General features: G+C 36.3%; 9 protein-coding genes and 2 long non-coding RNA genes across 15 annotated transcripts in view; 5 read left to right on the top strand and 6 right to left on the bottom strand.

Annotated features, from left to right (window-relative positions):
• The window catches only part of LOC108821544 (uncharacterized), a 2,413-nt gene extending 790 nt beyond the window's left edge, over positions 1-1,623 (top strand). Inside the window, exons 4-6 of one of the 4 annotated variants that reach the window (XM_018594551.2) lie at positions 587-682; positions 1,215-1,238; positions 1,280-1,623. In XM_018594551.2, the coding sequence (XP_018450053.1) occupies positions 587-682; positions 1,215-1,238; positions 1,280-1,285 (126 nt within the window). In that variant the 3' untranslated portion in view covers positions 1,286-1,623. Of the gene's footprint in view, positions 1-586; positions 683-1,214 lie in introns of all 4 variants that reach the window. The other 3 variants (XM_056992060.1, XM_056992058.1, XM_056992059.1) reach the window with 3 other exon arrangements.
• Positions 1,624-2,489: 866 nt separating this feature from the next.
• On the bottom strand, positions 2,490-9,551 carry LOC108820289 (DNA replication licensing factor MCM2-like). Its single transcript, XM_056992976.1, is given in 16 exon segments — positions 2,490-2,803; positions 2,878-3,039; positions 3,430-3,612; positions 3,709-3,834; positions 3,915-4,058; positions 4,157-4,241; positions 4,328-4,411; positions 6,442-6,489; positions 6,563-6,751; positions 6,823-6,995; positions 7,074-7,111; positions 7,114-7,264; positions 7,355-7,489; positions 7,606-7,813; positions 7,909-7,933; positions 9,488-9,551. Coding segments are annotated over 16 exon segments (1,941 nt in total). The 3' UTR covers positions 2,490-2,677.
• Positions 9,552-9,734: 183 nt separating this feature from the next.
• On the top strand, positions 9,735-12,143 carry LOC130498544 (uncharacterized). Its single transcript, XM_056991988.1, has 4 exons — positions 9,735-11,024; positions 11,104-11,203; positions 11,274-11,663; positions 11,747-12,143. Exons 1-4 carry the CDS (start codon positions 10,114-10,116, stop codon positions 12,041-12,043), a joined length of 1,698 nt encoding a protein of 565 aa, XP_056847968.1. The 5' UTR covers positions 9,735-10,113; the 3' UTR covers positions 12,044-12,143.
• Positions 12,144-14,555: 2,412 nt separating this feature from the next.
• Positions 14,556-15,452, top strand: LOC130498545 (uncharacterized). Its single transcript, XM_056991989.1, has 3 exons — positions 14,556-14,650; positions 14,750-14,971; positions 15,038-15,452. Exons 1-3 carry the CDS (start codon positions 14,597-14,599, stop codon positions 15,326-15,328), a joined length of 567 nt encoding a protein of 188 aa, XP_056847969.1. The 5' UTR covers positions 14,556-14,596; the 3' UTR covers positions 15,329-15,452.
• Positions 15,453-15,683: 231 nt separating this feature from the next.
• Positions 15,684-16,663, bottom strand: LOC108833650 (DNA replication licensing factor MCM2-like). The gene is made up of 3 exons (XM_018607064.2): positions 16,515-16,663; positions 16,252-16,435; positions 15,684-16,150 (listed from the first exon to the last, which is right to left on the bottom strand). Exons 1-3 carry the CDS (start codon positions 16,545-16,547, stop codon positions 15,798-15,800), a joined length of 570 nt encoding a protein of 189 aa, XP_018462566.2. The 5' UTR covers positions 16,548-16,663; the 3' UTR covers positions 15,684-15,797.
• Positions 16,664-16,689: 26 nt separating this feature from the next.
• Positions 16,690-17,219, bottom strand: LOC130499073 (DNA replication licensing factor MCM2-like). Its single transcript, XM_056992975.1, has 2 exons — positions 17,006-17,219; positions 16,690-16,924 (listed from the first exon to the last, which is right to left on the bottom strand). The coding sequence occupies exons 1-2, from the start codon at positions 17,197-17,199 to the stop codon at positions 16,690-16,692; spliced, it is 429 nt and encodes a 142-aa protein (XP_056848955.1). The 5' UTR covers positions 17,200-17,219.
• A 1,491-nt stretch (positions 17,220-18,710) lies between these two features.
• LOC108833648 (uncharacterized) lies at positions 18,711-21,136 on the bottom strand. Of its 2 annotated transcripts, none has more exons than XM_018607062.2 (12): positions 20,983-21,136; positions 20,698-20,757; positions 20,532-20,585; positions 20,386-20,446; positions 20,217-20,293; positions 19,966-20,015; positions 19,801-19,883; positions 19,652-19,722; positions 19,409-19,562; positions 19,200-19,333; positions 19,050-19,124; positions 18,711-18,964 (listed from the first exon to the last, which is right to left on the bottom strand). In XM_018607062.2, the coding sequence occupies exons 1-12, from the start codon at positions 21,019-21,021 to the stop codon at positions 18,893-18,895; spliced, it is 930 nt and encodes a 309-aa protein (XP_018462564.2). In that variant the 5' UTR covers positions 21,022-21,136; the 3' UTR covers positions 18,711-18,892. The 2 variants fall into 2 exon arrangements, with proteins under 2 accessions (XP_018462564.2, XP_018462565.2); XM_018607063.2 differs by having other exon boundaries at positions 19,200-19,327.
• An 8,056-nt stretch (positions 21,137-29,192) lies between these two features.
• Positions 29,193-30,297, bottom strand: LOC108835447 (uncharacterized). The gene is made up of 2 exons (XR_001946972.2): positions 29,923-30,297; positions 29,193-29,821 (listed from the first exon to the last, which is right to left on the bottom strand). It is a non-coding gene; the product is annotated as an uncharacterized LOC108835447 (long non-coding RNA).
• Positions 30,298-38,313: 8,016 nt separating this feature from the next.
• On the top strand, positions 38,314-45,251 carry LOC130498830 (uncharacterized). Its single transcript, XM_056992469.1, has 5 exons — positions 38,314-41,265; positions 41,698-41,936; positions 42,030-42,427; positions 42,554-43,085; positions 43,335-45,251. The coding sequence occupies exons 1-5, from the start codon at positions 38,902-38,904 to the stop codon at positions 45,217-45,219; spliced, it is 5,418 nt and encodes a 1,805-aa protein (XP_056848449.1). The 5' UTR covers positions 38,314-38,901; the 3' UTR covers positions 45,220-45,251.
• A 1,632-nt stretch (positions 45,252-46,883) lies between these two features.
• On the bottom strand, positions 46,884-48,401 carry LOC130499071 (uncharacterized). Its single transcript, XM_056992974.1, has 4 exons — positions 48,245-48,401; positions 47,852-47,977; positions 47,599-47,772; positions 46,884-47,516 (listed from the first exon to the last, which is right to left on the bottom strand). The coding sequence occupies exons 1-4, from the start codon at positions 48,399-48,401 to the stop codon at positions 46,945-46,947; spliced, it is 1,029 nt and encodes a 342-aa protein (XP_056848954.1). The 3' UTR covers positions 46,884-46,944.
• Positions 48,402-52,326: 3,925 nt separating this feature from the next.
• LOC130498601 (uncharacterized) lies at positions 52,327-53,663 on the top strand. The gene is made up of 3 exons (XR_008937494.1): positions 52,327-52,435; positions 52,562-52,607; positions 52,719-53,663. It is a non-coding gene; the product is annotated as an uncharacterized LOC130498601 (long non-coding RNA).
• The last annotated feature ends 15,994 nt before the right edge of the window (positions 53,664-69,657 follow it).

Below are 69,657 nucleotides of genomic sequence, written 5' to 3'. Positions count from 1 at the left end.
TTTATTTTGTGTTCTTACAATTTCTAAACGATCAATACCATTAAAAGACCATACAAAAGCATAAGGAAATTGAAGTATTGATATTTTATCAAGGAAATTCGTTAGAGAGGGGACTAGAAATCAGGAACTAGAGAAGGTTAATGTACTTATCTACCGTCACCAATTCAAGGCTAACTGCAAGCGAATCGATCATATTCGTTCAGAAAACCGAATACATGTTAGAATCCGTTAGGTGTGAAATTTTTTTTTAAGTAAACAAAAGTGTGAATTTTTTTTTTTTTTGAGTTAGTTGTTTTTTTCAAACTAGGATAGATGATGAATTGAAACCCGTATAAATTCTTGAAGCATGTAGTATTCTTATCACATAAAATTGGGAGGCAACATTCAAATACAATTATTAATAAAAATGGTTAGTTGTTGAAGATTTCTTAGTTAGGTATGGTCCTCCTGTACTGTAATACCCAAATCTACTTCTTTGTTCTGTCAGCATTTCAGTCCTTTGAAATCTACTTTTGTGTAAAGCTTCTAAAAAAAGTTCTTGACCAAAAAGAAGGTTATTATATAACTCTACATTAATTGATGATAGGTGTGTTTTGCCACTATCTTCACATTGGCGAGAATTGTGTGTGGACCCTTTCTCGTTTACGTAAGTCTAACGGCTGATAATCCCATCTTCATCAAGGTATTCTCCAGTGTTCTATTGTCTTCCGAACTACCACGAATTTTATTTTTATTCCTTTTCGTTCTCAACAATATATTTAAATATTCTTAAGAATTTGTCTTGAAATAAAATCTTAATTTTATAATTTTTATTAAATAGTACTATAATAGTAAACTTCAAAACAAAAAAAATTGTTTTGGTTTAAAATTATTATAATAATCAATCATAAAAATTATGTATTTATAATTAAATTAGAATATATTTTTCAAGTGTGAAAAATATGAAATAACTAATATTTTAAAATACGGCTTGATATGTATTTATATATATATTATATATTTTGTGCTCGTCTTACATAGTTTGATTTCAAAAATTTCTTCTTCATTTGGATTAACATGTGAAAGACAACTAGCTTTAATAAATAACAGATAAAATTATATGATGTTAGTTTATATCGATCTTAGTTAAATTTCTTAACTAGGATATGATACTCTACCATAAGTTTTTCTTTTTCTTTTGGACGAAATCATAAGTTTTTCTTATTTTCTTACAGGCAATGGGATCCGGATTACAACTCGTGAGTATATTTTGGTTCTATAAAATCTTTGGGATGATGAGATATAAACTATTTAAGAAGCCAAAGTCAAACAAAAAGGCTACCTAGGCAGAGACGCAGAAGTTGATTCATACAATTGTTTCTTTCTTCTTTTGTATTTTATTAAATATCCATCGTTTATATATTTTTAAAATGTGGCAGATATAAACTATTTAAGAAGCCAAAGTCAAACAAAAAGGCTACCTAGGCAGAGACGCAGAAGTTGATTCATACAATTGTTTCTTTCTTCTTTTGTATTTTATTAAATATCCATCGTTTATATATGTTTAAAATGTAGCAGATGAAAAAGAAATTTAAAAATCACACTTAAATATAATATAAATAATTTATGATATTCTGAAACTTAGTTATTTGTTGATTATAAAAGCCACATGTTTCTTTGTTTATTATAAACGCCAAAGTCCAAGGTTTTTTTGTCCAAACAAAGTCCAAGGTTATTACAATAACAAATGTACTAAAATCATAAATCATACAATTTTATTTTAGTTAATAATATTTTTTGTACGATAAAAAATTACTAAAGTCACATACATTTTTTATTTTAGTTAAGAATATTTGTATTTATTTTGTTAATACTTTAATTTTTAGTTAAGAATATATTTTCTATACAATAAAAAATTAGCTAAAATCATAAATCATTGATTTTTATTTTAGTTAAGAATATATGTTTTGTACAGTAAAAAAGTACTAAAATCATAAATCATACATTTTTTATTTTAGTTAAGAACATTTGTTTTGTACAATAAAAATTGCTAAAATCATAAATCATACATCTTTTATTTTATTTAAGAATATTTGTATTTATTTTGTTCTAATAATTTAATTTTTCGTTAAGAATATTAGTTTTATACAATAAAAAGATCTACCAAAATCACGTATCATACATTTTAATTTTAGTTAAGAAATATTGTTTTGTACAATAAAAATTACTAATATCATAAATCATATTTTATTATTCTTATTAAAATAATTTTATTTTTAATATTAATTTATTATATTATTTTAAAATAAAAACTGAGTTCCATTACAAATGATTTTATAATTTATATTTGTTTGTAGTTGGGCTCTTGGAATTTAGTATTGAAAATATAAGTGACGAACATTGAGCATTTTGGTTATTTTAAAGACCTGGAACTTTTGGCAATCTTCTCGAATATACAAAATTTTACATCTTCCAAAATCTATAAGATTTCAGTGACCTATTCAAAGCCGGTTCTAATTCGTCAGAGGTGCCTAAGGCTCAAAATGTAGATTTCAAGGTAGACGAACCGAGTTAAAATCCTAGAACAACTTATAATCTTAACTTGAAACGAAACCATCTTCTAAAAATCCAACAATATTCGAATGTCTAGTGAAAACTCAAGTAAGTTTTTAGTAGCCGGAATCTCTTGCCTTATTGTTTACCAAGCCACAACCCTTCTAGGACATTTGATCACTCCTCGACCATGATCCAACTCGAAATGAGCTTTGGTAAAATCTGTGCTCGAAAAGAACGGCCGTAGATCTGTAATGTCGTATTCCTTGGCCTGCAATTGTAGACATAAGCAGTTATAAGAACCATACTTCTAACTGTATATATGGAATAGCATGAACTTTTTACCTTCGTCTGCAACTCCTCTATCTTAACTTCGATAGAAGATAGTCCCGAGTTTGATCCCGTAATGATTTCTTCAAACCTCAAAGCATTCCTCACTAGCTCTTTCAGAAGAACGAACAGCAGTGAGTTGAAGTCCTTTTTGTATGTTATGTAACGTATAAAAGTCTGCACAGAAATAAATCAGTTTTCATCAATGCAATATCAGTCGGGCAAATCTCTAAAATAACACCTTTTAAGTTTTTGTCACAAAAATAGCACTCAAAACATAATATGACCAAAATAGCACCTTTTTGTTTTGAAAATTTTAATATTTATTTTTTATTTTTAAAAATTTGAACACATTTTTAAAATCCCACCCCTTACCTCTAAACCCTAAATCTTAAATTAATTAACCCAAGAGTTATAAATGCATATTTATCCTTCAATAAAACTTCTTTTGGTCATTTTTCTCTTTGTGATGCTATTTTTGTGACAAAAACTTAATTTGGTGCTATTTTTGTCTTTTTCTCATATCCTATCGAATCCAAAGAAGCTCAATGAAAAGTTTGTGCATACCTCTCTCAGTGTTCTCTGGACACCAATTTTCTGAGTTGATATGAAAGAGTCAAGAAGGACACGAATGGCCATGTTAACATCTTCTTCTGTGACATACTGTCTAAGGTGCATCCTAGCATTTGCTTCAGACATTCGGATCATGGACTCGAGGTGCCTTGTTGCAATAGAAACCCCTTGCCCGTTCTGAACAAAAGATTAAGCAGGCCAAAAGATTATGGCGGGATGATGTTTGAGAAAGACGGTAACCCATCAGTACCAATTAAAATCATGAACACTTACCATTGATTCTCTTCTTAGATTAGCATAAACAGTTTCCAACTTCTTGGCATCTATTTCACTCAGTTTAGGGAATACATACAGCTTCGAGTATGTTAAGTATTTCCTCAGCAAGTTCTGGGGAAGAACCTGCAGAGTATACAAGAAAATAACACTGCTGTCAAGACATGGAAACATCAACGAAGCAGCTACGTTTGAAAGTCACAAACCTCGGGATCAGAAGAACCGCTAAAATCTTGAACGCCATCTTGTGGCTCGCTATCATCCAGTTTATCACCTTTAGGTTGTGACTTGAAGTGACTATTGACAACAAATTCAGCAAGCATTTCATCGTTCACTGGGTCAACCACATCCTGCAGCCATATAATGGGTGTAACTCTTGTCAATAACCAAAAAAGTTAACGTAATCAGTGAACACAAGAATGTTAAGTATATGTTTTAGAGAAAAGACCTTGACAACACAAAGGATATCAAAACGTGAAAGGATCGGATCTGTCAACTCCACATTTTGTGCAAATGATTTGGATGAATCGTACCTGAAATTGTAATAGCACAAACATATATAACAGCACTAATAATAGAAGACAAGTCAGTGGACTGGGAGCCTTGGATATTTTCGTACCTTCCACCAACTGGATTAGCTGCAGCAATAACAGAGCAACGAGCTTGCAGAGAAGTAACAATTCCTGCCTTCGATATACTGATACTCTGTGATATGACATATGGTTTAGAACAAGAGTTATGGTTTTAATGGTTTATGTTTTACGTTAGATTAAGATTTAGGTGTTTTCCTTTTAATTAAACTTATAAGTATTTTCCTTTTTTATTTAGGTTATGATATGTCATAACCTATATAATGGTTCTCTATGATGAATAAAGAGGGAACTTCCAACAATTAACCTTAATCTCCAAGAGAGCTTAGGGTTAAAGGAAGCTTAGCTATTTATCTTTCTTTTGTTCACGTGTAATCACGGCACCGGTTACGAGATCACAAACGGCTCGTATCAATTTGGTATCAGAGCCGAACGATTCGATGGGAGAGGAAACAAATGTTATGGAGCAACTTGCTATTATGATGGCAAAGATCGAAAACATGGGGAGTGAGTTGAAGAGTGATTTGAGATCCCTAACAGAAAGAGTGAATGCTTTGGAATCACAGCCTTCATCTCCTAAAGCTCAAGATATTAAGAAGAAGGGGGTTCTTCAAGATCATTCATCGGCTATCAAATTTTCAACAGAAGAGCTATCCGAAGTTGAGAACTTTAGTAGGAGCAAGGGAGGAAAAGCACTGCCGCTACAAGCAGGTGAAGCAGGCACGTCCCTTGGAGGATACCAACGACCCGGTAACTTCAGTGGACCATGGCAGGCACGAGCGGTGGGCAGAGAACGAGGAAATCGTCGAGCTGATGGAGGAGGAGACTGGAATGTCAGACCAATCGGAGCAGCACCACTCGACTATCTTCCAAATCCTGGAGATTTTCGAAACTCGGAGGGGTTGCCGGAGAGAGAATATTATGAAGCTCGTGAGGACAGAAGCAACAACTTCGAAAGAAGATGTGTGAAGGCAGCCAAAATAGAGTTTCCACCGTTTGATGGGACAACGAATGCTATGGAGTGGTTACAAAAGTGTGATGACTTCTTTGCGGACCAAAGAATATTCAGTGATGATGCGAAAGTTAGACAAGCAACTTTTGTTTTAACCGGACAAGCGTACCACTGGAACCTCAACTTGCGACGATTGGTTACACATAGGCTTGGATGGGAGGAGTTTAAAAGGATCTGCAAAAGTCGATTTGGAAAGGCAGATGCAGTAAACCCAGTGGGAGAATTGTCAAATCTTAGACACACTGGAACAGTGGATGAGTACTGCAATCAGTTTGAAGAATGTCTAAGCCGACAAACAAGACTCTCGGGTGATCAACAGTTGTGGCAGTTCTGTGCCGGTTTGACCGATAACTTGAGAAAAGAAGTGGAGTATCTTAGACCAGAGACAATTTTTGAAGCAATGGAATATGCTCGAGACAATGAATACAAGATTGATGGTGATAAACGAGCTAGAACGTTTGGTGGACATATGGCTCCACTATCTGGACATTTAGTCCAAAACACTGCACCAAAAATGCTAGAGAAGAAAGAACATGACAAAGAAGCTCATCAGACCCGAAAGGAAGAAGCTAAACATGCTCTACAAAAACAATATTGGAAGAAACTGACTGTAGCAGAAATGGCAGAACGTCGAGCAAAAGGACTTTGTTTCAATTGCGATGAACTCTACACTAGAGATCATGTTTGTAACCCTGTCCTTTTTCATATAATGCCTGTCACAGACGGGGATGATCAAAAGGATGAACCATTCAATGAAGAAGAGTTTGATGAATATGTGGGAGGAAGAAGAGAAGCTGCTAGAGGCATACCTGGAGCTTGAGGACAAGCTCCTAGTCGGGGGGGGGAGTAATGATATGACATATGGTTTAGAACAAGAGTTATGGTTTTAATGGTTTATGTTTTACGTTAGATTAAGATTTAGGTGTTTTCCTTTTAATTAAACTTATAAGTATTTTCCTTTTTTATTTAGGTTATGATATGTCATAACCTATATAATGGTTCTCTATGATGAATAAAGAGGGAACTTCCAACAATTAACCTTAATCTCCAAGAGAGCTTAGGGTTAAAGGAAGCTTAGCTATTTATCTTTCTTTTGTTCACGTGTAATCACGGCACCGGTTACGAGATCACAAACGGCTCGTATCACTCTGCTGTTCCATGGCTTCATGGATACTCACCCTGGTAATCAAACATAGGCAATAAGCATCATTTCTCCAGTAAAGGTAAACCATTTTTAGTTGCATTTTGTTACCTGTCCTGATCATTCATCTTATCAAACTCATCGATAAGACAGATTCCTCGGTCAGCAAGTACAAGAGCCCCTCCTTCAAGAGTCCATTCCCTTGTAACTGGATCCTTGTGTACTGATGCAGTCAGACCAACAGCAGAAGCTCCCTTTCCAGTCGTGTAGACAGCTCTCTGACCAGTTTTCTCAACGTATCTAGAAGAAAATATTTGTTTGCTATTAGTGGAATGCTCGTTACAGAAAGTCAGAAAAAAATATATACTTACTTCAGAAATTGTGATTTTGCTGTTCCTGGATCTCCTAGTAGAAGTACATTAATGTCTCCACGCAGTCTGTGTTTCCCTTTAATGTTTTTCTCTTGGCCTCCAAACATCGCAAGAGCAATAGCTGTCTTGATATCTTCGTGGCCATATATTGACGGAGCAATTGACTTAATGATCTGAGAGAGAGATTGAAATAAAATTAAGTGGGATGAACTTAAATTTGAACAAATTCAAACGATTTCTATCCAGCTTACACGTTCAACTATACGTGGATCCTTGGATAGCTCTTCGATTGGGTCTTGTCTTCCTGTGTTAGCTTGTACGCAGAGAAGAGGTCTTGCTTCTTTGTAACATAGTTTGCTTCCACCACAGTGGCAAAGACAGGAAACCCATTCTTTGTGTTCAAAGACAGGTCAAACTTGTTGGTATATATCCCAGTAACCTCCTGCAAAACAAGTCATGCACGATAAAATCAGGCATATATAATATACAGGGGTGCAAGTATTCTAATACAGTAACGTGTGATAGAAGGTACAATTTCTTCTCCAGGACGAGCACAATCAATAAGGTCATTCAGCAAGATAACTTCCTTGTGTCTAGGAAGTCGTCCAGCAGGCACTGTTCCTGGACTCTCTTGGATGGTAAGCTTCTGATAGTTCCTGTAAATCGTCTGAAACAAAGAGAGACTAATTAACAGTGTGGTCAACTTCACATTCCAATCGAAAGCTTACACCCAAGCTCATTCATTTAAAGGAATATGATAGAGAGACCATATAAGCCGTGTACCTGTTCGACATTAACAGTAAACGGTCCTTTTGACTGGCATTCAGAACAAGAACCGACCTTGACTTCTGAATACGAGTTTTGGAAGAAAGGTCCCAAGATTGCCCCACACTTGTTACAATCATATTTCACCTGCTGCAGCTGAGGAAAGACACCAGAACGCCTCGTGACAACTCCACCAATGCGGATCATCGTGTTAAGATGAATCTGCCTGACAATTAACAAACAAAAAAAGTTTAACTTGAAATGTGGTAAATGATTGCATACTCATCATCCCTATCCAAGGGGTTCAACTATATTAGTTACCTTATGTTCCGAATCTGATCATTAACTGGTAGATTGGTAACACGAACGTAAATCTTCCACTACAAGAAAACACGCAGATTCTGAGAGAAATACCGAGGGAAAATGAGTTCCTCGGAAATTTCTGACAAAATATCGAGGAAATACCGAGGAAACCAAGAAATTGGGTTTCCTCGAAATTTCCTCACTATTTTTTGAGCAAATTTCGAGGAAGACCAACTTCCTCGGTATTTTTCGAGGGAATACCGAGGAAACTAGGGTCGTCGGAAAAAATCGACGGATATTTCTAATATTGCGACGACATCTTGTAGCCGTTAGAGAGCCGTTGGGAGAGCCGTTGGGGGATTTAAACAATTTCGAGGAAATTTCGAGGAAATGTCTGTTTCCCTCGAAATTTCCTCGAAATTTCCTCAGTATGCCGGGAGGATTTCATCTATAAATACAGCCATCCCTCTTCCTCTTCATTCACTCCATTTCTTTTCTTCTTCTCTCCTAGTCTCACGAATTTGATTCCAAAAAAACATGTCTTCTTCAAATTATTTTCGTTCTTGGATGGATCGACCTCATTTGGATCCGGACACGAGATTGCTTACGGAAGAATACAATCAAGGTATAATCGAGTTCATGAGGGTAGCTCGCAAACAACCGGAAGCAGAAACAGGTAAGTTAAGATGTCCTTGCTCTAATTGTAAAAATAGAAAAGTTATTAAAGAGTGGGATGTTTGGACTCATCTATTATTGAGTGGGTTTACACGAAGTTACAAAATTTGGTATCATCATGGGGAAACTGATTATGAACTTGGTAGTACTAGCGAACCTCAGCCGGCGGTTAGATTAGAAGAACCAATTAGGGCATATGTAGATTATGGTGTAGGTACTGAGCAGATGATAAATGATCATTTTAGAGGGGAAGATTTACCCAATGCAGAAGCTAGGAGATTTTATGAAATGTTGGATGCTGGAAAGCAACCATTGTATGAAGGTTGCAGAGATGGTCATTCAGCTTTATCATCTGCTATGAGACTGATGGGCATTAAAACAGATTATAACTTGGCTGAAGACTGTGTGGATGCGATAGCTAATTTTGTTAAAGGTATTCTACCTGAGGATAATGTAGCTCCAGGTTCATACTACGAGGTTCAAAAACTCGTAGCTGGGGTTGGTTTATCTTATCAGGTAATAGATGTATGCAGCGATAACTGCATGATTTATTGGAGGGCGGATGATCAGCGGACTACATGCAAATTTTGTGGGAAGCCTCGTTATAAAGATACGAGTGGAAGAGTTCCAGTGCCATATAAAAGGATGTGGTATTTGCCTTTGACGGAAAGGTTGCAGAGGTTGTATCTTTCAGAACGCACAGCGCAACGAATGAGATGGCATGCGGAGCACTCAACAGATGGTGAGATTAGACATCCTTCAGATGCAAAAGCGTGAAAACATTTCCAATCAAAGTATCCCGACTTTGCGTATGAGAGAAGAAATGTCTACCTTGGATTATGTACTGATGGTTTCAGCCCGTATGGGAAGAGTGGAAGACAATATTCTCTATGGCCAGTCATTGTTACACCATACAACTTACCCCCAAACTTGTGCTTGCGACGATAGTTTTTGTGCTTGCGACGATAGTTTTTGTTTCTCTCCATTCTCGTTCCCGGACCAGAGCATCCTAAGAGATCACTTGATGTGTTTCTTCAGCCACTAATATATGAGTTGCAACAACTATGGGCTCAAGGTGCTGAAACATACGATATTTCGTGTAAAGAAAACTTTCAAATGCGGGCAGTACTAATGTGGACAATAAGTGATTTTCCAGCATATGGTATGTTATCTGGATGGACAACGCATGGAAGGCTATCATGTCCATATTGTCAAGATAACACTGATGCTTTCCAACTAAAACACGGAAGGAAAACGTGTTGGTTTGACTGTCACAGGAGATTCCTACCACCTGATCATCCATATCGTAGGAGTAGGAATTTGTTTACTAAGAACAAGAAGGTGTTTGACAGTCCACCTGCGGAAATTAGTGGGAAAGGTTTGAAGACACAACTAAGAGATTTTGGTGCAGAAAGGACGCCAGACATCGGTGGACATGCGCGTTTTCCGGTAGATGCTGTTGGAAACCTACATAACTGGCACAAAAAAAGTATATTCTGGGATCTGCCATACTGGGAGGATCATTTGCTAAGGCATAATTTAGATGTCATGCATATTGAGAAGAATTTTTTTGACAATCTCATGAACACGATCCTTAACGTTCAAGGTAAAACAAAGGATAACTTGAAGTCAAGACTGGATTTAGTCGATATATGTGCTCGTTCAGAACTTCATGTTGATGAGAATGGTAGGGCTCCTTTTCCCATATACCGACTTGATGCAGAAGGAAAAGATGCGTTCTTTGATTGGATTTCAAACGATGTGGAGTTTCCAGACGGTTACGCATCTAATTTGCGTAACTGTATCGACAGAAAAGAAGGAAAGTTTATTGGCTTAAAAAGTCACGATTGTCATGTGTTGATGCAGCGCTTACTTCCGTTTGCTTTCAAGGAACTATTACCACGAAATGTTTATGAAGCAATTGCAGGGATAAGTGCTTTCTTCCGCGATTTATGCGCCAGATCAGTGACTCTTGAAGGTATTGAAAATCTGAAGACTAACATAGCCGTGATTCAGTGCAACCTTGAGAAGATATTTCCTCCCTCATTTTTTGATGTTATGGAGCATCTTGTTATTCACTTGGCAAGAGAATTGGAACTTGGTGGTCCTGTGCAGTATAGATGGATGTATCTGTATGAGCGGTATATGTTTCATTTGAAGAAAATGGTGAAAAATCTAAGTAGGGTGGAAGGTTCTATAGTCGCACAGATGATCAATGAAGAAATTTCAAACTTTGCTGAGTACTACTTTCCAGCAGAAGTTCAGACCAAAAACAGAAGACCTGCTCGGCATGATGATAGAGGCGAACGGGCAACATACCATGTTACGGTTCCTGACATTTTCACAGATGTTGGACGACTTAGCGGAAAATCAAAGGACCGTCGACTTACTGAGCAGGAGCGCAGTCATTTGCAAACATATTTGCTCACCAACTGCGAAGATGTTCTTCAATATGAGAGGTAAGTTTATTATCTTACAAAATTTTATTTTAACAAATTAACATTTATATCTTAATTAATTACATTTTTGTCATCACAGGATTTTCATGGCAGAAAAGCGGTTCGAATATAGATACGCTACAGAGGCAGAACTAGAAGAAATGAAGCAAAGAGAATTTGCTGGATGGATGTTTACTTATGTGAGTGCCTTAAACAAATTAAAAAATCATTTATCACATATTTATACTCATATATATGTGCTATTAATAGGTGTCTGCTGGTTTGGCCAGAGGTGAAACATTTGACGATTGGATACGCGAGATGGTGGTTGGACCAAACTATGTTGTGAAGTCATATCCGAGATTTTGTACTCGAGGATATGCATTCACAACTGAAAAGACGAAACGTTCGCGTACGACCTATGATGCTGGCGTTTGTTCTGCATCGGGAGATGATGTATACTACGGACACATACATGAGATTTTGGAAATCAAGTATTTGGGCTTGCTTGGATTGCGCTGTACTGTTTTCTATTGTGATTGGCACGACATCACTCCAGATCGAGGTGTGAGAACAGATGCATTTGGTGTTACATCAGTTAATTCGAGACGAAAGCTGCAATATTATGATCCTTTCATTCTTGCTTCTCAGGCCGATCAGGTAAGTAAATGTTAATTATTCAGAATGATTGGTCATCATGTGTAATAATTTAAACTTGTACTAAAAATTTTAAAATGTTACAGGTTTGTTATATCAAGTACCCCCGGATAAGGAACAGAGATGATCCATGGGTTACTGTTACCAGACTCAACCCGAGAGGCCGAGTTCAGGGGAGTTCTGAGCTGGAAGACCCACTACAACCAATCACATCCAGTAACTTAAGTGCAGCAGAAGATGTAGCAGGAGTTGGCCTTGTAGTAGATTTCACCAATTTCGCAGAGGAAGCCGTCGTTCACGCACAGGATGAACCAGTTATTGGAGAGTTTCACCAAGATCCAGATTCAGATTCATCTGCTGATGATGACTCGGAATCAGAGTAGATTTTTTTTTTTTTTAAATGTATTTCGAGGAAATTTCGAGGGAAGTTAGGGTTTCCTCGAAATTTCCTCGGAATGACCCTTAACGGTTTAGGGGTTTGATTGAAAACACCCTGTTCCTCGAAATTCCCTCGAAATATTTCGAGGAAATTTCGACGACCAAGATAATTTTAGGGGTTTGATTTAAAACACTTTGTTTCCTCGAAAATTCCTCGAAATATTTCGAGGAAGTTTCGAGGGAACATAAATTTTTTTGTGCTTCCTCGAAATTCCCTCGAAACATTTCGAGGAAATTTCGAGGACCTCGAAAATTTTTGGATGTTCCTCGAAATTCCCTCACAATATTTCGAGGGAATTTCGAGGAACAGGGGGTTTTAAACTGAAAACAACGTTTTGCGGATTGAATAACACGTATATAACCTTCATTAAGTGTCTTAGCCAGATTATAAAGTCAAACTTTAGGGTTTTAACCCGAAAACAATGTTTTACGGATTGAGACGAAAACCACACAACATAAGATAAACACTTATACATTTTAATAAACGTTAAAGGAAATACTTACAATAATTTTTGTAATTGTGTTATTTCATTGTTTATGATCATCTATACAAAGAAACCTCATTATTATGAATTACACTTGTATAAGAAATGACATAGGGGAAAAAATCGATGTTTTCAAAACCCAAACCCTCTTTCCTCGAAATTTCCTCACAATATTGTGAGGAAATTTTTCCTCGGACTGTTTTTCTTTAACCAGGCAACCCTAGCCGACAATAAGAGAATTTCGAGGAAATTTCGACGACCACATTAAAAATTGTGAGGAAATTTCGACGGACCCTCTCCGTCGGACCCGTCATAAATTAGGTTTTCATTCTTTTCTTCCCCATTTCTCTCCATCGATTCCTCTCTTCCTCTCTCTCGCGCCTCTTCTCCTTCTCCTCTCCTCTCTCTTCCTCGCGGCTCCTCTCCTTCTCCTCTCCTCTCTTCTCTCTTCCTCCACGGATCTCCTCTCCTCTCCTCTCGGCCTCCTTCCTCTCCTCTCTTCCTCTCCTCTTTTCCCATGTAAGTAATTCATCTCTTCTCTTCCTCTCTTCATAGATCTCGAAATTTAGGTTGTTAGATAGAAAATTCTAGGATTGAATGGATAGTTTAGGATTTGCATGTTTGAATTGTTGTTTGGATTTTGGTATATATTTGTTTTTTGATTTATTTTGTGTTTTTGATTTTTTAAAACTTTTTTTTGATTTTTTAAAACGTTTTTTGATTTTTTAAAACGTTTTTTTGATTTTTTAAAACGTTTTTTTGATTTTTTAAAACGTTTTTTTGTTTTTTAAAATGTTTTTTTTATTTTTAAAAAGTTTTTTGATTTTTAAAACTATTTTTATATATTAAAACTATTTTTTATTTATTAAACTATTTTTAATATATTAAAACTATTTTTGTTATTATTAAACTATTTTTAATATAGTAAAACTTTTTTTGTAATTATTAAACAATTTTTAATATATTAAAACTTTTTTGTAATTATTAAACAATATTTAAATATTAAAACTTTTTTTGTAATCATTTAATAATTTATTAAAATATTTAAACTATTTTTATATATTTAAACTTTTTTTGTTATTATTAAACAATTTTAATATATTAACAAATTAAATAAATAATTGTATATATTAAATAAAATTTATTTATATAAAGGTCTCAAGAGGAACAGACCCGCTCTCGACAGCGTCGTGGTCGTGGTGGTTCGGGGAGCGGCTCCATTTCGGGTTCCGCATCGCCCTACAGCTCCTACCAGACATCTCCCTCTCCATTTCCCTCTCATTCTTCTCCCGCTCCCGGTGTGGCACCCACTCCCGCTCCTGCTCCTGCTCATCCGGCACTTCTGAGAGTTGCGGAGTTTGTTCGACAGCCGGGTCGTGACCATCTTCCATATCTCACTCAATATCCACGTGGACGGGGTCAGACATGGTAATTAAACCTATTTTTTTCATTAAAATTTGATTCATTTTAAATAATTAATTCTTTTTATTAGGTTCGACCGATCCGGGAACGGGATCAGCGGATGGATCAACAGTATGATGTACTCGTCCCTCGACAATGGACATCCGACTTTCACCGACTTCCCTCTCGAGAAGCAGCATATGTGGTTTCAACAGTTTGCGGTAAGTATTCTATTTTTTACTTATTTTTTTAATCTTTAATATTAATTTTCTACTAATTGTGTTTTATTTTCAGCAACAATTCAACTGGAATGCCGATGATACGTTGTTTATCTATTACCACTTCGTCCATAAAGTTATGGACAACTATGGGAAGCAGATGCACTCGTGGAAGAAGAAGTGGGAAATAAACAAGGTTCGTTTTTATTTATGAAACAATTTTTTAATTTTTTAAAATATTTTTTTATTTATTTAACAATTTTTTTTTAAAGGTTCCAAAGGGGATGGACCCGACGGTCTGGCGGGAGTTGGGTGTGCATTGGAGTAAGAACGAAGTGAGAGCAATTCTTCCACCAACTCCACCAACCGCAAGAGCGACCGTAAGGGGAAGGGCATGTACGTCCATAACTTGGGTGCTCAATCTTTAGCCAGTCTGGGGGATCGCTTGGTAAGCTTGTCGGTTTTTATTATATTATTTAAGATTCTAATATTTTTTTGTGCATTTCTTTTAATTACTAATGTTTGTTTAATTTATGTTTTTTTCAAGGCGGAAGAAAATGAGGGGGAGCCGGTTGATCATCTCCGCCTAATAAAGACGGCGTATACCAACAAGAAGACCGGCGAGATTGATGATGGTGTTGTGAGGGATGTGGTCACCCTCATCGACAGTCAGATGGAACAGGAAGTGTCTCAGCTTCAAACCGAGGATGACGATTCGACGGGATCGACCGGCTTGCCTCGGGTTCGGATCAACCAAATCGTTGAAGCGGTAAGTTCATTTTTTAAAGTTCAATCTATTTTTTATATTATTTAAATTAGACACTTTCTTTTTCAGTCGGTTCCAAAGAAGAAGGGCCGTTTGTTCGGTTTGGCTCGTCGGTCTCCCTCGGTTCCGTCTGCTTCTGCACCACCACCGTCCTATGTTGATCAAGAAGTCCTTCTGAGCCAGATGAGGGACAAGGATGCTCGCATATCTGCGCTGGAGTCCATGGTGGCGAGTCAAGAGGCGGGCTGGGAGGCACAGAGGAAGCTGAACGAGCAAATGATGGCGATGATGAGGAGCATGAACCCGAACGCCAACGTGGACTTCCCGACCATGCCAGACCCGGACTTCCAAACCCCGTAGTTTAATTTCTTTCAAAAACTCTAAATGTTTTCTTTTGATTTGTATGACTTTGAATTTTAAATAATATGTTTTCAATTTAAATTTTAATTTTATATTTTCGAATTTAAATTTTAAAAATATTTTAAAAAAAAAAACAATTTAAAAAAAAAAAAATTTCAATATATTCCGAGGAACAGCTGTCCTCGGTATATACCGAGGGAAGTGTTCCTCGGAATATTCCGAGGGACTGTTTCCTCGAAAATTTTCGAAGGCTGCTTTCCTCGAAAATTTTCGAGGAAACAGTCCCTCGAAATATTCCGAGGAACACTGGTCCTCGAAATTTTCGAGGAAATAGTCCCTCGGAATTTTCCGACGAAACTGTTTCCTCGAAAACTTTCGTAGGTGTTTTCCCTCGGTATAATCCTCGGTATATACCGAGGGAATTGTTCCTCAATATATACCGAGGACCTCTTCGACGAAGGACAGTCCTCTAAATATCCTCGGAATTATGTTTCCTCGAAATTCCGTCACAAATTTTCGAGGACATTTCGAGGGAAAATGAAATTTCGAGGAGATTTTTTCGAGGGACGTTTTCCTCGATATTTCGTCGGAATACGCTTATTCCGACGAAATACCGAGGAAAAAATCCCTTAGTATCAGCGTGTTTTTTTGTAGTGTTCTGGTGAATATTCTTGTAGTTTGGATGCAGATCAAAGATGACCCTTTCTGAAACATCCTCCATGACTTCAAGCACAGGTTGTGGAGCATCCGCTAACCAAATGGCAATATTCGGGTGTACGTGTATGAATTCTTTGTAATCTATTTCTAGACTGCACTTATTAGCTGCAAATAAACCATAGGTGAAACACAAAACAGTTAAAAGATGTAAAATCACAAGTAAAAAAAAAGAACTTTATGAAGAAGCGACAGCAAAAAAAGAGTACCTGAGACCATTTCATTAATCAGACGAACATATTCTCCATTCTCACTGTTAGGTTTGACAAAAGTGAGCAAGGAGTCTTGGAACTTCTTAGCAATGAAACGACGCACTTCGTCCCTCATAACCCATTCCCTCAGACTTCCTTGGATACGATACATCTCAAACTCTGCTTCATCCTCATTCTCATCCTAAATTTATAGAATTTACACACACTGTTAAGTACAATGAACTTAACACTCCGAAGCTAAAAGTTGATATATCCATTACCTCGTCTTGATAATCATCTGTTTGATCAGTCATTGAGACATCAGGCTGTGTGTTCCTGGAGAACTTGGGTTTCCATCAGGATCACCGCCATTGCCTCTCGGTGGAACAGAGGCTCGAGCCCTCTTCGAAGATCTATAGCTCCCATCATCTGAATCTATATAAAATTACGTTTCAATTAGGTTTTCAAAATTAGGGTTTCTAATAGGTAAAAAGCTGGGATTTGGTTAGTACCATTATCGTGAAGGAGACGAGGAAGCTTGCGATTAGCGAGGAGACTCTCACGAGCATCGAGCTCAGCTTCCGCGGCGCGACGGTCAAGCGCGATCTGACCTAAATCTCTGTTGTCGTCGTCGGAATCATTCAATCCAGCAGACTCATACTGATCCTGCTCATTTATTTCCTTATAATCTCTGCCAATTTCGACAAGAAAATATAAAGAAAAGGAAAATAAAAATAATCTAGATTTTGCGAAGTGAAAAACAAGTGCTTACTGGAGGAAGTTATCGTTGTAGAGATCTTCTCCTTCTGGCTCATCTCTTATGACTTGCGGATCTACCTCTGCTTCTTCATCGGAGAAATTCTCCGAGTTCTGGCTCGTACTGAAAGGTAACTGATCGGTGTTGAACCCAGCGGAAGAAGGTGAAGCTGGCGACGACGGCTGATTCTCTGCATCTTCTCCCGCCATTTTTTTTTTCTTTTGCTCTCTGTCTCTCTCCGGCACGGAACGGGAATTTAGGGCACAATAACACTCAGTTATTTATTATCAGATTGTATAGTCGATTTTGGCGGGAAAGAGATATTCGCGCAAATGGGTCTTTCGGTATTTCTGTGTAATTGGACCTGTGGATAAAACATCACTCCGCTTCTATCGATCTGGCCCAACTATATATCTGTGTTATGGAGCCTGTGGATACAATCACCCCATTTCTATCCATCTGGCCTTTATCAATACTACTCCCTCCGTTTCTTAAAGAGTGTCGTTGTGACATTTTTCACACAGATTAAGAAAGTTGTTGAAATATATGTAAGTTGTAATTAATTATACTTCTTTGACCAATAGTATTTTAAATAAATAAAATTATTTATAAAATCAATGCAGTTTGCAATTAATTTTCAGCTGAAAGTTAGTATTATTTACATTGGAATTGTAAAGTGACACTCTTTGTGTAACAAGAAAATGAATTCAGAATGACACTTATTATGAAACAAAGGGAGTATTAATTTTGGATCATGCCCCATTAATATTAGTTGGGTCCAATTTAAAATAAAATGACATCTAAAAATAGTTGCATAACCTATAATATAACCTTAAATAAAATCAACCTTCGATTTTGATAACCATCCACTACCGTCCTATTTTTATAGGACTGTTAATACCGCATCATCAAAAGTGTTGGACAATATATTTTTTTTTTTTTTTCCTTACTCCTCTTTCTTACCTAATAATATAACCTATGTCTAATTCCAAAATCAAAGTATGTACGTAACAAACAAAAATATTCTAGGAACTAAGTATACTATTCTAAACAGTTTCAAAGTTTATATATATTAAGTAACCACCTTCCAAATTCCTATTTACTGGTTTATTACTAGATTCTTGACCCTCCCTTATGAGGAGCGGATATACTTTTTTTGTTTTTTATATTCTTTTAAAAATTTAATTTTTACATTTATACTTTTATTTGTAATTATATTTATATTTTTCATTCAAGTTCCTAATTTAATAAATTTCAAATTTAAGTTGCAATATATATTTGGTTATATAGTTGGTTATTAATTAATTAACCCAATTACTGTATATGTACAACTCATTTAAAAACTAAAATGGTTTTTCTGACCAATCTTAGTTCCATTTGGCGTGTGGATCTATTTACCAACCAACCTCCTCACTTCGACGTTTTTATACCCACTATACCTACCTAAATTCTAACGGAAAAAACTGAAACCAAATCCAAAACTATTATACAAATATCCGAACGAAGCCTATAAGCTTGGTACTTTGCAGTTCGGTTCGGTTGATTCGAATTTTTGATGTTATGCTCTAAAGGGAGTCGAGAAAGAAACTGAGAGAATGAGTAAACAAACCTTAAACCGGAATCTAGTTTTGGCACAATTTTTGCAATCGGGTTGGATTTTTTTTTTTTCTGTTTTTTATCAACGTAATTTATCTGTTTAAAAATTTGTGGATGAAAATGGTAAAGGAGAAAAAAACTGTATTGGGAAACAATAATGGTTCGAGGAGCTCATAAAGTAAAATCATTTTCAGTCTTAACTAAAATAAAATGGTTGTGCAACAGAAAAAAATACAGTAGAAAATGAGTAAACCGGTAGTTTTTCCTCCAATTATCTCCGGTTCAGCATACAAACCGAACCTTCTCTCACGGTCGCTTCGGTTGGGACCGCGTACCGGCGTAAAAACCTTCACTGTAAGCTGTGTTCTTGTACATAACCTGCAGTTGACCCAGACAAAACCAACATTGGTACAGACGGTTTACTCTAAACAAATGTTAGCCATGTATCTCTAATGTTACTCACAGCGAGGTTGGTAAACTCTGAGGCCAGACGTTTCCTCAGTGTTTCTGTTAAAGCTTCTACATTCTCTCCCTTCACCTGTTATGTAGCCGGTTTAAGAATTTACCTCTAACTATTTACCAAAAGGCTTTTAATTTGAGATTTGGTTATTACCTCAGACAACAGCAGAGCCGATGTTTTGTCCAAAATCTCCTCAACAAATTTCTCAGGTTTCTTGAATACTAATAGAGCTGAATTTTCCACGGCACTCTTCACATTACTGGCTGGCTTGCTCGGTTTGGCTGCACCTATGGAGAAAAACTGAGTTATAAAGGAAATAACTTTTAAAGCAAATGCTTACAACCTCATAACATCAGTCATACCCGAAGTAACAGGCTTAGTTTTCTCTGCTGACACATTCTTTGAAGGAGTTTGAATAGAAGCTGTTTTGTTAGGAAGCTCCGGAACAACAACTGAATTAGACGGAACATAAACAGCTAGATCTGGAGGCTGGTCTTTGCCAACCACTGGGTTAGCCTGTATAACAGTAGAAAAACAATAGTTTAAAAGGTCAAAACCTGAAGGAAGGAACATGAGATCTCAAGTTAAAGGTTTAGAACATTTGCCTCAAGGTCAACGTATACGGGATCTCTCCCAATGGACTGAAGAAACTTGTCTAGACCAGATGTGTTAAGAGCTGGAAATGATACGACGAACAAGTGTCTTAAGTCAAAATCTGTTGGTAACTAAAAACAAAACCGTAAAACAAACTTACAGATTGAGACGTCGTTAGACAATGGGTGGAAGATGCAGCGTGTCTGGTTCTTGAATTTTTGGTCTAACAAGAGCGACACATCTCTTTAACAAAAAGTTCCAAAATGAATGTCAGTCAACGGATTAACACATGCAAGAGAGGCACATCTATTAGGGAAGACGTTACCTTGCTGATTCATTTACAACAGCAAACGGAGTAACACATCCAAGTGACACCTATAAGAAGAATTGTAGAAAACTAAGTTACATAACTTCGTGTGGGTTAGTTGTAAACTACTAACCTAAAGCAAAACAACCTAATCTTAAATAACTAACATGGTTCAATTGCTGCAATACTATCATTTATCATTAGATTTTTTTTTTCTAGATATTAAAAGAACAAAGTAGCTAACAGTGGGAGAGACAAATGTGCGATACCTGCAACAGCTCAGCAAGTGCTTCCTCAGGAGCCATTCTTATTCCTCCTTTTCCCAGACCCAGTCTCTGAGATAAAACTGTTTTGATTATGTCACAGGTAACACCCATTAACATCAAAAAAAGGGGAAAAACAGAATATTGTGACTTCTTCTAAATGAATATGTATTACCTTTCATGTCAACTTTTGTATCCACCATGGCTGAAACAATGTAATAACGATTTTTCTTATCCTTAAAAAAAAAAAAAAAATCAAAAACATTCAGATAGGTTTATAGTGCAAGGTATAGAGGTAATAACTACATAGTGAAAGAGTACCTTCAAGAAGAGATTCTTACTTAGTGCCCCCTCGCTACTACTTACATACTTAGCCTGAAAGATTGATAGAAAGAGAGAAAAAAATCATTATTAAACCCATAGATTTGAATCCTATAATATTGCATTTACATGTTTATAAAATCTACAATTATTTATTTGGTAATACCTGTTCTTCAACTGTTAGAACAGGAGGATGTTCATACTTGGAATAATCAATCTGAAGCTCCTGAAAGATCCAAACAGATAATTACAAACCCAGATTTTCTTATAGAATGCGATTTAATCAAAAAAAAGCAGTCAATGAGAACTTCGTGTGCAAGACGATTCTGCACATTACTTGCAATCCAGTGAAGTAAATATAAACCTAATCAAGCCTAAAAGGAGAACTTTCGCCTGTTCTTATCTATGAAATTAAAATTTAAGAGACTTTAAGAGTTTTAGGATTAGAAACCTGAAGTCGAGCAAGCAAGTTATCTTTGGAGAAACCCATTGGATCGTCTTCCAATTACAAATCAAAAAGAGTTTCGGACAGAGCAAGGGCGCTCTGAAGATAAATTGTTGAAACGAGGAAGTAGGTTTTCTATTTTTTCTTTTTTTTTGTGAACTTTGTCCATTTCATCGAACTAAAGCCCAATTTACGAGGCCCAACAGAGATGATACAAAAGAAATTAAATACTGAAGCCCAATTTTGAGGCGGTGGTTGATGTTAGGCCTGGGCGTTTTATACTGTACCCGAAGCCCATAGTGGTACCCGAACCGAAGTATCGGTTTTGGACCGGTTTTGGACCCAAGAAAATAACCGTTTGGACTTTGTAGCCCACAAAGTTCGGATACGGGCTGGATCGGTTTCAAACCGAGGTATAGACAGTTAACCGAACAAAACCGAGCATTTACACCTATTACCTAATACTTATACCGACAACATAGAGTTTATTACATCAACTCTTCGTTTACATCAAAAGAGGCGTGAGGCGTGACTAAGAACCCTAGTTCCCAAAACAAAAACTCTTCGATTAGTGATGATCATCATCAATAACGGTCTCAAACTGGATACTATAAATGAATTACTCGCTCCATCTTCTTCCTCCCACAAGCAATCGACAATCCAATCTGAGGTATCTCTCTTTCTCCGATTCTTCTTCTTCTTCGATTCTTCTTCTTCTTTGATCATCAAATTATATGTTCTTGTTCTTCGTCATTAGTTCTCGTTCTTCATTAGTTATTGATCAATTGATATGTTCTTGTTCTTATTCATTAGTTCTTTGTTGAATAAACTCGATTTTGATAGGATTTTGGTTCGTATATACAAATTTTTGTGTTTTTTTATTGATTTGTAGTTTATGCCTTACGATTATTGATGTTGTTTTTTCTTTTTGCAGATGGACTCAAACTCATCTTTTGACCGTCAACCCCAGCCCCAAAACCAAGATGATGTCGGAAACACTGAAGCACCTGATATTACTACCGGCACGAGGAAAGAAACGGAGAGAGCTAGTGGAGCGACAAGCAAAGTTAAGCGTATTCTTCCTACAAGATCCGACGTTTGGCACCATTACACAAGGACTAAAGAAGATCGGAACAAGTGTGTTTGCAACTACTGCAAGAACACATTCTCGTGTCTCACAAGCTCAGGGACATCCAATCTAAGGAGTCATCTTGAGAAATGTAAGAGCCATCTTGCTTGGTCGGATGGACAAAAAGATCAGCAGCCAAACATTGATGGTGAAGGGAAGCTGAAGAAGGCAAAGCTGACTGAAGGTCAGTTGAGAGAGGCCACAAACCAGATGCTTGTCTTAGGACAATTGCCGTTAGCATTTGTTGAAAGCATAGCTTGGAAACAATTTTGTCTCAAGGTTTGTAATGTCTAACTCGTAAGTTGCTAGTAATGTCTTTAATTTTCATGTAACTAATGTCTTCTCTTTGCTACGTTTGTAGGTTAACTTTGGGTTCACTCCTCATTCAAGAAGAACTGGAACTAAAGACATTGTGAAGATGTATGTGGAAAAGAAAGATGCACTCAAGAAATGGTTCTTGTCTAGCAATCAAAGAGTGTCTTTGACAACCGATATTTGGGTCTCCCCAACTACAGGTAATCATTTATACATTTTACAGCTTTTGATTCTTTTATAACTAATAGAAAACTGATCATGGGGTTCTTACTGTACGTTGTATACAGGGGCAAGCTATATGGTCATCACAGTGCACTACATTGATGTTAACTGGCGGTTAAAGAAGCTGATCATTGGGTTCAAACACATCACGGATCACAAAGGTCAGACCATAGCAAATGTTCTTCTAGAGTGCTTGTCTGAATGGGGAATAATAAATGTCTTCTGCATAACCCTGGATAATGCTACTGCTAATAGTTCAGCTTTGAGGAAGTTTCAGAGTAGCTTTGTTTTAGGTTCTGATCAAGCTTTTGTTTTAGATGGGGAGTTTTTACACATGAGATGTAGTGCCCATATCATTAACTTGATAGTTAGGGATGGAATGGCTGAAATAGATAAGAATGTTGTTGTTATCCGGAATGGTGTCTCATATGTTAGGTCTCATACTAACAGATTGAGATCTTTTGAGCTAAAAGTCGACTCTGGTAAGATTACAAGGGGGAGTCTACCGTTGGATGTCAAGACACGGTGGAATTCAACATATTTAATGTTGACAACAGCTCTAAAGTTTAAGGTGGCTTTCAATAAGATGGAAGGAGAAGACAAGCTCTACAACGATCATTTCAGTGAGATCGAGAATGGAGAAAAAAGGGTTGGACCTCCTCAGCTAAGGGATTGGAACGCTGTAGAGAAGCTATGTCGATTTCTGCTCATCTTCTACAACTCAACACTGGTGGTCTCGGCTTCAACAACTCTCAACTCCCATTTGTGCTATGGTGAGATTGTAACCATAGCTACTAATCTGGTAGAACTTTCCACCAGCTCTGATTCAGAAATGAGGTCCAAGGCGACAGAAATGCTTAAGAAGTTTGAGAAGTACTGGAATGGCATGAAGAATATCAACATGATGCTGATTGTGGCTACTGTTTTCGACCCCAGCAACAAGTTGGAGCTTGCAAAGATGTGCTTCGAAGAGTTATATGGGCTTGATACACTTGACTACAAGGAGATGTATGACTCATTGATATGTATCTTGAGGAGTTTGTTCAAAGAGTACACTTCACGACTTGGAGCCAGGGTTGATCCAAGCGACCAATCATCTCAGTCTGATCAGCCGAGACACCAAAATGTTGAAAGGATTGAGCTTGTGGACGACTTTGTGGGCTACAAAAGGATGGATGTGAGGTACAAGAGGAAGTTAACTGAGATAGGGGTTAGAGAGAAGAAGGATGAGCTCGAGACATACCTTAAAGAGTCTGTGGAACACCCTGATCAGATGCTTGGAACAGAGTATGATGTGCTCTCATGGTGGAGAAAGAACTCAGTTAAGTACCCTGTTTTGTCTGAGATTGTCGGGGATGTTTTAGCTCTACAAGTCTCGTCAGTTGCTTCAAAGAGTGCCTTCAGTGCTTCTGGTCGCCTTCTTGAACCACACAGGAGCTGCTTAACCCATTACATGGTGGAGGTTTTGATGTGCACAGAGCAGTGGATGAAGCAAGACATAAAAATGGAGTCAAGAGTGCTTTCAAATCAACAAGTACTTGCTGATCTTGAAGAAGTTGACAGGCTCGAGAGAGGTAAAGTTCTTTACTCTAAATCCAATTTTTGTATAATCTGAATGCTTAAGTTTGTAGTAATTGGTTTGAACTTTCTGTTTTCAGAGTATGGAGACACCAGAGTTCCAGAAGAAGACTAAGGCTTTGTTGCTGGCTTGCTGCTTAAGATGATCATGGCTACATGAACACTTTTTTATTCTCGGATTGAATCTATGTTTTTTTTCTGCAATTTGAACTTGTTTTGCGGCTTGAATGTTCTTTTTAAGTTTAGACACATGATATCCTGTTTTGTTGTGTCTAAAACTTGTGTTTTATTTGGATTTTGGGGTGATTGAACTCATGTTTGCCTCAATGAAAGTTTCGGTTTGTTTGGTTATATTCGATTGTCTTCGGTTTTTTCAGTTTGTTTAGTTATATTTGATTGTCTTTGGTTGGCAAAAACCGAAACCGGACCGGTCCGATTGTGTAATCGGACTTCACCGGATTTTGTTTGCTTCGTCCGAACCGACCCGAAACCGGTTGATTCCGAACCAATACCAAACCGAAATATTGGAAAAACCGAATGGTACTTGAACACTTAGATCCGAAAGTCCAAACATCCGATATAACCGAACCGAAACCGAACGGTGGACCGAACGCCCAGGCCTAGTTGATGTTTCACGCAGGATCAAGATGGTTTGTTTATGCAAGTTTATTAACCCGTGGTGTTCATGTGATAACCTATCTATCTGGTCGCCGAGAAAGTTTCACCACCGTGAATCTACCGCCTCATGTTCCTTTCTTCTCCGTCGTTAACAGCTGAGCCCTAACTTGTTCTCACTCTTCCGCCTTTCGCTGCCGCAAGTGATTTAGTTAGTATCAGACATCTTCAGATATCAACACAAGGATCAATCAAATCCAAAAGAAGACCCTTTATTAGACCGCTCAATGAATGCCATCTCTATTTATTATTCCTCGTAAATAACTCAAACATTGTAATCCAAGTTAAAAAAATTTAAAATATTTTTTAACAGATATATATAAATTATATTTAATTTTTATTAATATTATAAATTTTCTTTTTCTTATCAATATTTTAATATAAATTTGATTTAACTGAACATTAAAATTAAGATAAAAACAATTTTATTTATTTTGAATTATATTTAAGAATGTGCATGTATATATTTAAAATTATAATCTTGGGTAGATTTTTCTATCTATTTATTTTAATTAAATATATTAAATAAATATGTAAAATTGCATAATTGTCAAAAATTAAAATTAAACAATATTTATAAAATCTGTAGATATATATAAGAAACTAATGATTTTACGATTTAATTTGCTTTTATGATTTAATTTTTATAATTTTCTAAAAATATGTATATATTTTTGAAATATTTTTAATTTAAATGATATTTCAAAATTTGAAATGCCATAATTAAATATATTTATTTTACTGATGATCTATGAGTTATTACCATATTTTAAAAAGTCAAAAAATATAAATCGACGATAAATGTAATATATGAGTTATTACCATATTTTAAAAAGTTTACCAAAAATATAAATTAACATTAAATATAATTGTCCATGTCATATTAATCTATAAGATATGTCATCAATTTTAGTATTCATGTTATATAATTTTTGTGAAAATGATTGTAGAGAAGATATGTGGCAAAATCACTTCTCAAATATAGTCTAGGGGATGTAAAATTTCATAATTGTCAAAAATTAAAATTGAAAAATATTTATAAAATATGTAGATATATATAAGAAACTAATGATTTTACGATTTAATTTGATTTTATGATTTAATTTTTATAATTTTCTAAAAATATGTATATATTTTTGAAATATTTTTAATTTAAATGATATTTCGAAATTTGAAATGCCATAATTGAATATATTTATTTTAATGATGATTTATGAGTTATTACCATATTTTTAAAAAGTCCAAAAATAAATCGAAAATAAATGTAATATATGAGTTATTACCATATCTTAAAAAGTTTACCAAAAATATAAATTAACATTAAATATAATTGTCCATGTCATATTAATCTATAAGACATGTCATCAATTTTAGTAGCCATGTCAAATTATTTTTGTGAGAATGATTGTAGAGAAGACATATGGCAAAATCACTTCTCAAATATAGTCTAGGGATAAATATCAATAAATTAAAATAATAAAATAAATCTCGAAAATATCGATAAATCATAAACTGCAAGTCTAAAAAATAGATAAATATATTTAAAAATACTCTTCTGATAGCAATCACTCAAGTCCGTCGGTCTCACCTGAAAAGAGAAAAGAAAGAGGGATAAATAACAGGAGAGTCACTCAGAAATAGATAAATAAAACGCCTAAAGTATTCTTCCGATAGCAATCACTCAGGTTCGTTGGTCTCACCTGAAAAGGGAAAAAAGGGATGAGCAACAGGGGAGTCACTCAACAAGATATGAGATGCTAAACGCGCAAACCACTGACTTGGGTAAATAGAACTCCCACTATAGAAGTCTAACTCTAACATGAACACACACAATGCCTAATGCACCACATAAAAACAAACAATGCGATGATAGTACACAGCTAATCCATACACCTCACATTTCCTCGTAAGGATATAATATATACTATGCGTCGCTAGTAAAGTCTGCCTCTGTACCTCTGCGCCCCAAAGCTGCGTTGAATGCAAACGTCTCTGCACCATGCCCCACACAATCTGCGTCGCTAGCTCAGACGTCTCTAAGCCCCCGCACTCCAAAGTGGCGTCGCTAGTCCAGACATCTCTGAACCCCCGCCCTCGCAAATAGTCTCTACTTATAACTATGTATACATATATATATCATCACTTAACATCACACAATCCAAAAAATGGTTGATTCCTCTAGACCCCTAGTTCCAGTTTACAATCAATCAACTAACTACCAAACATGACTCAAACAGACTCAATACATGTTTCGAAATCTAAACTAACATAGGAAGAATTCTATACTGGTACGGAATTTACGGTTTAGACCCTCACCTTAGCAATGTGGAAAAATAGTAGTTATGAACTCCATATGCTCAAACAGACTCCAAATCTGAAACCAGGTCGAAAAATCGAGCCAGAACGACTTTCGAATGATCGAAAACGGATATTCGGGAATCTGACCAAAAAGTCAGCCCGCTGGTCAAAGGTCAACCCAGTCAATGCTGACCCAAGCCGGTCAACCCTTGACCAGATTGAAGTCGAATTGAACAGCAGGTTCTCCTTAATCGGATTCGATTTCAATTAACAAGTTTTAAATTAGTTTCAATTTGGTTTAGTCCTAACCAAAATCAATTCTCAATTGCAATAACCAAACCAGAATCAATTTCATTAACCAAACCGGCTTGACCGGTCAGCAAATTGACTCGCTGAGTCAACTCGGCGGAGTTGTCGAATCAATCGGCGAGTCACCGGTGACCGTTTGCCAACGGCAACCAAAGGCGGCGACGGCTTACCAGAAAATCACTGGCAGCAGAGGAGACGCGGCAGCGGCTTCTCGGCGGCGGACGGACGGTGACCGGACACGGCGGCTCCGACGAATGGCCGGCGGCTGCGATGGCGCGTGAGGTTAACACGCGGATCTTTTGGTTGTGCGTGTGCGTGCGTTGCAGTGGCTCTTCGGAGATGGTCTTAGAATCACAAGATACCCAACTGTATATGAGTTATGATTGATTTACTAAACGCACGAAACCAAACATAAAGATATGGCGGTTTTCGGTTGTACCTTCGGCGAGTGACGGTGGTGGCGCGACGGATCTGATCTCATTCGACGGTTGCTGACTCGATTCGTCACTAGATCTCAACGACAATTCGGTTTCTGCAGTACGTCCAAGTCTCTTTCTTAATAAAATAATAGGGTGAAACTTGTTTAAATAGTAACTCACCTAGGATTTCTTGCGATCTTACTGGGCCTTGTTGGGCCGAAATCACTGGACTCAAAACTGGATTGTTACAATTCTTCCCCACCAATGAAGATTGACCTCGAATTCGGCTCATGAACTGTCTGCCCAATACCATCCTGAAAAAGCTTTGGATAGTCAACTCTCATATGAGTCTTAGTCTCCCAAGTTTCCTCATGGATCCCATCTCTCTCCCAACGAACTTCAACCAAACTGGTCATCATCCCCTGAACAGCTTTCACTTGTCGATCTATAATCTCAACTGGCTGACAAAGTGCAGACAAATTTTTACCAAGGTCACTTGGTGGCTGGTGCAATATGAGTTCTGACTCTCTCACGACTTTCCTCAGAACTGACACATGAAACACATCATGGATATCTGCCAACTCTGCTGATAACTACATATTACAGTGTAATGATAATAGATGCATACTATTTTTTTTTCTTATTAAGATAAAGTCAAACCTTGTTTTAATTAGCCAAACACATACTTCTACTACTTTACAAAAGGAAATGAGAGGTACATAACTAAACACGCTAGTAGATGATTTTAGAAAGCACTATATGACTGTTATTAAAATAAGAGAATTTTGGAAAAAATGAACAAGTAAAGTAAACTAAATTATTGTCCCTTTAATAAAAAATATTTTTGTCACTTTTGGATTTTTACCGCGCTTTTTATAAATAAAAGTTCATATCAATATATTTAAAATGCAAAAAAAAAATCAGAAAAATATAAAACACGAAATAGTAAGCATGTGCATGTATGAAAAAACCATTTGGATTCAAAAAATATTTGGAATAATAAATTTTAAAATGGGCTAAAAATGTTAAGAATATCAGATCTACCATCTACGAGGACTTAGAAATATGCAATCTACCTAAGACACAATGATCTACGCAACATAGAATGCACAATACACCTAAAATATTTCAACCTACTAAGGCAGAATAACGACTCTACATCTACTTCTATGCTCTGTATATTTGGTAGATTATAAGACATATTAAAAGTTCTCACATCTGCCTCAGAAGAACATACTTTCTCCACACTTTTCGTTTATCTTTTTTTTTAACGCTGAATTTATCCAATTTATAAAGCCATCAAGGCAAAAGTTACATAATGTTGCTACAAAAAAACTTAAAACACACCAATAGGTATGAAAAGAAAATAGCCAATACATAAAGGCTATTAAGCCAGCAATAGTACACAAAAACAAACCGTTCACACACCAATAGGTGGAATCCGGTGGTGTACCTTTTCCAGATCAGTGATACAGCTTCTGCAGAGATTAGAGGGAGGAGCCAGTGATGACCATTAATAGCGTAAGATTGGTACTTTTGGTCAATGTTAACACTCTGCAATTTTCAAAGCTATCAAATTTTTACTTGCTTGCTTGCGCATACTCCAGCGACCAAGCATTTAAACTATCCCAAACAAACGTTTCTTGAGATACAAATAAGACTGCACTGTCCAAACTTCATTTTACTTCACAACCGGATGCTCTGCTTTTATCTACACTAGCAGCTTGAGTAGAGCTCAGCTTGACGTGAAGAAAACTCCGTCGCCAGAAACATGTCTTAATTCAGTGAAGATAGTTTTTTTCCCCTGTTGTTGACATCCGAAGTTGAAGAAACCAAAACACTTGCTCAGTGGGTGGGAAACAGAGAGGAAAGTATTATCCAAAAGAAAGCTTCACCACCACTAGAATTTTCAAAGCACCATGAAGCAGAATCACAACTAGCTTAATCCACCAAGAACCACTTGATAAAACATAAAAGCAAAGCACATACATATCTGCATACCCGAGCCGGTGAAACCGAGGCAAGGGCTCAAACATAACTTCAACGCAGATACCAGACATGGAGATTCAGCTCTGAAGCCTGTGCTTAAGAGCACCAACAACCTGCTACAACGCTCTAAATGATGCCAAACTTCCACAGAGTAAATACCACCCAAAGCCTCTACAAGAGCACCGACAACTCCTACCCCGACGAAGCCACACCTTTCATAGATCATAGATAAAGCCTATAAGAAAAAGGAGAACAGATGACAATAATCCTCCCTCGGCAGCGGCAAAGCCAAACCATCGAGGAAGGTGGAAGATCTGAAAAGTTGAACCAGGCGGCTAACTTTTCGTTTATCTATGTTCTCAGTTTTCTACATCTACCACTTCATCTATTTTCTAACTTTGGTAGAATTTAAGTTCTACTAGATTTGTTACCAAATATTCCCTAAATCCGAAAATGTATGAAAAAACGGCTACCTAATATTCCCTCAAACTATTAGATCTTCTTTTTTCCTTTTTAAATGTGTTTCCCTAAATTTGAGTCTTCTTCATTGAATATTTGAAACATTTGATATTCACTTCTTAAGCATTAAGACAGCAGACTATAACTAGGCATTTTACGAATTCCAGCTTGTATCACAACATTCCCTATCTCTTATTCTAACCAATTACTGTGCAAAGCATTTAACGTCGACAATGCCACATACTGGCGGCCACAGTGTTGATCCAATCTTATATCGACAAGGAAGTACAAAAGCATGCAAAAACCACTAAGCCTTCAGCTTCGTCAGCCTTCTTCTCCTTTGCATTTTTTCCTTCAGTGGCCTTCATGTGTTATATCAATATATGAATCTCGAGGTGATAAGTGATAACAAATCAAAAACGATACAACTACAGCAATAAGCAAAAAGCCTACCTGTTCTGTGTGGCCTTCTCATTAGCCGTTGGCTTAGCAACAGAAAAAGACGAGGGCTTGAGCTTCTTTGGAGTTTCTTTTACAGGTTTTGAAGTAGATCCGTTGTTTTCTCTCAGGCATATGCAAAAGGAGAGTTGAAACTAAGCTAATCAAAGAGAGTGAAATTATGAACAAAGTCACAGTTGAAAGGAATTGAAACAAACAAAATTATTGAGTATCTAACTCACATGCACAGTTTCAACTCTAGTGGATGGCTTAGCACGAGAGTAAGTGACTACTGGTCTTCACTGTCTAGTGGATGGCTTAGCACAGTCTAACACGGTGAGCATCAACAGTTGTGGTTCTTTGTGTTTCCTCATCTTCACTGTAGCTCAACCGCTGATTAAAGTCCTTGATGACAAACTTCTTCTCACCATCTTCTTTAATTTCTTTAACGAGCCGGACAGAAATCTCTTTAACTCTCGGTTATGTGACAGCTAGTTAAAGCTCTCCAATGAACTATGATTGCCTAAACGAGTCGCACATACACGCGAGTACATGTTCCTCGTCGCTGAGGGCATCCCCGCTGGGGAGAAAGAAGGTCTCGACGAGTCCACCGAAATTGCCTCTTTGATGGAGAAAGATGGGAAGAGTAGAGAGGCGAGGGTTCAATTTTTTTACTTCTTATGTACCTTTTTTATTTCTTAGTAATAATATTTTTTTTTACTTGTTTATAAATAAACCCTAATTATTAATTTTATTATTTTTCATAATAATTAAATTTTAATTGTATTTTAAAGTTGATTAGAAAGGACTAAATTGAGTTTTCATTAATGTTTATACTATAAGGACAATGATTTTATTTTTAATTCTAAAGAGACAAGACTATAGTTAGTTTGTTCTTTATTTCCAAATTTCCCTATAATAATGCTTAAATGTATTGCAATCATTAGAATCTTGTTTTACGTTCACCAAACTTTATCTTACATCCACCATACTTCTCAAATCTCAGTGCACTTGTTGAACAATATTCTCCTAACTTCATCTTCTTCCCAATATCCCGCCTCGGTTCACAACTTCGTGTCAATGCCCCCTAATTTATGTGAAAACAATATCTCAACTAACAGAAAACCAAGATCACAGTGGCTAATAGATATACTGGTCTTTGAGATATGAATTGTACTCCCGTGTAGTTGGTGCCATTATGAGCCCATCACAAAACACATGTTAAACTTGAGAAAGAATGTGTTCAACTCCAACGTCAAGAAGATGATCCAAAGAGTAAGTGCTTGAATAAAACGCCAAGGGGCTTGCTGATGCCACTCATCTTTGTCTCAATGAGTTGACGTGAACTGCACCAGTGCCCTTTCCACATAGAAAAAGTTCAAAACTCGCATCAAACGTACAATAGCTATGACATGTGTATACACTCATGAGGTTCAACGAAACCTTACTTTGCCAATAAGGTTAGGTTAGCGGTTAATGACATCCAACTCATAGGTTTGAACATCAAAATTGTATTTTTGGGTTGCTTTTTTTTTTTGATGTAGTTTGGAAGTCAAGATTGTAATGACATGTGATGACTCAGTTTATATATACATGTTATGTGTTGATGTTGTTTACTTGTTCTGTTTTGTTGTTCTCGGGTTCTTAATGTTCACCCTCATGGAACACACACGTAAGTTATTCTAGTTTCTATTAAAGTTCTATATTTTTTTTTTGTTTTCTTTGAAATTTATTAAATAGTCCACACGAAAGGAGCTTGTAACTACTAAAATATTTTTACTTTTTAGTCAAATGTTGTTCCTTATGTTTTATTTGCCGCTTGACTTTAGTTTGTTTAGATAATATTATGCTAAAAAGATATGGATATATCCAATATCGCGAGGCTTAGATTTTGTTGTTTTCATATATATTATATATATATATATATAATATATATATATATATATCAGCATATACGATGTTTTAAGAAAATACTGCAACAATATATTTGCACCAAATATATTATTTAAAGCAAAATACTGTAACAATATGTTTTTATACGATGTTTTTTAACAAATACTGCAACAGTATTTTTTGACCAAAAAAAAAACAATTCAGTAAAAATTTGCATTGCAGTCCTTTGAAAGCTATTCATCTCTAGATGGCAAATGAGGGTTAAAATCAAGGAGCAGCCCAACAATTAGTCTTAGGTGTTCTTAAACCTTCCAAAGTGAATGGATCATTGTGGTAAAAGGAAAAAAATATACATTTTATATATGAACGTTACGTTAAAATTTTGCTTGCGTTATATTTTTAATTTTGTTTATAGGTTCAAGCGTGATTCCCTAATCACTAATGAGATAAGAACAATCATCCGATATGATTTTCCTGGCCCGTATCGGAATTGGTCAACTACGCCGCAGCATGTAGACAATCGATGGTTGTTCACATTTAAGGTATATCACAGAAGATTACATATACAAAAAGATAAAACCGTGAGAATATATTTTTTTTTTTTTATGTTTGCTATGACTACAGAAATTCTTATGCCTAGTTATAATACATTCTCAGAGAAAGTTCTCTTGGAGTCATTTGATTAAATCTGAGGTGCGAAAGATGTTTTGCAAATGTGCTTGCAACAAAGCTGATAGATATGATGAGCCGAGTGAAATAAAGAGGTAAGAAGTCATATTGGATCGTTGATGATTACTACAAAGATTTGGTTGCGTACTGGGGAACATGTAAAGCTTAGGAAAGAAGTAAAAAAGCTTCAAAGAGTCGGATGCCTGATCAAAATGTGCTAGGTCCTCATAAACACCGAGCTGGCTCACGTTCATATGCTAGGGTTGCAGATATTTTGTAAGACACATTGTTTTGTAGTACTACATTAATATTATTTCTAACATTTCTATTTTGTAGAAAGAAAAGAACGGAGACGCATCTTACATTGATGTGCTTCGTGAGATACACAAGAAATCAAACGGATCATTTGTGAACGAAAGGAAAGGCTAATTAGTGAAGGATTTGAAAAAGAAATGTAGCTGATCATATGCATGAAGATGATATCCTTTCAGCAGAAGAGCTAACTCCTGAGCAAAAAATGAAATGTATTTGAAGGTAATGTAATATTTTTAAAAATATTTTCCTTTTCCTAGATTTCACCATAGATATTTTGTCTAACATACAGACCTTAGTAAATGATGAGATTTTTCAGAAAGGTGCAAGACATTCTTAAGAAAATGCATATATCAAAGAAAGCTGAGCAAACTTGAAGGATTGGAGAAAATGATAGCAATCTTGTGTCATGCTATTCTGTCCACGAGGGTCAACAATTAAGTCTCTGCTAGGTGCTTTTGTTTTTTTCTGAGTTTTTATTAGTTTTATCTAGCTTTCAAATTGTCATTGGTGTTTCTCTAATAATGCATTGTTGAACTTTTTATATTTATTTTATTTAATAAAGTTGATGATTTGTCTTTTATATTTTATTTTATGTTATTATATAATATATTTACTGTAAAAAAAATTCATCTAATATATTATAACAAAATACTGCAATAATATATTTGCACCAAATATATTATTTAAAAGAAATTGCTACGAAAAAATTTACAACAACATTGCTAGATATTTTATTTAGCAAATTTGTTACAATTTAAATTTCATCCGTACGTAATAATTATACCAAAATATCCTAGATGTCTTGTTGCATTAATACTATTAAATTGCAATAAAACATTATTACAAATTTGCTATGTGTTGCTATTATATTTTCCGTACCAATGATTTGCCACTATAAAATAGCTACAAAACATTATTGCAAATTTGCTATGTTGTTATATTTTCCGTAGCAATGATTTGCCACTATTAATGCTGCACAAATACGTTGTAAATGAACAAAACAATTGTTACAAAAATATTATTGCGTTAATATGACATATATTGCAACAACTCATTTTTTTTGCTAATTTTTCTACATATATGCAACAAACAAGAATTTGCAATATCCAAACAGCAAGAAGTTAAATTTGTCACATTTTTATTGCAATTTTATATTTGCAACAAATAATAACATAATGCCACAAAATATCATTATTGCAATAGAGCTATTTTCTTGTAGTGTCCAGCCCGATCCCTACAATAATACAATATAAAACGTTACTCAGATCTATATAACAACTAAGATTGAAGACAAAGAATGGCAAGGTTGTTTAAAGATCATACCAAATCAATTGCATATCAAGATATCCAGAATAATACTTTTCCACAACACTCGTTTAAATTTGGAGACATGTGCCGAAAATTAAGCTGGAGAACAAAAATATACATAGTATTGGTGACATGCTGGGGAAAAACATAAGTGAAGGAAGACAAAAGACCAACCTCCAATAACCAAAACCACTCAAAATCACCCAAAGAAGCGGTTGATTCCTGATCCAATTTACTTTTCTCCACCATCCAAAGATGTGAGCCAGGAAAAACGTGTCAATTACTGTGTCCTAAAATTTTTTAGAAAAACATAAGCCTTTAGATGAATATGAAAGTTATGCCAACCAAAATGAAAATTAGAGGATGAGAAATCAACTGTTTAGAAATAATCAAAAGGAGTTGATGACAATACCATACATAAAGATTTTTAAACAAGTTAATCTGTCATAGATAAGATATAAGCACCATACGATCTCTCACGAAGTTCTGCGACATGAGAAAATAAGAACGGTAATTCACAAATGGTAAGTAGAAAATAATAAACGCTGACTCTCTGAGAACATAAGACCTATTCCAAGGTCAGGGAGGAGAAACTTCCTAGCACCATCACATTTATAGGTGAATAATTGTCATAACTATTAGAGTTTTCTCACCAAAAACAAAACTCTAAAGAGAGATAATCAAAAGATTTTCAAAGTGAATCTGGAAGAGCAAACAACTACCAAAATGGTGGTCATCCCATGATGAGGCCTGATTAGAACCCTGCATAAAGATCGAAAAAATTATTTACATCAAAATAAACTGTCAGAAAGAGGTTCATAAGGTGAGAGGGAGGATAAAACAGATCCAGTCTGATAACAACAGGGAGTTTCTCTTTAACAATCCTCAACATTACACTAACCAGATGTTTCTCACGGGTTCCCTTCCTGATCGATCTGCATAATTAACACATTGAACCCATAAATCTGGATTTTTTTTGCTTTTGTTTAGCGTCTTTGGGGAGTTCGAGAGAAGCTAGGCAGCCGTCTGAGATTATAGCGTCAAGTTCGGGGAGTTGAAGAGAAAGGTTGTTTTTTGATTTTTAATGAATGGAAAGTCTTGATGAATCATCCTATTAGGAGGCAGGCGTTACACCGCAAGCATAGAGTCAGATTACGTTAAGGTTTCGATGGGGACTATGGAGAAGAAAAAGTGTGGAATCGCTATCAATAAAATATTCAATCCCGTGTTTTGAAATCGCGGTCAAAATCTAGTTGGTTATAACAAAATATGACAAATAACACTTTTGTGAAAAAAGTTTACACAATTAGAAGCTTTGTAAATTAAAGTCACTTTCTGATAATGTGCAGTTTTTTAAGACTTCATATCCCTCTTCAATAATGTTTAAATTTTTTTTCTAGATACAAACAGTACAAAAATATTAGACAGATTCATACCAATTTTACTTTTGAACTTAGAAATGTCTTACCACATTGAATTTCTCCGGTTATCCGTCAATTCTTTATGGCCATGATTTTGTACCGCCTCTCAATTCCTTCCTCCCATTGTTTAATCATATCAGTTTTATTCAAAACCTGCTTATTTTTCTGAAGAGGAGAGCACCACCAATCAAGGTCGTCTCAATTTCAGTGGGTTTCCAGAACCAAGAATATAAACCTTCTTTCATACCGTGATGTTTTACTATCTCACTTTTACTAATTTCATTTCCTTTGATAGTGAGGTTCAGAAGCCAAATAACCTCGTTCAAGTTCGTCTTTTCTTTTCTCTTCAATCTTTTATTAAGCTCTTTCAGGGTCAAATATTGATTTATAACTTAATTTTGAAACGATCTACAGCTAAATTGTATGTTGGGTGAGGGTATTATGACGAGCATCCATTATATATAGCCAATTGAAATGAAAAATTGGAAAATAAGAGAATGAAATGAATATAAAGCTTCTTTTCTAGTGTTTTAGCTGTTTGTTTAATAAATAATTATCAAATATTTATATTAATGTAAAATAATATTTTTAAGTATGATTAGTTTACACAGGTAGCATAGAGATTAGAGTAAACTTCAAATATTTCAAGAGGCTGTGGAATATTGATTTATGGGGGCAAATTATATAAACTATGGTAGCAAGTGTGATTATATCATTCTCCACATATGTAACATGAAGACCCCCTTTACCTCTTACTTTCTAGGCGAGCTCAGGTGGGATCGCTGCTGCATTTAGCTCAGTTTTCTGGACATTCAGGTATATTCGACTCTCAGATAGTCACCACTAGTCATTGTAGTTCACATTACCATTTTCCTAAACTGTTAAAAGTTGATACCGTATGGATATTGTGCTTGTGAATGAATTATAATGACCACACCAAAGTGAAACAATTTGATTTATTAAGAAGAAGCTGTATTTAATTACAAGTTCTCTTGGTCTGGCCGGTCTATGTATGTTATGCTCAGTAGTAGATGTTGCAGGCATAAATGAACATGGTGGTGCTAATTTATCACATTTTTGAAGTATGATTTGTACTTTATCTATTCAGCACATAGCCATATGGACAACATACGTGCTATTGTTTTAATAGATATTTACCGGTTCATGTGGATAGGTTTTTATGGATGGCTTCTTATGGATTGGCTCATGTGGACATGCAGTGCCGTGCGAAGGTTTAATGAGGCTAGAGGCGGATAAAAAATGGGGCCTGTTATAAAAAAAATTCCTAACGAAAGTATAATAGATAGTTGAAAAATATATAAAAAACTAAAACAATAACTTAAGAAAACTAAGGAATTTTTGACATATGAAAATCAATCTATAAAGTAATCACAATTTTTCATTTTTATTGAGGAATTTTTGACATATGAAACATATTTTCCTTTTGAAATTTGGAAAACTGACAATGAATAAAATATATCCTTTTTAGGATACGTCTACAAGCAATTTAAGGGAATGAACTAAAATTGAACGAGAAAACAGTTAACCAAAACTACTAAGGTACTAAATACTTTTAGAAATCTGGGGCCTCAAAAATACTATAAATTTTGGGGGCCTGTGACAAAAGCCTTTTTGATAACACATAAGGCACGGCTCTGTGGACATGTCATGTGAACTCGTCATTACTCATGATCAAATTTGATGGTTAAAGGTTTGAAAAAGTAGAATTGAATTTACGAGTTGATGTTAAAATAAAAAATTAGAGTTGTAAGGTCGTCGACATCTCCTCTCGTCTTTCTGATCTTTTCGTCTGGCATTGTGGACTGGTGGTTAGGTCAAGCTCGATCGCGGGTCGAGGTTGGAGTTTTGTTGCATGTGAGGTATGTGTTGAGCCCGAATATGGCCCGGTAGCTGATCATTTGATAATGAAGATGATGATGGGCCGCGATGAGCCCATCGCGAGTTCTAAGCCTAAGGAGAGCTGAGTAGAAGCCGGAGGCTAAAAACTAAGGATCCTAACTAAGGAGGTCACGACGAAGAGGAAGCTCACGTCACAACCAGAAGAGGCGCAGGACCCGGTCAAGGGGAAGCTGTTGCGGATTCCACCTCAAGTGGAGAGGATCTCGGAGATCAGTTGCAGATAACCTAAAGGAGTCCAAGGCTATAAAAGAAGAAGGTCGAAGATCAAGAAAAGGATCCGAGCCTACTCATATTTTTACTCAACATTCATTGAAACATTCTTACTTGTAATTCTCTCGTGATCTTTATATTCATCAAAGATCATCTTTTGTAACCATCTCATTTCTATTACATTAATACAAATCAAAGTTCATTCATCAAGTTCTTACGGGATTCAGCCCGCGATAATCTTTCCCTAACCTTTTCTAAACATAAAAACCTGATCTAAAATCTAGGTGTGAGTTTTACCCCTCACAATTGGCGCCGTCTGTGGGGAAGAAACAATCGAATCCCTTACTCTAACTTGAGGATGAATCCTACCGATCAGACAACAACCCCGTCTGACCTTAACCTCCCGATCCAGAGCGATGGCTCACCGAACGACGGAGGCTCTAGCCTCGTAATCACAGAGCCTCAACGTGGCGACCACCGATCTGTGCAACAGCTTCCGGTTGATGCTCGAACGAGCCAAACTACAACCGGAGTTATTAACCCGAGATCATCGGAGAATCCTCAGCAGCAAGCCATTCCGAATCAAACGGAGGCTCAGCTCTCTGAGATCCGCCAAATGATGATACAATTAGTGAACAAAGCTCAGGAAAGTGAGCGCACGATACATCAGTTGACTATACGTCAACAACGATTTGAAGAGATAACCAGATCTCTAAACGCAACAACCCAACCACCGCAACGTCAAGCTCCGGGGGTCATCTTTCATGATCGATTAACCGATCCCTCATTCCCCCGAGCACGTTTAAACTTTTCCCCGGATAGCACTACCCCGGAAGGACACGAATCTGCTTTCCAGACACCTCATACTGGGACAGATCCCGTGTTCAATCCACCTAACGCCAGTGTTATGGGAAGTAACATGGCGACAACTAGTTCCACACCCAGTCAGGTCGCTGACAGGAGTACTCGCTTACCTCCTCCGCCGCCTGATCCTAGGTCCGGAGCAGGAATATCCCTCCCATCTGGGGGCAGAACGTCAGCTTCGGTTTACCAAACTAGAAACTCGATCCCGAATGGGGATGGTTATCAAAGGATAGATTCCGATAACCCAAGAAATGCCGAGCGATTTAGCCCATCAACCGCATGGGAGAATGAGCCAACTCGACCACGTCAGGAACCTACCCGTCGGGTACCTGCGAACGATCCAAACGTCCTTCCGTTTGAAGGACCTGAAGCTATCCGTAGATATATGGAGCGAACTCACGCAGCCCTCCAGAAATTGGGAGCTCAAGTCCATAAAGCTACGAGTTCAGCTCCCGAAATCGATAGCTTACTCGAGGAAACCCGTGGAACTCCATTCACAGACAGAATTGCCAGCTATCACATAAGAGATACCCGAAAAATACGAATTCCTGAGTATGATGGGACCTCCGACCCGAAAGCCTATCTGAGAGCTTTCCGATTGGCAATTGTTAAAGCCCATTTCACACAAGAAGAATGTGAAGCAGGTTACTGTAGGACATTCGCCGAAAATTTGGTCGGGACAGCCCTCGAGTGGTTCTCCGGTCTTGAGCCAGCCTCAATAGACAATTTTGATCAATTAACCAACGCCTTCATGAAGCAATACTCAACCCATATCCGGAAGCAAGCCTCTGAGGCCGACCTTTGGAAGGTCAGTCAAGGAATGGGAGACTCACTACGAGTCTACATTGAGAAATTCAGGGCAATAAGAACCAAGCTCTCGAATCCTAACGACCTAATCGCCATCGAGGCCCTTAGGAGAGGTCTGATCTATAAATCGAAATTCTGGTCGGAACTAACACTCAATGCTCCCCCAACTATCGATGACGCTCTTCATAGAGCCACCAAATATATTACTTTGGAGGAGGAGACAGCTGCACTGGATAAGCTCCACAAGAAACCTCAGAATCATCCGAAAGGTGACTCCTCTGAGACTAGGGGACCTCATAAGAGGGGTAACCCTCGAAATAGTCAGACTCAGGGAGAACATTCCTACGCAATCGAGGAAGACAAGGAAGAGAAACCTGTTGCAGCAGCAAACAAAACTCCCTGGTCAAAAGGCTTCGATAAAGGCAAACGTTGCTCTTATCACGATCGTGAAGGACACTCAACCGAAGAGTGTTGGGACCTCCAACGCCAGCTGGCAGCTAAATTCGCAGCTGGAGAAATAAAGGGCGTGGACCTTAAAAAGCCACCACCTTATCAGAAAAGAGGTTCCAGGGACACTTCCCCTAAACGTGAGAGGTCACCTGAGAAGGAGACCGATTCGCCACCTCCAGCTCCCAAGAAAAGAGTCGAAATAATTCTCGGGAAATTCCCCCAAGGAAAAAGTTTACAAGTCGAAGCTCTCTTGAGCAAACCGTCCCCTCAATCGAGCCCCGACTCGCGGGTGGACTGTATCCTTGGAGGATCAGACATATGTCAAGACTCCGTCAATTCCATTAAGAATCACGTGCGGAAGGCTGTATCTAATACTGGACCTAAGCCTCCTAACCCTGAATCCAATACTAAGATTTCTTTCTGGGAAAGCGAGACCTCAAACCTTGACAGACCTCACGATGATGCGTTGATCGTCACCTTGAACATCGCAGGATACGAGGTTCCTAAGCTCATGATAGACACAGGAAGCTCTGTCGACCTCATTTTCTATAATACCCTAAAAGGGATGGAAATAGACGACTACGAAATTATTGGCCAAAAAGCTAACCTCGTAGGCTTCTCCGGAGAAACAGCTACCTCATTGGGAACTATCAAGCTCCCAGTCATAGCTGGCGGAATAATGAAAATGACCAACTTAGTAGTCATCGATAGACCTTCCCCGTTCCACGCGATTTTGGGAAGACCTTGGATCCACAAAATGAAGGCAGTAGCCTCAACGTACCATCAGTGCGTAAAATTCCCAACACCCGAAGGGATAGCTACCGTACATGGTAGCCAGAAGATATCCAGGATCTGCTATTTGGGAGGATTCGAAATCCTCAAAAAGTCCCCCCAATAGCAATTACAGATCCAGGAGGGTCGCGAAATGCAACAAAATATTCGAGGTCCCCCCAGGAACCTAACCGAAAAAGTTTGCATCGACGACTCAGATCCTGAAAGACAGGTGAGCATCGGGTCCGAGCTACTTCCTGAGACAAAAAAGGAGCTCATTGATTTCCTGAAAAGCAATGTCAAAACCTTTGCATGGTCCACCAGTGACATGAAAGGAATAGATCCGAGTGTCACCACCCATAAGCTAAAAGTTGACCCTACTTTCAAACCAATCAAACAGAAGCGTCGTAAGCTAGGCCTCGAAAAGGCTCAAGCTGTTAACGACGAAATCGACCGACTTACGAAAGCTGGGTCCATTCGAGAGGTACATTACCCCGACTGGTTGGCTAACCCAGTAGTGGTAAAGAAGAAAAACGGGAAGTGGAGAATCTGTGTAGACTTCACAGACCTAAACAAAGCTTGTCCTAAAGACAGCTTCCCGTTACCTCACATCGACCGCCTGGTTGAAGCAACAGCTGGCCATCGACTCCTATCCTTCATGGATGCCTTCTCAGGATACAATCAAATCATGATGGATCCTGAGGACCAGGAGAAAACTGCATTCATAACCGAACGAGGAACCTATTGTTATAAGGTTATGCCATTCGGATTAAAGAATGCAGGAGCTACCTATCAGAGACTAGTAAATAAGATGTTTGCTGGACAACTCGGAAAAACCATGGAGGTCTATATCGACGACATGCTAGTCAAATCCTCAGCTGGAGAAGATCATATCTCCCACTTAAGGGAATGTTTCGATATCCTGAATAAGTACGATATGAAGCTCAATCCCACTAAATGTACTTTCGGGGTACCCTCAGGCGAGTTCCTAGGCTATCTCGTAACCGAAAGAGGCATTGAAGCCAACCCGCAGCAGATAGCAACCTTCCTAGAAATGCCGTCACCTAAGACGACCAGTGAGGTACAGAGATTGACTGGACGAATCGCGGCACTGAATCGATTCATATCCAAGTCCACCGATAAATGCCTCCCATTTTACAAGCTTCTAAGAAATAATAAGAAGTTCTTATGGGACGAGAAATGTGAGGAAGCCTTCAAGCAATTGAAAGCTTACCTCTCCGAACCTCCGATCCTATCTAAACCAGTAATAGGAGAGCCATTGTACTTATATCTCGCTGTGTCAACTGCTGCAGTCAGCGGCGTTCTAGTACGAGAAGAACAAAACGAACAAAGACCTGTCTATTACACCAGTAAAAGTTTGATAGATGCCGAAACCAGGTACCCTGCGATGGAAAAACTAGCTCTAGCAGTCGTAACAGCTGCCAGAAAATTGCGACCTTACTTCCAATCGCATTCGATCGTTGTAATGACCTCACAACCATTACGAATGATCTTGCACAGCCCCAGCCAGTCAGGGCGATTGGCTAAATGGGCCATAGAGCTCAGCGAATATGATATTGAGTATAGACCTCGAGCAGCAGCGAAAGCCCAGGTCCTTGCTGACTTTATCATTGAGCTAACATCCGAACAGTTAGACTCCGAAATGGAATCTCCTAAGTGGAGCCTTTATGTCGACGGAGCCTCATCAAAACAGGGCTCCGGTATCGGCCTAAGGTTAACTTCTTCAGCAGGAGAAACCATCGAGCAGTCATATAGGCTCGGATTCAACGCCTCAAACAACGAAGCTGAATATGAAGCACTAATCGCAGGGTTGAAGCTCGCCCTAAGCCATGGAATCCGAGAGCTAAACGCTTATAGTGATTCACAGCTAGTAGCTAGCCAGTTTCACGGAGAATATGAAACAAGGGACGAAAGAATGGGGGCATATCTCGAAGTCGTCCAGAACCTCACTAGGCAGTTCGACAAATTCGAGCTAACGAGAATCCCACGAGGAGAGAACTCCTCAGCAGATGCGTTGGCTGCTTTAGCTTCCACGTCAGACCCTCTCGTAAAACGAATCATACCCGTAGAAGGAATCGAGAAACCAAGCATCGACATAGCTACTAAAGCTGAGAAAGAGAGCAAGTTAACAGCGCAACTCGAAGGTACCTGCCCTGAAACGGTAGCTACCCAGGTTTTCACAACATTTTGGTTTCCAAAAACCAGAATATGCAGCCCAAAAAAGCATACCTCCGGGAACACGATCCAAATCACGGAAGATATTCCTCGACACTCAGACTCCTTAGAGCCTGCTCTCGAGAATACCCCCGGGGGCACCAACTCAGACCCAATCATCTGCAGAGTTAAGACCAGAAGCCGTACAGCTCTCAAAAATTCATCTGGAGGTATTCCTCGGAATTCAGACTCCCTGGAGCCCAATCCTACCAATACCTCCGGGGGCACCACGACACCAGGTCCCGAACAGGAACCTCCCTCGTCTCTCCATAACAAAGTCGTAGGAAGGGAGGATTGGAGAATTCCAATCACGCAATACATCCTGGAGGGAAAGACTCCACCCAATAAATGGGAGGCTCGAAAGCTCAAAGCATTAAGCGCAAGATATTGCGTAACCGAATCTGTCCTCCTCAAACGAAGCATTTCCGGACCTTACCTAAAATGCGTCCATGGCTCCGTTGCTATGAGACTCATGAAGGAAATGCACGACGGTTCCTGCGGGAACCACTCTGGAGGAAGAGCTCTAGCCATCAGAATCAAAAGACAAGGATATTTCTGGCCTACCATTATTGCAGATTGCGAGGCCTATTCCTCCTCATGCGACAAATGCCAGAGGCATGCACCGATTATACACCAACCTGCGGAAAAGCTGTCTAACATATCTGCCCCTTATCCGTTTATGAGATGGTCCATGGATATCGTGGGACCACTAGTACCATCAGGAAGTGGAAAGAAGAAGCTACGCTACCTCCTAGTCTTAACGGACTACTTCACAAAATGGATAGAGGCTGAAGCTTTCCAGCAGGTAACCAGGGTCGAGGTCGAGCAATTTGTATGGAAAGATATCGTGTGTAGACACGGCGTCCCATACGAAATCGTAACTGACAATGGAGGACAATTCATATCCCACGATTTCAAAATATTTTGTGACAAGTGGAATATCCGCCTGACCTTCTCATCACCTCGCCGACCTCAAGGTAACGGACAGGCGGAGGCTGCTAATAAATCAGTATTAGCAAACCTCAAGAAACGCCTCGGAACCCAGAAGGAATTCTGGTCAGAGAAGTTACTTGAAGTACTTTGGGCATGTCGGACCACCCCACGAAAAGCTACAGAAGAAACTCCTTTCTCCTTAGCATATGGGATGGAAGCTGTCGTTCCAGCTGAAACCATTGCTGGTAGCCTCCGCCGGAAACTCTGTACATCCAATCCCGCAGCTAATGATCAGCTCCTAACTGACAGCCTCGATCTAATCGAGGAAAGACGGGACCGAGCTTTGATTCGCATTCAGAACTATCAGCAAGCAATGGCACGACAGTACAATTCCAAAGTCAGGCTCCGACAGTTCGCTGTTGGTGACCTAGTACTTAGGAAAGTTTTCGAAGGAACCAAAGAACCAAATGCTGGGAAGTTAGGAACCAACTGGGAAGGTCCCTACCAGATCATCCACGTGGTACGACCTGGCGTCTACAAACTCCGAAAGGTGCGAACTGGGGTACCTGAAATCAGATCGTGGAATGCCACGAATCTTAAGAGATATTATCATTAGGTACCTAAAACTCCTGAACTACGTTAGGCTTGATCCCTTGACTGGGTACGTAGGCAACTCCGTCATGAGTGCAGCCCCAACCTCATTTCAACACTTCGTTCACCACAATCAAAGGGGGCATATGTCTGATTAAAAACACATAGTCCGCGCAGCAAACGTATGGTACAAGCAAATTGTATGATTACTATGATACCATGTATCTAATTATCAATAAAGAAATTATCCTCGTTATCTCAATTCTTTAACAAAACAAGTCCCTGCAAACCTGAACCTAAGGTCTTAAAATCCTTAACAATCCTAAAGGTCTTAAAATCCTTCAAAGCAATGTCAGGTCTCGACGAACCTGAACCTAAGGTCTTAAAATCCTTCAGACAATATCAGGTCTCGACGAACCTGGACCTAAGGTCTTAAAATCCTTACCAAATCTCCAAGGTCTTAAAATCCTCATCAAATCACAAAGGTCTTAAAATCCTAAGCAAGTCTCAACGGGTCTTGAAATCCCACAAACAAGTTCAGGTTCCCAAGAACCCCCACCTAAGGTGTTCAGATTAAACTTAGGTCCATAAAAATCCTAAGCTAGTCTCGATACTCCAAGAATTCCCCTTAAGGAACTAAAAACGACCAAAGTCTTTCAGACTTATCACAAGATTCGATTATAATCAAGTTGTCATATTTCACGACTAAAGCCAAAAACTCAAAATGAAATGAAAACCAAGTTTGAAATTAAACAAAGGTTTAAAAGCCTCCTCAGGCTATAAGTCTTAGAAACAATGAAAACAAAGCCCATCGGGCAGAAATCCTAGAGAACACGAAAGAGCATCAGTTCTTAAACTTCTTTGTCATCCGAGCTCTTCTCAGCTCCCTTGCCAGCTGGATCTTCCTCCTCAGGAACCTCCTCCATCTCCTTGTCGCTACCTCCAGAGGCGGTTTCGACTGGGGCTGAGTAAGAACCCACCAATCCCAAATTAGAACCGAACTCTTCGGAAAAGGAGAGGTTAAACATATTAATCTCGAAAGTACCTGAACTCTCAGAGAGTTGGGGAAGAGGGAGCTTGCCAATCGAGAAGTCCGAAACCTGAGCCTTCTCGTACGCCGCAACAGCTTCCGGCATTAGCGCCACCAAGTTATCATACTCATCTTGAGTACTCTTAATCTCACCATCCAGTATGTCCTTCAGGAGCTCGGTGTTGGCTTGAATCTCTTGGGCATGAACCAGGAGGTCAACTTCATCTTTCTTTTTGGAGAACTTCTCCTTGACAATAACCAGAATCTTGTTGTAGGCTTCAGCTACCTCCTTCTTTCCCCTCCGGACGGCTAGCCTGACCTCAGCTTCCTTGTTCTTCTGGCTGTTCTGGGATGTGGAGATCAGCTCCTTGACTTGATACTCGGCTATCTTCCGGGCAGCATCCAACTCCCCAATCTTCCTATTCTTCACCTGGAGGTCAATCAGCTGGCTCTCGATCGTCCCTTGCTGAGCATCACACTTAGAGCCAAGTCTCTTCACCTCGGCTTGGAGATCCGAGATCAGAGCCCGAGTCTGGTTGAGCTCAGTCTTATTGGCCTTGACCAACTCAGTGACCTGGGCTAATTCCTCAGCGCTAGGAGCATTGCGTACAGCGTCCTCAAACTTGAATTGAGCTCTGTTAATAGCTCCAGCCAGCTGCGGAAAACGGAAAATGACTTAGCAAAATCTTCCAAAGACAAAGCTGAAAAATGAAATAAACTTCATACCTGACCCATGTGATGAGCAATATCGACGTACTCATCCTTGTGCGTGATATTGGAGATCGAGGGGAGGGGACACCCGGGACTCTTCATGTGCCTCATCAGAGTAGCCAAACCCCACGGATCGTCCAAGACCGATCCAGGCTTTGAATGAGAAAAGGTCCAGCCAACGGTTCCTCCTCTAGAGGAGGAGGAGGAAGACCTCGAAGGTCTATCAACCTGGTCGGTTCGGGACCTCTTGTTCCTCGGGGGCTCAGACTCCGGAGGGTCCCTCATTACTTGAGGATCAGCTTCAGTCATCGGGACCTCGGAGGGAAGGCCAACTTCCTGAACCTTGGGTTCCGAAGAGACGACACCTTTAGCAGGGGCAGAGCCTCCTTCATCAAGAACCTCCTTCACAGAGTCAAGGAAGGATCCCCCTTGGTTCTTATCACTCCCTCTAGAGGAGCTGGCAGCCTTGGTCGATCTACCCCTGGAACGGAAGGAAGGTTGAATTGGCATCTTCTGTGATTGAGTCTTCGAAGAAGTACTTGCTCCGGAGGAAACTTCGAGAATGGAATCACCTTCAGAAACTAAGACATAAAAAAAAAAATCCATTAGTCGCATAAGACAAATTCGGATAGTAAAAATCATGAATTGTGAATAAAAAGATACCTTCTAAACCAGCAACCGTCACTGAATCAGGGAAGGACGCTTGGTACCGATCATGGAACCTAGCTGATCCAACTCTCGAAGTAGTGTAAGCTACCCAAGTGTTAGGGCTATGCTGTAGCTTCCTGTAGAGAGCTCTGGTAAGTTTGCTAGATAACTTGACAGGATCTTTGATTTCTGTAAAAAGAGTCAAAAGGCGATTAGCACAACATGACAAACAAAAATAAACATGTAAGCATATCCCTAAAATCCTAACCGGAAATATCAGACCATGCGTTCCTAAGGTCACGGCCTACAGGAACCGTGGAAGGGTCAATCTTGACATAAAAGTACTTCCTGCGCCAGTCGTCATCACTGGCTGAGAACTTGAAAATGCCTAGCCCTGGACGACAGGGGAGATAGTAGGTACCACTCCCGCCATCCTTGGAAGTGCTCTCCTTTATCGAGAAGAGACTCATTAACTCAGATAACCCAACGATAACTCCTTCCTCCTTGGCTCTAGTGATGAACCCGTTTATCACTCGGATGACCGACGGGCAAAGCTGAGGAAGAGCTAGCTGATAATGATCTAAGAGATCCAGCAAAAGGGTGGGAAGAGGAAATCTAAGGTGGCACTTGGAGATATATTTTTCATGAACGCAGAACCAACCCTCCGGAGCGGTCTCAGGGTTCTCGTTTTCAGCACAAGCTCTAACTAGATCGCTCTTGCCGTGAGCTTGAACGGCAAGATTGACAACGTCCTGACCCTTCAAGAGGGAAGGGAAGTGAGGACCGGAGGAGGCGCTTTTGCCGCCTTTCTTCTTCATCCTCTTAACTCTTGCTCCGATCGAGTCTTTACTCTTTTTCTTCTTGGCTTCCGCCATCTTCTCACCAGCTTCCTGTTTGACCTTCATAATACGGGCGCCGGAGGCTGAGATCTGAACTTCGCCGGAACCTTCCTTTCTACTCATGATAGGGAAGGAGAGGGAAAACAGGAAGTAAAGAATAGAATCGATCTAAGGCAGACTCTCAGAGAGAAGTTCAAGATGAAGAACTAGATTGATCGAGAGGCAGATAAAAAAAAAATAATAATAACGACAAAAAACGGTAAAATAAAGAAGAGAGGTGTGAATTACCTTGGAAACCGTCGAGAGGCGTGGAGAAAGTGGAGAGACAAGCAGTTAATTCCCTCAGCTTTATATCCCATCACGTCTCGAAAGTCGGAAATTAAAATTTAAACTCGCGTTAATCCACAGCCGTTGATTTAACCAAAGATAGATTACAGCCGTCCGATCGGATAAGGATAAATGCGGTTGAGATAACTAGTAATCATGATCTCAACAAGAGAATCTAGCTTGGGCGGCTAGGTCTAGCTCCCGAGAATAACGAAACCTCATCTCGAGAGCTGGGGGCAACTGTTGGGCCCGAATATGGCCCGGTAGCTGATCATTTGATAATGAAGATGATGATGGGCCGCGATGAGCCCATCGCGAGTTCTAAGCCTAAGGAGAGCTGAGTAGAAGCCGGAGGCTAAAAACTAAGGATCCTAACTAAGGAGGTCACGACGAAGAGGAAGCTCACGTCACAACCAGAAGAGGCGCAGGACCCGGTCAAGGGGAAGCTGTTGCGGATTCCACCTCAAGTGGAGAGGATCTCGGAGATCAGTTGCAGATAACCTAAAGGAGTCCAAGGCTATAAAAGAAGAAGGTCGAAGATCAAGAAAAGGATCCGAGCCTACTCATATTTTTACTCAACATTCATTGAAACATTCTTACTTGTAATTCTCTCGTGATCTTTATATTCATCAAAGATCATCTTTTGTAACCATCTCATTTCTATTACATCAATACAAATCAAAGTTCATTCATCAAGTTCTTACGGGATTCAGCCCGCGATAATCTTTCCCTAACCTTTTCTAAACATAAAAACCTGATCTAAAATCTAGGTGTGAGTTTTACCCCTCACAGTATGCGTTCTCTTTTCTGTGCAGGTGTTTATTGGTTGTGTCTTCTGTTGTCTGACTCTGTCGCATTCAGGAGTTTTATGAAGATCAGTAGGTTTTAACTTATCGGATTATGAAGTCATGATTCTTAGTGATGGAAACATTTCTATCAGTTTGGGAGTGGAATATAGTGTTCATTGTCGTGAGAATAAGATGTGATCAGGCAGGGATTATTTGGTTGGCTCTGTTACTACTGACGTTTTCATAAGTAAGTAAGAGAGTAAAAAGCAATTCCACTGTTTTTGTTTTGTCTGACTTTCCTTCTCACAATTGTCATTTGCATTTACTATTACCCACATGTGTATTAGCTAATTTATGATGCCTACTGGTATATTTTCTTTTATTTTTTGTTGCTGGTTTGTTTGACTTAGTATTGTAAGAACACTTTATTGAAATTTAAGCGTTAAAAAGTGTTAATATTTTTTGGGGGTTTGGTTTAAGTTTAAGATTTAAGGTTAAACTAGATCATGACCCGCTCGACCGAGCGAAAGTCATTTTTTTAATCTTTGTTTTTACTAAATATTATACATGATCGCCAATGTGTATTAATATAAAATTTTGATAAATAACAATGTGTACTAATGTATTTAAATAAGCAATGTGTTTAATTACTAAATTTGATTTTTAAATTTTATGATAACGTAAAGTAGATTTTTTCTGTATTATTTAAAATATATAGTGCTATATATTTTGTATTTTCAACATTTATCATACAAAACTTACATTGGGGTATTATTTATATGAAAATATGTGTAACCTAATATATTTATATATTATATAAACATATGCACACCCGCACGGGTTTTATTTTTAAAATGTATTCTATATTGTTTAGTTTTATGTAGTATCGAGTTTGTATAATTCAATTTTGTGTTTAAAGAACAATATCAAAACTGTCTTTCGTATGTAAAAATAACATTTTGCAAGCGCGAATTGTGTCTTTTATTGTAACGCAAAATTTTATATAAAACTTATGTTTTTTTGTACATTACGAAATTTAATTTTTTTAAAAATATTATTACGTAATATCAAAGTGAATTTTATCTCTGAGGTCTAATATATTTTGTGTGTAATGGTTCAAAGCATTTTCGATATATATTATATTTCAGTTTGGTTTGTTTTTAGTATTATTGTATAAGTATAATACTATACAATATTACTATATTCTATACAATATATGGAACTATGTGTTATTTGTTTTAGAAAGTAGATTAGGCCCAACGTAGTTATAAGAATAGTCATATCTTTATGTATGTGTCTATGACTTATCTACCTAATGTTATTCGTACTAATAAAATTAATATGACCAATGAAAATATACTGATCAATTTAAAATGAATTGTATAGGGTAATTATAGAACGATTAATATTTTTTAGTATTCTTAGTATATATCTTATTTAAATCGACATGTAATAAATGTAAAAATCATATATGGAATATGGACAAAAAGAAGAATTGTATTTAAGTAAATACATCAATGCAAAGTTAGACTATGGTATGTATTATATATAAAGAATGAGACATTTAATTTAAATATATGAGGTCCACCTTTAAAAATCTACCTAGAATAAGTTGTAATGTTCCTGTTTTAATAAGATAGATTTAAAATTTGATTTTAAAATATTAGAGTTTTCAGATTTTACTCACTTTTACAAATAGTCACGAAAATAGTCACGATAGTTTTATAAATAATCACGACAAAAACTTTTGTGATTAGCTTGTAACTAAAAAATATTTTAATGAATTAGTCGCATTATTAGCCACATTTTATTTCATTACTATTTTGTCAGGAAACAATTGTGACAAATCATGGCTATTTTTAGTCATGTTTTGTTTTGTGACAATTTTGTGGCTTTTAAAGCCACAAATTACACAAATATTCTCATTTTGTATTTTGTGACTATTATGGCTATTTAATGACTATATTTTTTAAAGTAACGTTTTTCGAGTCTTTTTGTGACTGTAGGAAAAATTTCTGCTCGTAAGGTATTTCTCAATCTTCCAATAATAGACTGAAGAAAACTGAACCGAGATTGATATATTGTATGGATTAGTTCTTGATCAGGGTCTGAGATTAATTGATGTTCTCGATGGTTTTTCCAATAAAGATGCTTTATATTTTGTGCCAAAGATTTGAACTTTTCAGAGTTTTTATGAATATTTGGATCACAGTTGTTAACTTTCAGCTTTGTTTACTTGCTTGATATTTATCCGAACCCAAACACTAGTTCGATGATTTTGTTTGCTTGCGAGATTGAAAACGATGAACACAAGAACACACCCAATTGTTTACCTATACTTCATTTACTACTGTCATGGAAGAGATCAAAATTATCAAGCACTCAACTATAATCAATAATATAAAGTTCTGGTGACAAAGAATACCACGGAAATACACTTCTAGTAATTGGATCCTTCTTCAAACGACGCTGGAGTAGCTTCTTCTTCGTTCTCGGATCAATCGCCTAAAGGTAGAACTTTATATATTTTGAATCTCTCTCTTCTGTAACTGATTCAGTTACACTTTTTTCTCAGGTGTTAGACTGACGAAGAAGAAGACTGTTATGGTCTTTATAACCACTGCTGACTTTACCCAGGCTTGGGCTCTAAACAGATGCGGCCCAGATCCTTTACGTTCTTGATTCAATAGATCGGCCCAAACTACGGCCCCACGGTGAATATCTGAAGACAAAGCCCACTAATCTCCACCTCTTTGACTTCAGACATTCCGACCAAAACTGTCTATCTCATTTTCTCTCTCCTGTCTCTTCGCTCTCCCTTCTCTTTAGAAAAATCTGTGAAGAACTCTTAAACTCTACATCTCTTTTGATCTTCTTCACTTCTCCTTTGTGACTCAGGTAAGTTCCTCATCTTTTATACTTGCCTTTCACTTAGATCGAGTCGGAGAACCTTATATTTGTTTCAAACTAGAAAGTAACATCTTATGTTCTTGTTTTGCATGTCTACTTTGTGAGATTCTTTAGCTATTAAGCTCATCCACTTCAACAAACCTCTGTATGTCTTCCACATGTAACGATCCTTTCCCAATCTAACTTCCTCAGCATGCATGACTTCTTTTTATCTGTTAATCCCTCGATCTTGAGTACTAATATCTTTATTTCTCTGTCTTTGAGTTTGCAGATATGACCATGATGGTCAACCCTCGATTGGTTAAATTTTCGAGAATCATGATGACTCTTATCGGATTTCTCAGATAGTCCACATGGGGACATTTTCTATCAAGGACTTGAATCTTTTTCCGATGACTCCACCTGAAACTTCATTCTTGAGATCTTCGTGACCTCTTCTTCGCAAAATTTAACTCCTTCTCGACTTGTAATTAAGTAGATACCAAGATCTCTACTGATGTACAAAAACTAACTCAAGATATCACTTTGTTTCTGCATAACAAGACATCTCCTAATTTACCTAGAGCCACCCAGTGTCTTCAGCACACATTTAAGAGATAACAAAAGATATGAAGCTTCGTGCCAGGTACGCACTTAGTTAGGAAGTCTGCCGGATTCTTAGAAGTATGGATCTTTGCTAGGTTTATGATCCCTTAAGAGACTATATCCCTGATGAAATTAAACTTTGTATCCATGTGCTTATTCCTTTGATGTGAACTGCGTTTTTAGCTAGATAAATTGCACTCTGTGAATCATAGTGTATCCTAACACTGTCTTGATTGTACCCTAATTTTTTGCAAAACCCTTTCAACCAAATAACTTCCTTCACTTGTAGAATTAAGGCCATGAACTCCGCCTCGGTGGTGGAGAACACCACTACTGACTGACTTCCAGGACAAAATATTCCCTCTAACTTGAAACACAATACCCGAAACCGACCTTCTCTTGTCTTCATTCGTAGCATAATCTGAACCAGAATAACCTTCAACATTGAACTCTAAAGATTTCTTAAATGTCAAACACTGATTATAAGCCCATGCCTCATATCTCAGAACCCACTTCACAGCTTCCTAATTGTCTATGCGTGGAATCAGTGTCAGTGGATTTGTTCATCAATATCACATATGTTGCATGTAGTTGATCATCATATGTAACAATATTAGAGATTCTATGTTGATGTAATTGTTATCCAGTTTTATAAAAAGATATAATTATTTTCCTTGATTAATATCGCATACATAAATGTTTTCGCCAATTTAAAATAATATAATTTTAAAACTAACATGAGAATTATCTTCATCATCATTTAAGATATTCATGAATAATGATTTTGCTTCAATGTAAAAAAAGAAGAAAATATGGAGAGATAGTTATTAGGGCATCTCCAACTTCACTCCATTTTTTACTCTAAAATGGACTATAAGTAAGAAAAAAGTACTTCAATACTACTCTATTTCCCACTCTATAATGGAGTTTACTTCATTTATGGAGTAATCTATTTTTTGTTTGTTCATCACTTCATAATAGAGTGTGAAATGAAGTCGGGTTGGAACATTTTTACTCCATTTTTATTTTTACACTATTTTGGAGGAAAAAATAGAGTTCTACATTAGAGATGCTCTTAAGATTGTAAAACAAAATGGTGGTTGAGAGGATGTTAGCATAAAATTTATTTTCAAAAAATAATAATTAAGAAATGGAACAATGAGCCTCATTGAATACACAATTAATTTAGTTTCTAGCATAACTAAAAAATACTAGATGGTTGGCCCGCATAAGGTGCGGATAAAATTTTCCAAGTATTATATAAAATTAGTAAATTAATTCTTTGGCATTAGTGTCTCGGGTACAATTTGGCATCGGACCAAAGGAGTTTATGTTTGCTTTCTTGTCTTGTAACTCTCCGAGACTTGTTTGTTAGACCGGAGGTGTACCTTACTTGGCATTAACTCTTTGGGTTATACATAAGTTATGTTTGCTTTATGTGTGTGTAAGCCGAAATGTGTATGTCTGTAAATGTCCCTTTTGTGTTTGCCTTCCTTCTCTTTTTATACTCGTGTTCGTTCTGATATATCCTCTTCAATGACTTCATTTCGATCCCAATCAGAAACCCCCAAAGCATAATTCTTTCGATCAAGTCTTATTATCTTGCTGCGACCTTGATGACCATCGGCTTCCAAGTCTGTTTAGTTTGAGATCAATCTGATCTCTTATCATCTTGCTCCTTCATGCTCTTCTCCAAATAGATTGGGAATCTGGGTCCAACATTAGATAAATATCATAAATGATGTCTCTTACTGGTTTCACCTTTTTTGTTAGTTATAATAGAAATCTGACATTTCTCTGCAAGTGTAAGCTAAAGTTTAGTAGTGTCAACTCAACTAAAAGAGCGAGTAGTGCGACTGCCCCATGATCCATGATATTTGGGATATAATTTTTTTTGAAATGATTTTTAATTAAAAACCAAATTTTATTCAGAACAAAAATAAATATACATGTATTTCTAAAATTTTTATTTGTTTTTATATCTATATTTTATAAAATTTTAAATAAATACTTTTAAAAATCATACTAAAATTGTATTTTTAACTATTAAAGAGTCTACAAAAAACTTGGCACAAGGGCTTTTATAAACAATGAGCCGCCTCTGAAGTTCAGTAGGAAAAGGGTTCCAATGCTTCGAGAATGTGATAAAGTTCACTAAGAATCATCAAAATTCAGACATACTGATACGCCGACATCGTGTGATTGATAAAAATCAACCAAGGAAAAATAGAGTTTCACCTTTTTCAAAAAAAAAAAAGAGTTTCACTTACGTAATTTTTATTTTAACAGAAAAAGAAATGGAGAATATATAGGTTTCTGTGAAAAGTATAAAATAAAGAAGCAAACAAGATGGTTCCCAGATTTGGCTATCCCACTTAGCTCTGTTGGAATCCTAGTTCGAGAGCACCACATCCTCTACCAACAAGTCAATTCTCCCATGCCCCTCTCTTTTTTCCCTTTTTATATACCCTTCCCAAAACTATGAAAGGGAGCCTTTTCTCCCAAAAAAAAAACTACCATTATACGATAGAACCTCTATAAATTAATAATAATGAGATTTTGAAACTTTATAATTTATAGAGATATTAAGTTACCAAAAAATATCTTTTTAGATTTTTTCTATTTTTGAATAAATTTATTTGTAAAACAAAAATATATTTTATTTTACCATATATACATTAATAAAATTTTAGAAATTTGACTTTCATATTGTTTTATTATATTACCTGGTTTATATTTTTATATTTTATATACTCAAATTGGTTTGTCGATATAGTTTTACTAAATATTATCACATTATATTGAAATGTTAAGAAAAAATAGAAGTGTTTTTATTGTGAATATAAAACCAAGAATGTTATTTTTAATTTGTACTTTATGAAATGTATATATAGATATATTATTAGTTTATGATTTTAATGGGACCATATATTTACATAAGATTTTTTAAAAACTTATTATCTTATTATTTTCTCAATTTGTGTCATATTCTAAACCGACCCAACTCAGAATCGAATAAATTTATTAATTTATAGAGATTATTAGTTTATTAAGCATTAATTTATAGATGTTCTACTGTAAGTGTTTTGCTACCTAAATATTTCAATATTTGTATCTTAAAACTTAAATCTACAACGGAAAATGTATATAGTGGACCATATTTATTTTTGATTTTTTTTTACGTGATTTAAATATGAGATATCATAAATGTCATTTGTATATAAGTTGTCTAATCCAACATTCACACCTAAAAGGCTAAAGGTAAATGTATTATATTAGGTTTTGTATCCTATAATGTGGAATTAAGGAGCAAATATAGCATGATTTCCACTCTAATCCCCTTGTAAATAAGTATCTTTACGTATGTTGTCTCTTTATTAAGATCGAATTTAAGTTGACATTAAAGGGAATGTAAGACAACAACATAATCAATCACATCTTACACAAAGCAGAAAACTAGAATAAGAATAATTATTGACACAAAAATATGTGAGATATCACATCTTACATATAGGAGTCATCGTACCGTATCCTCCATTCACATGTATCGGAAAATAGACATATCAAAGCTGAATATCTTTGTCTAGAGATCATATTCCCTTAGTGTGCATATAAATCCCCCATTTATAAAATTTCTAAATATCTAAAAATATCGTTGATCCTTTGTCTTTTGAGTTTTTTTATTGGCGTTGTTTTTACTGGATCTTTCAGTCGTTTGCCAAACGTTTAACTAATCCAGAAGCGAAAACAACCATAATTACACATAAATTTTAGTGAAAATACAAATACAATCAGCTTCACTGATTTTAACTAATCTGTTTTGTTGCAACTGCTCCAGCGACCGATGTAACTAGTAGTGACGACATTTCCACTGACCTTTTCAAAAAGAATCCTAGAAGTTGCGTTTCTTTACCTCACTATGACTATGAGACATCATTTCAAGCGAAGACTGTTACTGACAGAGAAATTGTAACCATATCTTAAGAATCAGTCATGGCGCTTTCTCTTTCAGTAAGGAATGTTTATTCTTGTTTTTTTAGCACAACTTACTTTCATTCAATCAACTTGAAGAAATACAAACGTGAGAGGAAATTAAGGATCTTAAAACCAGGCCCGGCTTAATAGTTTCCAAGATCCTGAGCTAAGAAAAATAAAAAAACCCTAAATTTTTTATTTCGCTAAATAAAGGCTCTAAATTTTTTATTTCATTCTTGTTTGCTAAATAAAGGCCCTAATTCTTGTTATGGATTTATAAAATAACTTTTATTCTTATGCTTACAGAAGAATTTAAAAAAAAGATGGACAAAGGTAAGAAAAAAAATATGGACCTTTTTTACTAGCTAAATTTTTATAATATGTTTTGGACCCTGTGCATATGTACTTCCAGCACATGCACAAAGCCGGCAGTGCTTAAAACATATGCTACAATAGCAAAAAAGATCAAACAAGATAATTCTTCATAAGATGTTGACATCAAAAACAAGACTACGCTTGAATGCGTCGAAGAAGCGTTTGCGACAAATTCGGACGGTTGAGATTTAGTCACCTTATGTTCTGACATTGAGAGCCAATCCGAGCCAACGATAAGAACAAATAATACTGATTTTACCTTTTGCCCAGTATAGACTGCTACATAAGGTAACAAAACCAGTGAATAAGCTGAAGCAAACGCTCGATAATAAACCGAGGGAACCTCTCCATTCATAGAAAGGAGGTATGGTAGTGAGATACTCTCCTCGATAGAGGAGAAGGATGAAACTGGTAACTATTTCGATAGACCCACCGAACAATTCCATAAAGAGAAATATGACAACACTTGCATAAAATAGATCACAAGAGGAACTCCTCGGAAATATTTGATCTAGTAAAAAACATCAATCATGTAACTAGATGACTCTTGGTGCAATGCATATATCTAGGTATTAGTTGACTGAAAAAGAGCCTGTCAGCTCTAATAGTGTTATTGTGCCAAGCCCACACGTAAATACTTCTCGGCCCATTAGCAAGCGGCTTATTTGGAGAAACCATAGGATGAGCGATGGAGATGGAAAGGAGTCAGATGCTGCTGTTTAAGATGCGGATGCAGCCCGAACTTTGCGAGTATTCTAATCTGGAACTAGTGGAACCACACAAACGCCCAACATTTTACAGGTTACAGAATCAGAAACTAGATCTACAAACATAAAGCAGAATAAAAGGATTTGGTCCTAGCAAAGAAAGACTAAGGAGGCAAGCCTCCAAATCTCGGTTCACTTTCTGGTACACATAGGTTCGGGTGTTCAATTCTGATCCTTCACCATCTGCCTTCAGAGTCCTCCCTGCGGCCAAAGACTCGACACCAAACCTTAATCATCGATGTTTGCTACAGAACTATCGTCTTTTCAAAAGTCCGAGAAACCGCCTCATCCCTTCTAACTCTATACATCTGTCGTCACCTAATACACACTAAACCGTCGGGACAAAGATCTAACTTACGGTGAATGACTATGCGGTTTCTGATCTCCTCCCGGTTGTCCTCTAAACATAGAGAGCATACTTTCGACAAGCCACCAGGACCTGTCCGATTCACCTAGATGGAGTACTATGGGTTTTGACCCAAAATCGCTTAGTATTCAAATATATATATATATATATATATATATATATATATATATATATATATATATATATATGTATATTTTTTACAAATCTGCGTATATAAACAAAATAGACTATAACAAAACAGAATTTATGTAATGCAAGTGAAAGTTTGAATTTATGGATTTATACACATTATGCTATTGTATAAGAATGGTTATATACAACTAGCTTTCATCTTTAGTGATACTGAATCTATAATTTTATTTATTTTTTATCAATTTTTCCGTTATTAAAAATATCCATGAAATAAGAAAATTGTATCTCGAACCTAAATTAAATTTATGTTAAAATACCACAACTTAATGCTGTTATTGAAATATTTTTTATTCAAGATAAATTGACAATTATAAAAGTATTGATTATCACCTGAAAATATTACTAGATTGTCAAAATACATTTCTAGATTACAAAGCTGTAATTGGTAAAATCTTACAACTTTATTTATGTTTTTGATATATTATAAATATCTTTTAAATTTATGATCTATCTATCTTAATTTATGTGAAAATAAATCAGCTATTTTTCATTTTTTTATGATGTCTTGTTTACTCATCAAGCCTATTTTTTCTTTTGTTATTGGGGTAAACACCCGGAATATAAAGCCCAGATTTTTTTGATGCATGTTAGGTCCGAGATTCATTAGGGTTAAACTTAGGGTTTTCGCATGCAGAAAGTTAAGAACTCCTAGTTTTCAAAGTACCTGTTGGATTTGGTCTTGTTAGTCTTGATCTTCAATCCACATAAGAACGTTTGTATTGTTAAAGAATTTAATGGACTGATTTTGTTGATGTGAGAGACTATTTGCATTATTGTTTGATGCTTGCTTATGATTAATTTTTTGTGAGCTAGGTTGGTATAAAGAGTTGAATGCTTAAGGTTAAATGATGCATGTATTGAACTGGTTAAATGAAAGGATGCTAGGATGTGTTGATCGTAATTGGTAGTGTGCGCTTAGATGATGGTTCGCCTCGTGGAGACGTGGTTGTATCCAGTAGGGGATGCCGAGTGGAGGCGTGGTTGTATCCACTTTGGTCCGCCAGATGCAGGTGTTGTTAGAATGTGGCGTCGACGAGTGCATTAAGGGCTGTCGAGTGGGGGCGTGGTTGTACCCATTGTGATAAGTTTGGAATGAGTTGAGTTGTGAACGTGATGATTGCATGTTGGTGTTGATTGTGTGATTTATTGACCATTGTATTTGAATCGTATTCTCTGAGAATAGTCAGTCCTTGTTCTTTATTGAGCCATATGGTTTGTTCATGCGGGGAAGTTGTCTCAATGAATAATCCATTTGCTTATGTCCTCCTTTCCGTTTATGTTTTTTTCTTATGTTTACAGGACTGTGAATAGAACTACCAAATATAAGTTGGTTGGTGGATTTAAACAGAAAGAACATGTTTGGAAATCTTTAGACCACTGGTGAGACACGATAGCTTATCTTTCAGCGTAGACATGTGTCTCTATTTCTGCGCTCTGAACTCTGATCGGTGGTTTTGGGGAAGCGGATGTTAGAGAATATATCAGTCTAATTGTGTCATTTGATAAACTTGGAGTAGAGAACAAAATCCATATCCAGTAGAGCATATCTACAAGGAAAAATGATTGCAGACTACATGAAGTGTTGACCATCACATGACTAACCATGCAAACTAAACTAATGTATATCTAACCACGCAAATTATATGTTGTGCATGAAAACATCCCTTATATTTACGATGTTATGTAGTTAACATCACAAGTTTAATTTCATTGTTCCAAAATATGGATGTCAGAGACCGTTTAAATATATCGTTTTATCAATTTAAGTAAAATATGATCGACTCGATTGTAGTTTAACTAAAATAAGATTTTGACCCGTTTCCTAAAAGCGCAAGAATACTTTTTAACAGTATATGAAATCAATATGATTTAACAATGTTTATAAGTAGTGTTTTAACATTTTTATTTTAGTGTATTTAAAACTATATAATTGTATTATTTTATTATATTAAATATGAAATTTATATAAGATATTATTTTATTTTATTTTAAATTATTTTAATTTGTTTTTATGAACTTTAAAGAAAATATTTGCAATTCGTTTGATTAATTGTGTGATATATACTTCTTTGATAAATTTTTAACCTTAATTGATGTCAATTTATTGACTCTGACATTTTAGTTTATTTTAAACTTATATGATGTCAACTTAAACCAATCTTGTGTATATATTTATATAATTTTAAGAATAAAATAATCAAGGAATAAGAATTAATCTAATATGAAAGTTTTACTAAGTTTAAATGAATACAAACTTTTTTTTGAAAAAAAAAAATATATATATAATATATATATATAATTCACTAATTTAATTAATTTCATATTAAAAAATGTTAGTGTCAATAATTGACAGTAAATAAATTTTATAATATTTTTTTATATTGATTAACCATAGAGTAATGGACAGTTTTGACAGCCATTGATCATCGCACCTCAGCATCCGATTTCTTCAGGAAATGTAACACTTCATGGTTATTAAGATATTGTCCGAGATCTCCCTGCCCGGAACAAAAGCGGACTGGTTTTCTGAGATAATCGAAGAGAGGATTGGATGGAGCCTTCTCGTCATTATCTTGGACATAATCTTATACTGGACGTTGCATAATGCAATGGGTCGGTAATCACTAACAGATTGGGGGGCTTAATATCTTGTGTATTAGCCTGAGATGAGTCTCATTAATCTTTTGTGGTAGGAGCTCTGTTTCGAAACAGGTTTGAATTTCTGCAATAATTTCCGCTCCAATTGCCTCCCAATTTGATTGAAAGAAACTAGCTGAAAACCCGTCCGGACCGGGGGCTTTATCTGCACGTATAGAAAAGACAGATTCTCTAATCTCTTGAGGTGATGGTGGCTTGATCAGTGCCTCGTTTTCTTCTGTAGTGATGATTGGGTGCAAAGCTTGAGCTATAATGTCATCTCTGTTTCTACTTCCCTTCGAAGTGTACAACTTATTAAAGTACTTTGCAATAACTCTCCCAATCTCATGCTCTGTATAGACCGTTTTACCTTCTTCATCCTCGATAACTGAAAAGGAGTTGGCTTTTCTTCTGTTTTTTTGAAACCGCGTGAAAGAATCCGGTATTTTGATACCCCAATCTAAGCCACATCAATCTACTTCTTTGTTTCCAGTAGCTTTCTTCTGCTTCGTAAGCTTCTTTAAGTTATGTGGTTACTTTGTCTATATGCTTCATGTCATTCTCTGCGCTGGTGAGAGCAGCTTCTAGCTCTATTTTCTTCTCTCCGATTAATTATCTGCTATTTCTGTGTTGCTTCTTGTTCCACTCAGAAATGGCTTGTCTCATCAGGATAATGCGCTCTCTAACCGACTTCTTTGTAGCCTCTTTACAGACTTTTCTTACTAGCAGCTTGACCTCCAAGTTATCTTTCAACCGCCTGTCATAGCAGAAATGACATCTGCACTTATGTCTTACATACTTGAAACTGGTGAGTAATAGTTTATGATCTGAGGCCTCATATGCCAGATAGTGGCTTCGCGCTGTTGGGAACAGCTCTGCCCAGGAAGAGTTTGTTGCCGCTCTGTCAAGACGGCATCTTACGAGATGGTCTCCCCTAGTGCCTCTCCAAGAAAGTGGTTCGCCAGAGTGATGAAGGTCATAAAGGTCCCCCACAGAATAGAATGTTCTTAGATCATTAAAAGATCCTTCCTCCCTTCTTGGACCTCCCACCTTTTCAGCATTGTCGAGCAGATCATTAAAGTCCCTTGTAATAAACCAGGGAGCATCCCTAGTGTTTGCGTTTTCCACCAGATAATTTCAAAACATATTGCGTTTAGGTTTATCAACATCTCTATACACGAAAGACACATAAAAAATTCATTGAAATTCAATACAAGTGTCTATTAAATTTGAAGATAAGCTCAGTACTTGTACTTTAGTTTTCTGATTCTAGAATAGAGCGAGCCCTCCAGCCCCATGCCCTGTCCATCTAATCAAAGATGATGGTCAAACAACAGTTGTTCTGCCTCCTTTAAAACAAAGCTATCTTGATTCTTCGTTTCCGTGAGGAATAATATGCCGGGATGAAAATCACGTTTCAGCTCCCGCAATCGACGAACTGTCCAGGGGTTCTCCATCCCCTTGCAGTTCCAGCTCAGTATGTTTAAGGAAGAGGAGGAGCTGGATCGCGAAAATCCACCCTTTTTCTTGTGGCCTTTGGTACCATGTTCCTCAGTGGAGCGTTATCAGAACTGTGCGTCCTTTCAGAATTTCCCAACGAACCTCTAGATGCACTAGGTTTGTTTCTCAATCGTTTTGGCGCGTTCTCTGCTTCCGTCTCTGCTATCAGTCTTCGTCTGCAGACAGGAGATTTGGTGCTGACCTTTCTCTTCCGTGAACTAGTGCCAGCTAGAGTTAAGGGGCTGTTTGGCACATTTCTTCTTCCTGGTGGTCTACCAGGTTTCCGTTTCATAATTGGCAACTCCTCCTGTTCATCAATAGTCTCCACAGGAGGAGCTCCTAGGCATAATGATACAGTATTCTTGGTGATATGTTCGGCAGAGCACATAACTCTCTATCCTGCGTATTTTCATGTGCCTCCACTGGGTCTATAGTATGTGTTCCTAGGCGGAGAGTTGCAGGGATTCTTGATGTTGGGCTCAGAGACTTTGCAGGTTTATCAGTATGATTTACATTCTGTTTTGCCAAGAAATTCCTGGCTATGCGAGCAGCTGATTGCTCCAGCTGCCCTTTCTCCTCTGCTTGTTTCACCCTCTCCTGTCTTGCCATACTCTCAGTTGGGTCTGCGACTTTGGTATATTGCAACACTATATCTCTAACCTCTCTCAGCGCCTCTTCCAAGGTGTTTTGTCAATTTCGAGAGGTTCTCTCTGTAGGGGATTCTCCCTTACAGTATAGTTTGCCAGTGCTTTTGACGAGGAAGACTCATCCCTATGTATATCTTCTCTCACACGATGGTTGTCATGGTCATGATGGCTAAGCACCTGGCCTTCAGATTCTCTTGCAGATTGTCGTGTTTTATTCTCCACCCTTCTAACCGCAGGGTAGATTTGTTGTCTTGAGGTATTCTCATAATTGTCTCTTCTCTTATATGGATGGTACCTTGTTGTCTTCTCCACATTCTAACCTCTATCTCTCCAGGATTCCCTGCCTTCTCTATGACTGGAAAAGTTATTTCCGTATCTTTGATCTTTCCGTGTTGGGAATGAGTTACGCTCGGCTCTTCACTAGAAAAAAATTCTCTGACAATAGATTATTTCCTGAAGTCCTTATTCTCTGATCCGGAAGATCAAACTTTCATTGGCCTGGTTCTAGATGTTTCTTTAAATACCATCTGAACTAAGAATCTATGCTGTTAAAAAAAGAAAAGAAAAATGTTCCAAAAACCTATGTTGCAAGCCTGTGATTTCAAAAGCTAAAAATATCAATATTATAATAATAATATCACAAAACAGATTAACAATAATTAAAAACTAAATTAAATAATATCTTTTATATATATATATAATATCTTATATATATATATATATATATATTTGTATTTAATATAAATAAAATTATATAATTATATAGTTTCAAATACACTAAAATAAAAATGTTAAAACGTTACTTATCAAAATTTTATTAAAACATGTTGATTTTATAAATTAGATACATCATATTTTAATTGATGAAAAAGAGATTTAAACGGTTTTTGACATATACCTCATTTTTTAGATGAATGAAACTAAAACTCGTGATGTTAACTACATAACATCATAAAATTAAAAAATATTCCTTTGTATCATATACTTTGTGTATCTATGTATACATTATTTTAGTTTGCAAGGTTACTCATACGATAGCTAATACTTCGTATAGTCAGCAATTATTTTTCCTATCTACAAATCTAGCGAATTTTGATTGTCGTATTCATATCCGAATAATATATATCAATAATAAGCGACTAAAACTGTAAAAAGCAAAATAATATCAATCAATTGAAAATTCGTCCAACAAGACAATGATTAAACCCCTTTAGCATAGACAGTATGGAATCCACTCCTCGCACCACCAAACGATGTCCTATTACTCGTTTGCTTAACCTAAAATAATAAAGATGCCGAATCAAAAATATCTCTCAATATTTTTTAATGTAGAACTAGATTCTGACCCGCCCTTCGAGAGGGCGGGTATATTTTTTGTTTTACCTTTTTTAAAAAAATAATTTTTATATTTGTGTTATTTTTAATCATATTTACGTTTAATATTAATTTAATTTAGTAAAATTTGGTAAATATATTAAATATGTCAAATTGTATAACCATACATTTGTGTCATATGCATAATAGAGATTATTTTAAACTTTATTCTTAAAGTTTGCAACATATTACATTTATAATAGTTTCCTAATATAATTAGTCAAGAATATTTTGTACCTAAAAACCCCGATTCAGAATCGACTCGAAAATCAAAGTCTCGTACTCTATTAGACTTGACCTATATAGTCGAACAGTTTTTAAAGTGTTATATCCAACAACCAATATCAAATCTAACCCGCACCGAAAACTGAATTTTTTTTTTTTGAAAAATGTCTTAAGAAAATAATTTTTAATAGCTATTCTATTAAAAAAACAACATGACTATTGATATAAATGTAGTCAAATTATTTTAATACAATTATTAAATTCTGACCCGCCTTTAAAAGGGTGTATTTATTTTTTGTTTTACATTTTAATTTTTTTTTAATTAAGGATTGATATATTTTTTGTTTTATGTTTTAGAAAATTAATTTTTATATATGTGTTTTTAGTTATATTTGTGTTTTTCTTTGTATTATATTTTTATTAAATGACTATTAAAAGAATTTAATAGTTATATTAAAATAGTTAGACCACACTTATATCAATAGGTCATGTTTATATTTTAATACAATAGATTAAACCTATTATTAATTATTTAAGAACACGAATATGATTTAGAAACACAAATATGAAATTTTTTTTTAAATGTAAAAAAAAAAATATCCGTTCTTTAAGGACGGATCAAAATCTAGTATTCTGTTAAAATATATATATATACAGATGGGTTAATATGTTATTCACTAACTTTAAGTATATTCACATTTAATAAATAATTTTAATCAATTAACCTATTTAAAACTTGTTAAACAAAAATCCGTCATTTTCACCGTCTAGAGTAACAATTAAGCGAAGAACACTATGTATGAATGAGTGTGAGGTCCCATATTGACTATAACTGCTCTCTTTGTGAGTATATATTTTTATAAATAATAATTCCATAATAATATCAACTTAAATAGTTTTAGTAATCTTAAATTTACTTCCAAAAATATACTTTGTAGATCATAAATTTAAGTTTAGTATATTTATGTACCAAATATAAGTTCGATATTTGTTGTTTGTTGATTTATACATAGCCCATAAAATAGGAGTTTATAAATGGCTATAGAAGGTGGTTAAGTTTTTTTTAAAAAGAAGGTGGTTAAGTTTTTTTAAAAAGAAAGTGGTTGCGTACGTTTTTCAAATGCAGTTATATTTAGTTATATTTAATGTTATGCAGTTATATTTAATGTCATTCAGTTATAGATGCAGCTATATTTTTAATGTGGACACAACATTTTATCAATCAGTCATACCGCTGTTTTAATAGTATTGATAGGGTTTTGCATTTTGTAAATATTTCATGTCGAAACCTGTTATCCCTTTTTTGTTTAGTATTTAGTAGTTATTTGGTATCATATGTATAAAAATGTAGATAATTTTAATTAAGTAATTAATAAAATTAATTATTTTTTCTTTAGAAAAATATTCACATCTTTTATTTATCATAATATACGTTAGGGTTTTTGTGTTTGGGCATCTTGATATTTTGTTTATTAAAAATATGGGCGATAACTTATTAAATGAACCGTCTAATATTTGATTGTTTTGTTCCAGATACATTCTGACAAAAGCAATTCTTCATTTTTCTATCTCAACCCTCGGTAACTCTTTGGTAGAGAAAAGAAGATGGCAATCTCCGACAGAATGACTCAATCTTATCCTTAAAGGTAAATCCAATGTACCATACTTTATATTATTGATCTCACATAGCTTGCTCGTTATGTTTGAACATTTCGTACTCAGAATAAACATTTCTCAGATCTAACCTTTCTTCTTTTTATCTGTTTTGCATGTTGGATCGGATTACTTTCTTTCTTATTCCAATGAGATGGAAACTTCTTGCGATAACTTCAAAGTAAATAAGTTCATCTTCAAATTTTATTGGGTACAAATTCATCTGGACCCAAATATACGAAAGGTATAATTTTAAATATTAATAATTATAAAATTATAGATTCATGTACAATACATGATTATTTTAAATTTATTGTAACATACATAATATTTTATTTTTTATAAAACTAAATTTGGATAGAAGTAATGTTTCTTAATTTCATAGTAATTTTCTTCTAAAAATCTTTTCCCCTAATTATTCTTACTGTTTTTTTTATCGCTAGGTCTGCCAATAGGAGTCCACAAACATCTCTACAAATGAAGAGTGACTATATTAATAAACATTGATAAAGTTAAAAATAATTACAGTTCATTTTTTAATTAAAATATTTTAAATTGTCCTTGTTCAATTATTTACTATATATAATATAGATTGTCTTTTATAAGTATTCAAAACACACACATTGACCATTATAGTGTGACCATTTTCAGGAATTACAGATTATGTCATCCAGTCTATGGACTACAACCATTCAGCTGGAAGTTAAGTGTTTTACTAAATACCATCTAAACTTATTAGCAGAAATATTAATCATGTTTTGAGTCGTTTGCATACAATAATATATTTATGAGTAGCTTGCAGTTTTATTACCTTTTTGTCTGCTAGTACGATTCCCAAACTCTCACCAAACCCGACATTTGATGGTTTCAGGTGTGAATCACTTTGGTTTCGATCAACCAGTGCAGCTTCCATGGCCTAATCTCATCAGGGTAAACCATCTTTGGATTGGAATACATTGTGAGTGCTTGCTTTGAGGTTAAAACTTAGTATATATAAGAATAGTAAAGATATTTGGTTTAGGATTTCTTATTGAATATAGTTAGAGAATATAGGCCGTCAGTTATGTAAAATAACATATCTTGACAATCAATTTTTCTCAATTAATAGAAAATTCAATTTTCAGTATTTTATAATAGATATTTGAGTTAATAATATCTCAGCAATTTCTTGTTTTGATTTTTTCTTATTGGTATGTTGAAGATTGCAAGTATAATGATTGGCCGGGTATTTATGCTTTAGTATATTCCCTATTGTTATGTAAATCTACACTTCCTCAAAATGAGTTAGTTTTGTTGCCGATTTTTTTTTGGTTTTGATTACGTATACTGAGATTTTTTTAATTATTGAATATGAAAATATTTAAAATACAATGATTTGGATATTTCGTATATATAAGTGAAGAGGAAATCTATACCGTTAATTTCTCAAGATATGGGTATTTTGTATATATGTTTATTCCATTGATGCTGCTTTTAAACCGAGATGTTATTTGTATGATTAACACTTTTTAATATTAATAAATAAATTAATGAATTAAAAAATTATTTGGGATTTAGGGGTTCGTTGGTATCCCATATAAACAGGAATATGAACAGTGTTATGTTTAGATATTAATTATTTTCAGTGGAGCATCATGTGTGGTGGAAGTTATGAATGGTTGAAATATTTTTTTTTTGCTTGAATGAATGGTTGAAATATTGATATGGAATAATGTATAGTTGTAATGTTGAAGTTTGCAAAGAATCGTAGATGGAACTTGATGATCTAAATTTATATGTACAATATTTTTTTCGTGCATATAGTGTTTAAGCAATGAAAAAAAGTATTATAGCAATTGAAGATGGTTTAAAACGCTTAGTTTGTATATGCACGATAACAAAGATATATTAAAAGTATAATTGTACATGGTTAATTAACAAAAGAATCGTAAAAAGATCATACGAAATCAGGAGATGTTATCTGTAATTAAAAAAAAGAATAATAACAAAAACATTTAATAAAAATCATAGCATAAAAAAAGCTAGTGGTAGAGAATGGTAAATAATACTGAAACAGGAGGGCACCTCGAAAAAGGGCCTTCTGTTTTAATAGTATTGATTATTTTGCAGTTAGGCTTCTGCTTTTATTCTAGACATAGTTCTATTCACGTTTTCACTGAGATATAAAAAGATAAATTAAGATTATTGTTTATTTGTGAAATCGTATCCTTTCTTTATATGGTTAATTTGAAAGGGATAACAGGAAAACAAAAGTTGGAATAATAAACGAAAGTTATTATGAGAATGAAAAGGAAATTAATTGCGTCACGGAGGAGCACTAAAAAGCATTCGGTGGTCAATGTGTCAAAAGCCAACTTCTTTTTAACAAATTAAAAAGAGGAAATAACAACAAACACACACTCACATAAATTACAATAAAATACTGAGGGTATTTGCATGATTGTTTAGCCAGAAATCCACTTGAACTTAACACTTCCCCTCTCTGTTTTCTTTCGCCCTCTTGTTAATATTTTTGATTATATTGACAAGAAAAAAAGATTATATTCCTTCGTTTTAAGCATATTATAGAATAAAAGTGTGACTAATTCTAGAGAGTATAATTATAATATTTTATTCCTCAGCCAAAATAACCATTGATGAAACTAAGGCAGAACAGCAGAATCCAAAGACTTATATTAAGGTTTAGTCCGGTCCGGATCAGTCTTAGATATTTGAATCCAGTTATATATTTAAAAAGTTTCGGTTTGGATTCGGATCAATTTATTTTCTGATCTGGGTAGGTAGATTTATAATTAAAAGTATTTGTAAATACTTATAAATTTTGGGTCTATGGCAGACTTAGATCGGATTCAAATATTTAAGATCCGAAAACCCGAAATATTCAAATTTCATCAAAAGTTTTCAAAATCTATC

Source organism: Raphanus sativus, chromosome 8 (assembly GCF_000801105.2).
Source record: "Raphanus sativus cultivar WK10039 chromosome 8, ASM80110v3, whole genome shotgun sequence".
NCBI lineage: Eukaryota > Viridiplantae > Streptophyta > Magnoliopsida > Brassicales > Brassicaceae > Raphanus > Raphanus sativus.
The sequence above is the reverse complement of the archived record's forward strand: the minus strand, read 5'-3'. Positions and strand labels throughout refer to the sequence as shown.

Excerpts from the sequence above, each read along its gene's own strand:
- LOC130498544 (XM_056991988.1), top strand. The coding sequence starts at position 10,114 with ATGCATATTGAGAAGAATTTTTTTGACAATCTCATGAACACGATCCTT. Across the intron at positions 11,204-11,273 it reads CTGGATGGATGTTTACTTAT|GTGTCTGCTGGTTTGGCCAG; the intron begins GTGAGTGCCTTA and ends TGCTATTAATAG. Across the intron at positions 11,664-11,746 it reads TTGCTTCTCAGGCCGATCAG|GTTTGTTATATCAAGTACCC; the intron begins GTAAGTAAATGT and ends AAAATGTTACAG.
- LOC130498545 (XM_056991989.1), top strand. The coding sequence starts at position 14,597 with ATGTACGTCCATAACTTGGGTGCTCAATCTTTAGCCAGTCTGGGGGAT. Across the intron at positions 14,651-14,749 it reads CCAGTCTGGGGGATCGCTTG|GCGGAAGAAAATGAGGGGGA; the intron begins GTAAGCTTGTCG and ends GTTTTTTTCAAG. Across the intron at positions 14,972-15,037 it reads TCAACCAAATCGTTGAAGCG|TCGGTTCCAAAGAAGAAGGG; the intron begins GTAAGTTCATTT and ends TTTCTTTTTCAG.
- LOC108833650 (XM_018607064.2), bottom strand. The coding sequence starts at position 16,547 with ATGACTGATCAAACAGATGATTATCAAGACGAG. Across the intron at positions 16,436-16,514 it reads CAGATGATTATCAAGACGAG|GATGAGAATGAGGATGAAGC; the intron begins GTAATGGATATA and ends CTATAAATTTAG. Across the intron at positions 16,151-16,251 it reads GATTAATGAAATGGTCTCAG|CTAATAAGTGCAGTCTAGAA; the intron begins GTACTCTTTTTT and ends GTTTATTTGCAG.
- LOC130499073 (XM_056992975.1), bottom strand. The coding sequence starts at position 17,199 with ATGGCGGGAGAAGATGCAGAGAATCAGCCGTCGTCGCCAGCTTCACCT. Across the intron at positions 16,925-17,005 it reads TACAACGATAACTTCCTCCA|AGATTATAAGGAAATAAATG; the intron begins GTAAGCACTTGT and ends CGAAATTGGCAG.
- LOC108833648 (XM_018607062.2), bottom strand. The coding sequence starts at position 21,021 with ATGGGTTTCTCCAAAGATAACTTGCTTGCTCGACTTCAG. Across the intron at positions 20,447-20,531 it reads GTAAGAATCTCTTCTTGAAG|GATAAGAAAAATCGTTATTA; the intron begins GTACTCTTTCAC and ends TTTTTTTTTAAG. Across the intron at positions 19,563-19,651 it reads CCGTATACGTTGACCTTGAG|GCTAACCCAGTGGTTGGCAA; the intron begins GCAAATGTTCTA and ends ACTGTTATACAG.
- LOC130498830 (XM_056992469.1), top strand. The coding sequence starts at position 38,902 with ATGAATCCTACCGATCAGACAACAACCCCGTCTGACCTTAACCTCCCG. Across the intron at positions 42,428-42,553 it reads ACCCTCAGGCGAGTTCCTAG|GATTCATATCCAAGTCCACC; the intron begins GCTATCTCGTAA and ends CGGCACTGAATC. Across the intron at positions 43,086-43,334 it reads ATTGAGCTAACATCCGAACA|CCAGTTTCACGGAGAATATG; the intron begins GTTAGACTCCGA and ends GCTAGTAGCTAG.
- LOC130499071 (XM_056992974.1), bottom strand. The coding sequence starts at position 48,401 with ATGAAGAAGAAAGGCGGCAAAAGCGCCTCCTCCGGTCCTCACTTCCCT. Across the intron at positions 47,978-48,244 it reads CCCTGAGACCGCTCCGGAGG|GGCTAGGCATTTTCAAGTTC; the intron begins GTTGGTTCTGCG and ends CCTGTCGTCCAG. Across the intron at positions 47,773-47,851 it reads CGCATGGTCTGATATTTCCG|AAATCAAAGATCCTGTCAAG; the intron begins GTTAGGATTTTA and ends CTCTTTTTACAG.